The sequence below is a fragment of the Tachysurus vachellii genome, chromosome 18 (assembly GCF_030014155.1).
Source record: "Tachysurus vachellii isolate PV-2020 chromosome 18, HZAU_Pvac_v1, whole genome shotgun sequence".
Classification (NCBI taxonomy): domain Eukaryota; kingdom Metazoa; phylum Chordata; class Actinopteri; order Siluriformes; family Bagridae; genus Tachysurus; species Tachysurus vachellii.
In genome coordinates, this window is record NC_083477.1 from 7784318 (window position 1) to 7856406 (window position 72089).

Here is a 72089-nt window from a genome sequence, read left to right on the forward strand (position 1 = left end):
ATTTTGATCTATTGGAAAATGTGTTGGTTCAAACAAAAGATGCTATATTCTAAGTTGTTTAAGACATTGTGATATAATATAATAATCACAATTATATATAACATAATAAAATATCTGGAAATGAAAGCTGAAGCTTGTGAACTCAAATTCAAATGTCTCCAGATTATAGCAAAAACATTATCTGTCCATTTTTTTTTAAACATGAGTTTAGCTTTCTTAACTAAACAGATAGACAGCTGTATATGATATTAATGTCATAGATAAACTGGAAGCTATTCTCTTTAGCATGGTTTGGTGGGTAAATTCTAAAAAAATACAGAAATACTGGTTATTTTTATCTGTGCAATTAAAAGCTTGTTTTTCAGATTGTCTTTCAGATATCAGAGATTCAGATATCTTTACCCATGTTCCTAAAATTGCTTTCTGCCTTTTAAAGAATATTGCACATTGACTAAGGAATGTTAAATCTGAAACGAATTCAGAAATCTGAATGAGAGTGTGTGTGTGCCCTGCGATGGGTTGGCACTCCGTCCAGGGTGTATCCTGCCTTGATGCCCGATGACGCCTGAGATAAGCACAGGCTCCCTGTGACCCGAGGTAGTTTGGATAGAGGTAGTGGTAGAAAATGAGTGAGAGAGTGAGTGAGTGAGAATTCAGAAATCATGCTGATGCTCATACAGTACACGTATATTGCGCAAAAGCTCCTGGTTACACAATTCCATTTGGCTATATACAGGTGTTGAAAGGACATTATTTATAATCACACTCTATGGTGTCATACATATGAAGACGGGTTCCCTTTTAAATGCGGTTGATTTCAAGGTTTTTTTCCTAATATCGTATCAGATATTAAATAATTTTATATTTCTGTAACGGTGCTTTGAGAAAACGTCCATTTGTTAAGAGAACTATAAAGAAAATTGAATTAAATTGAATATTTTCTCACCTAAACTACTACTCACACCTAGTAAGTGAAACATCGCTTCAATGCTAACTTTATTCATTTTTAGGTCTCAACAAAGGAAGCTGTTACCGTATCAATCATTTTCCAGACGACAACGACTATGACACCGATAGCTCAGAATATCTCCTACGTGAGTGACTTTTTTTTAAGCAATATTTGGCCATTGTAAATGCTGTCGGCTCTAAACGATAATATGCATATCACTCTTGTAACACAGAATTAATACAGAATCTGGCAACTAACCATTAACCATATGTATATGTGTGTGTTTAGGTATAGTACGTGCCTCCAGTGTGTTCCCCATTCTCAGTACAGTTCTACTACTTCTAGGGGGGCTGTGTGTGGGATTAGGACGGATCTACAACAAGAGGAATAACATTTTGCTGAGTGCAGGGATCCTGTTTGTGGCAGCAGGTAAAAAGTTTACAAGTTTTTGTTGCATGAAATAGGGTCCTATAAATCATCCGCATGGAAAGTTTTTACCAACAGTACCGATATTGGTATTAGGTATCGGGTCGTGAATATGCTACGATACAAAGATCTAATGCCACATGATGCTGTGTGATGCGGAAGATGTGAAGGTTATTTCACAATTATTGATCAAAGGAAAGCAGACTGCGAACTGTGTTCTGTAAAAATATCAAGAGGAGGCATTATAGCATCTTGATTTTCTATGCTAGCAGCACACATAGCAACCATCATAAACAAAACTTTAAAAAAGTTCTAGGAAGTCTCTGATTGCTTAACACTCAGTAGGTTACTCATTTTGGTATCAGTGTTGATATCGATGAGAACCAAAAACGTACTGGAGTAAAAAAATTGGTATTAATCCATCTCTATTCTTCTCATTTAATGTCATTGAGTTTGATTTATGACCAACATGAACTTCAAAGGGGGTCATAGTGGTTTAGTGGTTAGCATGCTTGCTTCACACCTCCAGGGTTGGGGGCTCAATCTCTGCCTCCACTGTGTGTGTAGGCGGATTGGCATCTCTAAATTGTCTATAGTGTGAATGAGTGTATGAGCAATTGTGCTCTGCAATAAACTGGCATCCTTTTCAGGCTGTACCATGCCTTGTAATCTGAGTCTCCTGGGATAGGCACCAGGTTCCCTGCAACCCAGTAGGATGAGTGGATGGTTGGTTTGATGGATGGAATTCAAATATTTAATCAAGTTTGAGCAAGAAGACCAATCAATATAATTTCTTAGCACTAATATAACTCTATAATGTTTTAGGTTTGAGCAACATCATTGGGATCATCGTTTACATCTCCAGCAACACTGGTGATCCCAGTGACAAACGTGATGAGGACAAGAAGAGCCAGTACAATTACGGCTGGTCCTTCTACTTTGGGGCTCTCTCGTTCATCGTTGCAGAGGCGGTTGCTGTCCTAGCTGTGAACATCTACATAGAAAAGAACAAAGAGGTGCACTTTCAAGCACGGCGAGAGTTTGTCAAGTCTACCTCGTCCTCCTCACCCTACTCACGCATGTCCAGTTTCCGCTACAGGCGGCGACATTCACGTTCCAGCTCGCGCTCCACAGAGGCGTCCCGTGAAGCCTCTCCCGTCGGAATAAAGATGGTGAGCTCTGTGCCGCTGGGTGAGATCAACATGTATACACTAAGCAGAGACCCGCTGAAATCGGGGACTGACAGCTCCTATAGCCCTGAACATGACTCTGGATTCCTGCAGGTGCACAACTGTTTTCCCAAAGACCTGAACGACACCATCAACAGGAGGACAACACCAGTATGAGAGAACTTAACAACAGGAAGGTTATAGATATACGATGTACAGTATTGGCCATAGAACATGGGAGCACCACTGAGGCCTAATGGCTTAGTAGAAGCACTAGTTCAATTATTGCGATGAATCAACTACCTAAAAACTACTACCTTTGATGAGGGAATTTGAATGTGCTTCAGCAACAGCATTTAATCCTTAAATTTTGCTTTCACCTGTGTTTTGGCCCAAGAGTTTAATCCTTGCAGTTTTAGTAAGAAAGGATTCAAAAGAACTAGCTGTGGTAAATCTGTATAGCTAACTTCATCCGTTTTACAACCAGTATTTGAATAGTGCATTGTGGAATTATATAAAGTGTGAAATTTCAACAAACAAATCCTCTGTCATGGCATGGAAGTCTGTTTACTGTATGAGTCACCGATGCAGTGGAGATTCCAAATTCACCATTTTAAATATGACTCTCCAAATATAAAATGGTGCTACAAGAAGTAGTCTCACAGGTTAAGCCTTTCTTTCTTGTGTATTTTGTATATACTTGAACCCTGTATTGCCTTGTCTGTGTCACATGTCTGTAAACACAATTGTCATAACCTAATCTGTGTGCCTCTCTGCTTGTCAGGATCAGCGATTTTAGCTGATCAAAGCTGTAGGTATTTTCACTGCAGAGCATAATGTGTTTTAATTCTTTCTGTGAAACTAGAAATAACCTAGCATTACACACACTGAAACTACAGAAAGATTTGGATACGAAGGAGAAAATACAAGGCAAGCACAAATTATTTCAGTACTGTGAAGCTTTATATTATATTTTTAATTACAATGTTGATAATGTGACATCAGCTGTCAGTTGAAAACCAGCTGTGTTCTCTGTATGAAACAAATTGACGACGAAAGCTATTTCACTGCCGTCGTCCTCGGTGACAAGGACCTCAAGAACCGGGGTCTCAAATGTGGGTTAAACTGAAGTGAATGCTGGTGGTGTTATGAATCAGATCTGGGTGTAATCTGAAATGTGGCTGTGACTCTCCTCCATGCAGGTTTAACACAGCCTTGAGTAAATCTGAATCGTGTGCTACTGGGACTGTGGCATTGTGAAGGTCTGAAGATAAACGCTGGGTTGAGAAATGTCAGACATCCAGAAGTGAAAGAGCCCGTCAGCATTGAAAAGCATTTCAATGATGCAGTCTGTTTTCCGATAACAATCTAATACAACGAAGAATGAAAGACTGCCAGCTGCATCAACGAGGCCAAACCAGCTCTTCATCTGTGTCTTAGTTCTTTGAGACTTATGATTGTAATTCCTTTAAGATCTGCGTACCAGCCAGAAACGTAATTTGTCACGCTTTATTTTCTCAATATAACAGCATGTCTGTGCAACCTTTACTTTGTCATTTATGTTTACAAGGACATTTAATGTGGTGAGAGAATACTGTATAGCTTTCAGTCAAGTGCATATTGCTGAATCACTCATCATGGAACAAATCATCTCAGTTACTTGTATATATAACTACCTTCATTTACTGACATTTTTTACATGAGCTTAGAACCATGCCTCTGCATAGCATGGTGAAAGACTGGTCTTGAATATTGCCATTTCCCATCATCCTTTGACTGTGCGTGCGCTACCTATTATAATCAGAGTGGTTCCAAAAGCCTTTTTGGAGTTTTTGTGACATAATCACGATTACATGACTATTACGCTCCGTCTTTCTCACAGACGACATTTTCTCTATTCAACTTCTTTCTTTTCTGGTGTTTTCAGTATAACGCTCCCACTAACAACATCACTATAACTTTGCTCACTTAAATAAATGAAGTCAGGGCACATGTTTTGCCTGTATGTGTATATTTTTATTTCATCCAGAGTGAAATATTTGGGGTGAAACAGATTTTCAATTGTAAATAATCTACTGAATTGCCACTATGACGTACATTTGTATCTACCTGTCTAAAAGACCTTCCAACCTGATGATGCTGACCTGCTTTTATGACACACATTGTGAAAAAACAAATAGTGTATTTTAAGATATGATCAACAGAAACGTTTGCATCGTCTTTCCTGAATATAAATATTCTATAAGCTTGTATATGTAAGCTTCCAACAAAAAAGAATTAACTAACATGTCTAAAGCAAAGAGTTTTTTTAAGCTAACTGATTAAAAAGATAATGTTATTAAACATTGATAACTACTTGAATCACACATTTGGTTTGAAAGAATTGACTTTCTACTAAAAATTTCACAATTTTTATCAATTCACCTCGATAAATTATTAAAAACTGATACAGCCTCAAAAAATAACTGATACAACACATTGACACTAACTTCTGAACAGAAAGCTGTTTCTGTACCATGCTAATCCTGAACAGCTTCTATTCTTTGATAAAAGAATTCCACAAGGTGCTGGACAATTCTCTTGAGATTCGTGACCATGATGACATGAGTGCATCACATAATTGCTCAATTTGAAGGTGCTTTTTGACATAGAATGTTCTTGTGCTGGAAATATCCTTAAAAAGATGGATAAATAGTCATGGTCAGCAACAATAATCAGGTCTAAGCCTAATGTGTCCCAAAGAAAACATTCCTCACACCATTACTGTATATCACCAACACCAGCCTTATTTCTACAAGCCAAGAGACACTTTCTCTACCATTTGCACGTCACCGCACCATACACTGAACAATTGTGCATGGAAATCTCAAATCAACAGTTTCTGAAATACCTAAAAACAACTACCCTCTCAATCTCCACCAGACATGCCACCATGTTTCCCAGTGTGGATGTTTGATATGAATATTACCTTTGACTTTATGCATTTTGCTGCTGCCACATGATTGGCTGATTGGATGAACATTTAAAATGTACTGTTAAAGTGACTGGGGTAAGAAACCTTTTCAATGACATAGTGTACAAATTATACTTAAGCATTAACTTTAATTATCAGCCTTCACTGTTAGATCTACTGCATGTGACTAGAGAATGTTAGCAATTGTGTACATTTTTTTGGTGTTTGTACAATTTCTACTGGGTCAATTTGTAAAAGGAAAATCAAATTGTAATGGGGTAAATTCTCTTAATACTGTGTATAGATTGTGGCTCTATTGTCAACTGGAAAATTACCTTTTTTCTACATTTAAATTACTACTTTTATGCGATTAACTATTATACTACATTTACATAATTTCTTTTATATTACTGAGCCTTGCCCTAAGGTATAAATGTCTACTTCTACATTAACACTGCTTTCTTTATACTTTTATATATATTTTACATCACTAGTGTTTAAATGACTACTTTTACACTTCTAATACTTATATAACTAATGTTAGATTATTAATACTTACTTAACGAACACTTACTTTACTACATTTTCATTAGTAAAGTTTAAATTAGTACTTTTACACCGCAAATGCTTATATTATGTGGTAGCTTAGTGGGTAAGGTTTTGGTCTACTGATTGGAAGGGTGCGAGATTGAATCCCAGATCCACCAAGCTGCCACAACTCACCCATGTTAAGCATTATTTTACTAAAACCACTGATCCACAACATAACAAACATTAAAGCTGCTGAAAAAAATCTTCACAATGGCCATGTTTTTATCCTTCATGACCTTTACAGTGTTTGCCCAGGGGCTTATGCAATCTAATTTTGTATGAATAGTATTGCACAATACTAGGACGTACATAGAGTATGCACATCTCAGGCATATCAAATGCCACTTTTCCCCCTGCTGCATATAACAGTACACCAATTACAATCGTCATTCCATTCAACAAATTTTGCACACAACGGAAAACAACGCTGGACTCTTAAAGCCGGATTGCTGATTGCGGATAAGCGGCGTCTTGGCTTGTTGAAGAGAAGATGAGGTGCCATAATGTTGACGATGATTGTAGGAGACTGAGTGAGATGTCAGTCAAGCTGGTGCTGGTGACCTATGGGGCCAGATGCACACAAAGTGTCTCAGAGAAGGGGCGTTAATCTATGATTAGATTTATGTCCGTCCAAGCAAATGTCAGCCTCTATTTCATGTAACAAGCTGATCCAGAGACAAATGTAGGTCCTTCATTACATGGTTTATAGTTATTGCTGTATAACCATGGTAAGTATAAACATGGGTCACTTTGTGGCTAAATGAAGATACATAGATTTGTTGTTTAGTGTTACAACTACAATTGTCACTTCGCTATATTTCAAACAATTCATACAATTGATAAAAACAATTTTACATAAAAACATAAAAACAATTCTGGCGGAGAAATAAATGCTAGTGTGATTGTGTATGCACATACACTTCTTAAATACTACTAATACTTAATACTAATAGATTGCACCCAAGGGTAGTAAAGTGCAAATTGTTCTATGTAAAGCATTTGGACTGTTCTGACTGTTTTCCGTTGAAACTGAAGGCTGTGAAACGCTCGTCAGTGACAAAAATAGGCCAGAGTCCTTTAAAGTGGGCCATAGCACATTAAAAAAGCAACAACATAAATGGTAGCCATTGCATAAGGAGTTATAAAGGTGGGTTCACAGACACTCTCAGAAATAAAGATACCAAACTGTACTTTTTATTGTCACTAGGGAGGTACCATAAACAGGACATCTTTTGTACCTTTAGAGTGTATATTTTACCTGTAAATGTGCATGTGTTATACCTTTCATTAACATTTCGAGTAAGGCTTTAAAATGGATGTCAGTGGACCTTAAGGTAGAAATGTATGTTAAATTATTTTATCATAATTTTCAATGGATGTACTCTTGATGGTACCATCCCAGAAAAGTACAGTAGACCAAGTACAGTACACTAAGCCTTTATTTCTTAGAGTGTGGAAGTGACATTTTTCCACTTAATAAAGATGATTTTGGCATAAACTGTTGTTTTCTTAGTGCTTATCTCCATTCTCCAATTTCTGAACATGATGATCATGATGAAGCCAAAAAATGTAAATATGAATTTAACAGTGTCTTAGATACATAAATTACTCAAATTACCTCTCTGTGCTATAATAATTATGTACCACTTACTGGCTTTCTTTATTTCATTCTTGATTAGCAGCATTAGCATTTTGGGTCGTGCACTCGGTTAAGGTTACAGTGCTTATGGAAGCCTCACACCTGACTAATATGTAGATAATAGAGAGCCAAGAGAGATGAATGTAGGCTGGTTTCCTCCTGGTACTTGAGGACTATTTGGACACCCAGATGGAGTCAGTGCCTCTCCCCCTCACTAACTGATGGAAAGTGGATCAGCTTGTATAAACGCCTACTCTACTAATAAAGGCAGATTTCCCATGAGTCCCAGAGATAAAATGAGAGAGCCAGCCATACAGGAAGTGATTAAAGCATAATTGCCTAAGAAGCAAACAGACAAATGTAACGAAACAAGAAAAATCCAGAAAAACAGCTTGATGCACATATCTGTTCTGTAAAGACAGAATAAATTTTATCATGTTATTATTTAGAGTTCTGCACACTTATAATGTTACAGACACTACCAAACTTTTGCAGTTGGCTTTAGCCTTCAAAAAATAAGGGGTCCAATGAGAAGTTCTCTGTATCAACCAGCAGGTTAAGGTATATATCTGATTCAACCTCTTTAGGACATCTCACAAAGACAGCATATCTTAGCCACAGCCTATCGCACTAAACGCTTTAAAGGGAGGGAGCGAGATGAAACTAGGGCACTGTTATCTGGCCCCTTTTTCCATCCAGAAGCAGAGATCTGTGGATAACAAGCTGCAGTGAGGAATCTGTGGGTTGCCGTTTTGAGTTTTGGAGTAAGACCATAAATCCACAGCAGAAAAATAAAGGGGAAAAGTACACTGCCTGCCTGCTACTTGCTGAGAGTACCTGCTGCCAAAACATGCTGAAGGACAAGAAGACCAAGGTGAAGATCACCTTCTTGGTTATTATTGTGGGCATCTCTTCCATGCTTGCAGCTGTGGTGACAGATCACTGGGCAGTGCTGAGCCCCAGAGTAGAAAAACTTAACACCACCTGTGAGGCAGCCCACTTTGGGCTTTGGAGGCTCTGCAAGAAGAGCATCTTCATTGTGATGGAAGACCCTCAGGGCAAAGGCTGTGGTCCCATCAGCCTGCCTGGAGGTAAGGGAAAGCATGTAGCATTCACAGAACCCCGGACCTCATTTTAAGCACTGACTAACGCTACTTGTGCTGCATTTGATTAGGGCAAGTCACTGAATGTGTTAGTGGAGGTACTGTAACTGCTAGACAGCCTTTTTGATCTGATCTGAAAGGGTAATCAGGGAGAAGAGAAAGCCAGGAGGAATGCAATACTCACACTCTTATTCAAGTAAAGCACATACTGAGGCAAGTAATACATACTGATATAGTTCTATTCACCTCTCACACATGCTTATCACTAAGGTCACTTTCTAGTTCTTGGGTAACTGAAAATTGCATCGATCTGCAGTATATGAAGGCATGTCAGCACATCTAAAATAGATAAGTTAAATTACAGAGTAGATAGATTTTATGGAGTAAATAAATGGAGATCACATCTCCTTATGGGAGTTAGATGTTGTGTAGAAGTATTATGAAGGCTCAGTTCACGATGATGGATTAATAGCAGAAGAAATCAAAAACACTACTTGTACTGTATACGCTTGGTTACAACAACATCTACGTAGAAACCTCTCCCTTTATCGTACACTTTTACAAAACAGAATTTTTACAAACAGACCAAACAGAATTGTTCAATGGTTTATTAGATGGTCAGCAATTGTGAAACCTGTTCAGTTAAGTTGTTTGTAGAATTTTACATAGAATCTTGAAGGTTTCCCTAGAGGAACAACTCAAAGACTTAGAGTACATACAGTATGTTAAATAACATTTGGAAAAGAAGCCCAAGCAGCTTGACATTAATGTATGTCTACAATGCAGAAACTGTTGCTTTTACATGAATTTTTATTGAAGCAAAATGGAAGTGGTAACCTCAGTGTTAAAGAAATGGCAGAATAGATGACAGAGTAAACTGATCATTACATCCCTAGGTCTAGGGTGTGAGGCAGTTGACAATTTAAGCAGTAATGCATATCCTCTCTTCCTCATCAGAAGATGATAAATAGAGATTGCACACTTCATATACGTCCCACTGGCTGCAGGGTGTAATGGAGCGAGCCCCAGTGCTCAAGTGGGTGTGCTAGGAGGAGCTCCCCATGGCACACCCCAGACATTAAACCATAATGATGGCAGCTGTCTCACAGAGCAGGGAGGGTCACATCTGCTGTCACACTCTGTTCAACCATGAACAAGTCCCTGTGGTTTATTGCCACTGGTCTCTGTATTCTTGACTTTTGCTAAAAATAGATATTTTGTATACTTTTCCTATAGATTTATTGAAAAGGGATTGTCACATAGATATGCAATGCTAGATAATTGCGTAGTGATGAGAGTTCTGTTAGAGTTCTGTACAAATGATATTAATATTCAGTGTTCAAATGCCAGGATTGAGAGAAAACCATTTCTAGGCCACTGAGCTCCTTAGCCTTTAGTGTCTGGTCAATTAATAAATGCCAACAGATTGAAAAAAGAGGATTATTTTTAACTATATTCACATTACAAGCTTCTTTGCACAGTTGTGTTATTTGTGCACTATTTTGTCAATTCTTATTTCTAACACCCATATCGGGGGGGTGGGGTGGGGGGGGTATTCACGGTGGCTTGGTGGTTAGCACGTTCGCCTCACACCTCCAGGGTTTGGGGGTTTGATTCCCCCTTCCGCCTTGTGTGAGTGGAGTTTGTATGTTCTCCCCGTGCCTCAGGGGTTTCCTCCGGGTACTCCGGTTTCCTCACCCGGTCAAAAGACATGCACGGTAGGTTGATTGGCATCTCTGGAAAATTGTCCGTAGTGTGTGAGTGCGTGAGTGAATGAGAGTGTGTGTGCCCTGCGATGGAATGGCTCTCCGTCCAGGGTGTATCCTGCCTTGATGCCCGATGACGCCTGAGATAGGCACAGGCTCCCCGTGACCCGAGGTAGTTCGGATAAGCGGTAGAAAATGAGTGAGTGAATGAGTAACACCCATATCCATCTTTAATATGTACAAACATGTCCCTCAAAATGCCCCAAATGAACACATAGATTCCTAGAGCAATTATTCAGTAGGTTCCTTCCATATTTGGTTGAATTGATCCCCCAAATATTAAATTATATGAAGTCAATCAACAATTTCCTTACAGTTTTACTGAATATGCTGTTGCACATATCTGCTGCTGTTGCAGTCCTCCGCTCTAGTTCTGACACACTGCATGATAGACTGCGTGGGTGATGCCCTGCATTGCTCAACTGGTCAAGGGAGTTTTCATCAAGACTATTCTCTGTTCTGGCACCTGGGTGGTGGAATGAACTTCCCCCAGATGTCCGAACAGGCTACATTCACTGGCTATATTCAATCTAAAGACCTACCTCTTCATAAAATACTTAAGCTAGCACATTTTTAAAAATAAATAAATAAATTGTATGTGTGCACTTCTTCTACATTACCTCCCAGCTAAGTTTTAGACTACATTACCTCCCAGCTAAGTTTAGTGAACCAGTATTGATGTATTCACTTATAAAGCGCTTCTGTAAGTTGCTCTGGATAGGAACGTGTGCCAAATACTGTAGATGTAAATGTAAGTGGAAATATATTGTCCGCAAATAATTTCTTGTATAACTCTATATGATATAGAAAACTGAGCAAGCTATGGTACACGTCATGTTTGAGGCAGTTTACTTATCTTACGTGGTGATTAACTCAATCATGTGTTTGGCACAGAATCCAAATAACACTACTGAATGAATGTGAATTCTCCTGCAGTTATAGGTCAATAGCAATAGTGGAGTCTCACAGCTGACAACAGTGGAGACACATCCAGCAGCCCAAGTGTGATCAATTTCACACCAGCTTAGCATCTACATGGCATCAAGAAGGGCTTGATTCCGATAGCTTATTTTCTTTCGTTCGAATAAAGCCATGAGTAAACACATTAGCACTTAGTCCTTCACTTCCCCCATACTTCACACTTACTCATGCAGATCCATGGCTGCACTCCCAGAGCTAACTCCAGTAGTTAGATGTTTGTTTGTGTATGTATTTAACTGTATCTGAGAGCGAGACAGTGAGTGAGAGGCAATGAGAGCCAGTGAGGAAGCAAGCACTGATCAAAGAAAGCAAGAGACACTCTTGATACTCTCCATAAAAAACCCAGCAAAGAAGCAAGAAAACGACTTGACTAGACTAAAAGACTATTAAGGGAATGATGGATTGCCTAGTACATGTAGAGCACAACTGTAACACAAATTTCTCTGGAGATTTTCCCCAAAAAAATGTGCTGCACGGACTTCTGTGAAAGGTGCTGTGCTGATACGACCCAGATACAAAGGCTGTCTTTTTTTTGTCTACCGTTAACAATGACCCAGAACCTGATGGTCATTTTATACGAGAACAAAATAGGACGGTGCTTTATTTTTTAACCTATTTAAAGGTTTTTTTAACCTATTTTTAACCTAACAGAGCTGTCTCATACACAGCCAAAGAGCAAAGCACAGATCGCTTACACTCAAAGCGACTGCCGTGCCTAGTGATGTGTGTGTTTACAGTTGTCTCAAGGGGGAGGGAGTTTTAATCAAGAAGTAAAAACCTAATGTGACAGCCACTGCAACCTAGTAATTGACTTCCTCCCTGGGATAAGTGCCTTTATTAACAAACGTGCAAGGTCAATGATATGGTCCGAAACACTTTATTTGGATGCTTGTTTTTCTCATCTGAGCTGAGAGGATCTCACAACTACGGATGCTTGCTCTAGGCTTCACATATAGCATCATCTGATACTGCTAGTAAACAAATTTGACTAGACAGGGAATGAGGAATGAGGCATCAGAACCGGTGTAAAATACCAGTTGTTAGCAGAAGCTCTTTAGACTGAGACTCAGACTGATGGATTGTGTCTGAAAGATAGTGGAAAGATATTAAGCAAGGTCAGTTGCATGAGGACTCAAAAGAGACAGTTGCTTCTGTTTTTAAGGTTAGCAATAAAATGCACCCACAAATTTTGCATCTATTATCTAAATGGTCCTGTGGTTAGGCTGCCCGGACAAGCGGCATGCAATTAAAATCTGTCAAAGCAACTAACATGCCAGAAATGCAAGTTACCTTTTAATGCTTAACTATGATAATTTTATGGCTATAAATAAGAGAATTTGAAAGGGATATGTTTTTTTTTTAAGATGACACTTAAAACAAACCTTTCTTTTAAATTTTTACACAGGGGAAATTAATACTTTGCTATTCATTAATCTTTTTTCACATTTTTAGATTTTAACCGTGGCTGTGAGGATTTGCTCATTCAGCCACAAGAGCGTTAGGGAGGTCAGGCACTGATGTTGGTTGAGGAGGTCTGGAGTACAGTTGGCATATGAATTCATCTCAAATGTGTTCAGCGTGTTGAGGTCAGTGCTCTGTGCAGGCTACTTGTGGTCTTCTTCTCCAGCCACGGTAACTCATGTTGTCGTGGACCTTGCTTCGTGCAACTGGGTAGTGTCGTTCTAGAACATGTTTAAGCTCGAACCCTTTGTTTCACTGAAGGGAAATTGAAACCACAGAATGGTGTGATTTGTCAGGTGTTATCAAACATTTGGCCCTACAGTGTACTTTCTCACATTTTCTCATGATAAAGAATCCTAATTTTCTGAAATTCTAATAATGGATGTGCTCTTGTGTTATATCAGTCCATATTTAAAGCTTAACCAGTTTTTTAGTTAACACCCTCTCTTCCCTGACAAAGCTTTAAGATCCACTGAGGGGTGAAAACCCTGTAAATCCCCAGGAGTAAAAACCTGCAGTAGGAGCAGGTCAAAGAAGGTTAATAAATGACACCCTAAAAGCAGCATGGAAGCCCCTTCCTTTTCTCTCCTCATTGAGCCTTAACTAATGCCATAGATAGGAACAGCCTGTTGCTAGGTAACCTCTTCACAGCATGTTTTTTTATCCCTCTCTCCTCACCCCTGACGGAGATTCTGGGTCTAGAGTAACAAACAGCTCCTCTGTTCAGATTGCCCGTCTCTCTCATGCTCATTCTCTGGACAGAGCAGAGTGAGATGTTGCTTTATGAGTTTAATCTAAAAGAAACATGTCAGACTCCCTCCACACCTCCATAACAACACTTCTGTGCTTCCCCCATGGGAGTCACAAAATGGAGGCATCATCTCTAGAATGGTGAAGGGGGGAGAATTTATTTATTTAGTTTATTTTTTTGCAATCTGTGTGGTACGTGTTGCAGGGCTTTGGCCTGATTTAATAGAAAACTGGGCCGACTGCTGTGTGAAGGTGATATGAGGTCAGAGTCTGATCTTCTGGCTCTGAAACAAGCAGCGGATGTTTCAGAATGGTGGGTGGTGTAGGAGAAGAACCACTCAGTGCCGTTTAGATTCTCCTGAAACGTGAAATCGAAGGTGATAAAAAAAAACAGGTTTCTCACTTTCCTGAGGTAAAACAGTTTGCCTCTCCGTCTAACACGTGCATGCATAGATAAACCTTTATCTTGGCATGCTGCCTAGAAAATACACACGCCTTGTGAAAAACAAGCACACTGATATACCCTTTGTCCACTATATTCACACTCGCAGAATACCTCGTTTGTGACTGAGCGTCCAGTACTGGTCTCAGGAGGAAATGGCAGCTAGGCTCATTGGCAGTGCACGTGCATCGTAATGACAGGCTCCAGCAGCACCTCCAGCCCTCAGCTACAATCACTGTTTTCATCTCTCTTTGCAGTCGAGAACTGCTCCTACTTCAAACACTTTACATCAGGGGAGGAGGCTGAAGTTTTCGAAGTCAAGACTCAAAAAGGTAAGTGGTCTTCTTCAGGGTTGCCTCAGCACAAGGACACTGCCGCATACCAAAGTGGAGGAAACGAAACACACAAGGTTGTACTAATCTAACCATTTTCTTCTTAAGGAAAGGATTTGAGAAGAAAAGGCTGAATGGCACGAAATGGAAATATATACCCAGAGATTTAAAAAAAAAAAGTGGAGGAGCATAGAGGAAGGTTGAAGCACAAACAAAAATACATCAAATGGCTTCACCACAGGCTGCTTTATAAAGATTTTTGTGTTTCAGAGTGTGTGGGTGCTCAAAAAGCAGGGAGCAACATCTCAAACTGTAGTCATGGTTAAGTTTTCAGGAATGCACCTATGCCTTAATGTTCCACTGGCATATCATTTCATCTTTTATTTTCATATAACACATCATCACAAAGCAGAAATCCACATATATACAGTAGATGAGGAAAAATCTTCTAAAATGACATGAGGATGAAACCTGGAGAGGAACCACATTCAAACAAGAACCCAGAGTTGTCAGAACTCAACTCTAACTTTAAAACCTACCTTTAGTACCAATGTAAAACTCATTAATGTGGATCATATTAAAATGCAGAAAGGGAAGATCAGTTGAATCTTGAAATCAGTTAATGGTAAGCTGGAGGAACAAAAGGTAGAGGCAGTGAGTCATGGTGCCACGTTCTACGTCCTGTTCCTGTTTGTGTATATTTCTTCAAATCACTGTTGACTTTTTTCCTCTGTAGTAACTATACAGGGGTCCTTTATAGCCTATTTCATTAAACTTATGTCTGCCGCATTATATTTTTTAGTTTATGTAATATAATCAGGAGACGTCAAAATAATACAGGCCTACATCACACAGCATGATCATACAGGCTATGTATTTATGTAAAGAACAAGACATTTGTCACATCAGACTACTTACATGCTCACCTCTAATTCAGCTGACTAGTTGGGACCTGTAAGGACACCGCATGTTAGTTTTGTGTTTTTATTAATCACATGCTTCATGCCTCTCTCCATTTCCCTGTTAGCCCACACAGCTCAGTTCCCTTTAATACCACATGAATATATCATGTTTTTACACATACTGTGATGTGTCATAATGAATTAACACTGGACAATGTAAAAAGATGAACTGGCAATGTGTATCTTGTGGGTTTCCCCACTGGTTGACTATGTATTGATGCCCTGTTTTCCATTTCTTATTAACCCCCCCCCCCCCCCCCCCCGGGATTAGTGGTGTTTGGTTATTAAAACTCAGTAAACTTCAAAATACTTTCCCTTGTTGATGTGTTGATATGTGTCTTTCTTTCATGGCTGAGAACATTTTCAACATTTTATGAAAAATGATCTTTTTTTTTAATTGTTAACCCTAACCTTAACCCTAACTCTTTTTATTTCTGGAAGCAACTCGTTCGGATACGTTACTCCTTTTTCAGGCAGGTTTTTCAGGCAGGTTGGGAAGGAATCAGTGCAATCCAACAGCTAAAGGTGAAGCATAGAATGAGATGTGGGTCAGAACAAAACTATGCTGATCTTGATCAGTCAACACATTAGATTCAAGAAGTGGCTCATTTTCCAGCACTTGCGATTCTCTTGTCAACCTCAGAAACATCAATTGCTGGTTTACAATCCATACTCCTGTAGCTTATTACTAATTAATGACACATTAAAGGAAAGCCAGTCCAGAGAACCAGGCTGCTGATGTGATCTGAGGTGATAACTGAAACCATTCCTGTATAATGGAGCTTTGACTGTGCAGAGAAATCGGTAAGGTTAAAGTATGGATGGTGAAACTACATGATTAAGATATACGAAATATCAAAAGTCTTCAGAATGAGGACCATTAGCATTACTGTGATGGCATGTTTTAATGCAAACTTGTCACTTAAACACTTTCTTTTACTAGGTTCTTGGTTAATTTTCCTTTAGGATAATATTGATTGTGTTACTGTTCAACATTTTAGAATACAGCATCTCTGCTGCTGCCATAGCCATCTTCAGCTTGGCCTTCATGACTCTGGGCAGTCTGTGTCTCCTAGGGGCTTTTGGAAAGAGCAGAGACTACCTACTAAGACCAGCTGGCATGTTCTTCGCCTTTGCAGGTGAGATAGTGCTAACACCTGTTACAGTACAAGCTATACTCATTTGGCATAGTTAAGGTTCATGAAGAAGGGCAGAGCATTGGGTGATTAACTCCAACAACTCAAGAAAATCTTTCATTTTGAATTCAGCCTAGAGGTCAAAAAGACTTTATAGGTCAATGAACCAATGACTTAATGCAATACAACACTTACTGATCAATATTCTAGAAAGCAAAGAAACCACAGGCTTTTACACTCTTCCGTAATATCTGCATGACCTCTTTTCAGGTCTCTGCATAGTCATTTCTGTGGAGGTCATGAGACAGTCTGTCAAACGCATGATCGACAGCGATGAAACCATCTGGATCGAGTACTACTACTCGTGGTCCTTTGCATGTGCCTGCGCTGCCTTCATCCTCTTGTTCCTCAGTGGGATCAGCCTGCTGATCATCTCAATGCCTCAAATGCCACGGAACCCATGGGAGACCTGCATGGATGCTGACCCCGAGACTATGGACTAGCAGAGCGCCATTACCGGTCAAATCAGGGTTTGGCACACAGTAAGAATGCATGATAAAGGAATGCAAGGTGTTGCAAGAAAGTTTTATATTGACTATAATTGTTGGAAACAATGCATTCATGCTTAGAGATGGTTAAGTCTGCTGTTTTAGACAACAAAGTAGCATTTCATCCAGTGTCAAAATTTCCATTTGCTTTTCGATTTATTGGAATTAGGGGTTTCGTAATTTTGAAATATTTTTTAAGGTTCACTATGTTATGTGAAGTGGAACTAATGATATACGTATACATTTTGCATTACCCATATAGCCCAGTTCTCTGGGTATTCCTTTAAATAATTTGATGTTTAAGCAAAGGTTTATAATTTAGGATAATTAAGGTTGCTCTTTATTATGAAACATTTTTGATTAATACAGAATGAAGAGCAACAACAATCTACTGCAGAAATGAATCTGAGTAATAAAACAACTCAAGAACATCTGAGATCTTGAGATGTTTAAAACCTTTCAGGAATAATCCAGTTTGTGGCTGTATGGAAACTGGATACATGCTTTTTAACCAGAACAAATGTTATAGCCATTTTTTATAAAAATATTTTTTGGAAACCATATGTACACTATATGTGGGTGCCTGTTCATTACAGTCATATGTGGGCTTTCACCAAACAGCTGCTGCAACGTAAAGCACAGAAATGTTAAAATCTGGGTGTCCAAAGGGGGACAGATTAGACCTCCTCAAAATACAGAGGGGCCAGAAATATATATATACTACTCTTTAGACCTTTGGGATTGAGATCGAAAGATGGATTTGAGATAACAGCAGAATTTCAGCTTTCATTTCCAGATATTTTTAGGTGTTTAAAACAACTAAACCAAACTAATATTTTTTAATGCTTGGTTACATCATAATTATGTACAATTTAAAAAATTAAGAGGTTTTTAGGATTAGTGGTTTACAGCTCCTTTAATCATCCCTTCTCCCAGTTAAATTTTTGCGCTTTTGTATTGTAGCCAAGACTAAATTTCATACTGTAAATTAATTTGCATGTCTAGTCTGTGTCCCTGGACTTTAGTCAACCCTGATTTAGAATGTCTCCATTAAGATTTCCCTTCACTGGAACTAAGGGGGGGTAACAGTAGGTTAGGGTTGGCACGTTTGCCTCACACCTCGAGGGTTGGGGGTTCGATTCCCACCTCCGCCTCGTGTGTGTGGAGTTTGCATGTTCTCCCCGTGCCTCGGGGGTTTCCTCCGGGTACTCCGGTTTCCTACCCCGGTCCAAAGACATGCATAGTAGGTTGATTGGCATCTCTGGAAAAATTGTCTGTAGTGTGTGAGTGAATGAAAGTGTGTGTGTCCTGCAATGGGTTGGCACTCCGTCCAGGGTGTATCCTGCCTTGATGCCCAATGACGCCTGAGATAGGCACAGGCTCCCCGTGACCCGAGATAGTTCGGATAAGCGGTAGAAGATGAATGAATGAATGAATGGAACTAAGAGCCATAAACCTGTTTTTGCATAAAAATGCCCCAGTGCACTAAATGAGCACCACAAATACATGCATTTCCGAGAGTTATGCGGAAGAACCCGAGTCCAGACCACAGCTCCAGTGGATTGAGCCAGACCTTTTTCATCAACATCAGTGCCTTGACCTGACCTGAAAATCTAGTGAAATCTTCCAGTCTTCTGGAAAGGCTTATCATAACAGCAAAAAGATAACATATGGGTATGTTTGGTCAGGTGTCCACATACCTTTGGCCACACAGTGCATATTTTACCAAAAGAAAAACATTTTATTCAGGATTATTTCTAACCTTGACTAGTTTGTCTTTCTAAAATCATGTTAGGATTCAGTTAAAAGAAACACAGTAGTAAAGGCAGTCAATCTGCTTGAATGTCTAAAACCTTGACAGTTAAGTTCAAGTTCCTGTTACATTGAATAAGTTTTTGAATATTTAACATGGCAGAGCAAAATGCGCCTGCACGATCACATGATCTGCACGATTATTCCTGCCAATTTAGTTGGCAGGAATAAATCAGTGATTGTTTCAGCACCAAAGAGCAGTCGAGTGAAGAGTCTTGTCTTTAAACGCCAAGTGACTTTTACCTTAACCTAGACTGATGTAGACAAACTTATTTTTTTCTCTTAAATATTGGCACTAATGGTGATTTTCACCAAGCAGATTAGGTTTCAAATATTTCACACCATGTATATATACACTATGTTATTAGCACCCCTGTATTAAGTGGCTCGTTCACCAGAAAGATATAACAATGGTTGTTTTTCCAGCAGCAAACAATGTCTACACTCAATGGCTGAACAGAGAGCTGAAGTTCTAACCCTGGAAGCAAGTCCGTGACTGCGGGTGCAAAAAAAACAAAAAATCTGCATTTTTCTGTTCTCAGCACCACAAAGCTGATTATATCTCTCATTGACGTCTTAAGTCACAACTGACCTGTGAAGGAAATAGAAATGTCTTCATTTTGTTGTAATGTCTTATACCTTTGTTAGATCTAAGTAAAAATAGGACATTAATGGATTATAAAGAATGCTTAAACTCCTATTCATAATCAGCTGTATAAACGTCATACTGTGAATGTGCTGAAGTGATAGTAAGTTGTTAAGTATGACACAGCATGTGATTGTTAAAGTTTTCTTTCATAAATGATTTCATTAATTTGCCCAAGTTAGTACACTGTGTTTAATATTAGTTGGACAACATTCTGAAATATCTTCTCCATTACAAGCTTTATAAAAAGAACTCAAAATGTCTTATTGTGGTAATGTAAATCAAGCACACAGATTTCATCTCTTTTATTTATTTATTCTTATGTACAGTCTGAGAAAAGTTTGTCTACAGCTATACAACTTTTTATAATAATTTTTTTGTCCAAGTCAGTTCACCACTGAGCTGCTGGCACAAGAAAACACACTGATAATGATTAATGAACTCATCATTAAAAAGCCAGCTGGTAAATAAAATCACTTCAACAACTTTACTTCAGATAATAGATACAAAGAGAGCAGACATAATTAGAAGAAAAGAAAGACAGGCAGCGAAGTGGTCAACCAATTTATGGTCTTTTTAAAAATTTTATTTTTTTTGTCGTTTTTTTTGTTTGTCTGTTTTTCTTCAACATTTTGGTATGTATGTATGTGTGTGTGTGTGTGTGGTGTGTGTGTGGTGTGTGTGTGTGTGTGTGTGTGTGTGTTGATTTCTGTTCGTAAAACCACAGATGTCAAACTGTAAAAGAAATGACTAACTAAATTAAGTAAAAAATAATAAAACACAAAAAGCTAATCAAAAGCTGTTTTTTTTTGTTTTGTTTTTTTTTGTTTTTTTTTTTTGTAGATTGTTATTCAATTTTTTTTTAACCATTTTCACTCAATAGGGTGTATATAATTCATATATATTTATATATTCACTTACTTAAAATACGAGTAATAGCCATTGCTACTATTGGAACTCCCTATGCTAAGGTCTTGTAACAGAGAGATGGGGTCGCTGTTCTTTTTGGTCTGCTCAGGCAGCGGGCAGCGGGGCTTGGGGGGAGCTCGAAGAGCGCTGGCGTAGGACATGGCAGGGGGTTTGTTGTGGCCTGAGGCTGGCATGGAGCCCACTCCTCCTGGGTCTGGGGGGGTCTGCTTGCTAGGCAGAAGGGCTGGAAACTGTCCATGCTGCTGAAGCGCTGCAAGGCCAGCGGAGTGAGGAGGCTGCTGCACACACTCAGCCTGGGCGAGATCCTCTGCAGCATTCAGCGCCTTAGAAACTGAAAAGCAATCAGCAAAAAAAGTAATGATGTATAATGCAGTTTAGAAAATATATTATATATTACACACACAGTGCTGCCCAAAAGTCATCTAACACTTTGAACTTTGTGGTGCAAGGGCTACAACAGCACAATCTGTTGCTAAAGTGGGCTCAGGCTCACCAAAAAAAAAAAAAGACCAGTCTTTGGAAGCTGTAAAATGTCATCTTTATGTAAAAATAAATGGCCTTTGCTTGAATTTCTATTTAATTAGAAAATTGTTTTAAAGAAAAAGTAATGTTATGAATTGCATGCATGTATTCCCAATACACAACACTGTATGAATGTAATTTTTTGCCTCTGAATACATAAATATTTTGAAAGTAAGACTGGTTTTGAAAGCTGTGCTACTGACGTGCTGTTGTGATCAAATTTGTACACACTGCTCTGACAGGTGCACCTTTACCGAGTTAAGCTGTAAATAAATCTGCTAATTTGAAGCGTTCTCCCCAAAGAAACAGAACTAGCTATCACCAGACTTCAGTGTTGCTGTAACTCACCTAAAATATCCCTCTGAGGGACGAGGTGACTCGCTCCATTGCATGGAATGTTGTGGAGTGGAGCGGGGCCTTGGCTGGGCCACAGGTCTGCAGTGGGATATGTGAAACAGCCTGTGGGATCCTGAGACTCCTTACACTGCACCACACTTTCCCCGTATGGCTGAGGAGAGCTGGAGGATATCCGCCTCTGGTACAGGGGCCGTCCGGGCCCTCGAGGTTCATACTGAAAAACAGACGAGGAGAAATTTGGTAATGAATTATTTTTAACCTGAGATGAAAGGAATGCTCCAGAGATTAGAGCTAATCAAAATGTACTACATAAGATAAAAATAATAGTGAGAAAATAAGATTACACAAACCTGACCAAAACCTGACTACATAAAATTCACTTAGAATGCAAGTTTACAGACAATTGTGGGAGTCAATTTAGAAGTCACACCTCTTCTAGACTGTGCAGGGCATTGTGTGGGGCCTGGAGCTGCTGTTGTTGCTGTTTGTGCTGTTGAAGCTGAAGCTGTGTGAAGGGACCCTGCTGCAGGCCAAATGCCAGCGTCGGGGACTGCTGTGCCCCGGCATGGTGCCAGTGAGCCTCAGGCAGAAGGTACTTGACGGGCACATGCTCAGGGGGTAGAGGAAGGGCGGCCTGGCTGAAGGCCTGTTGCTGGTGAAAAGGGAGATCACGGCTGGTGTCTGGGAAAGGGAAAGGCCCCGATACCGGAGTATGATTGTGGTTGTTGGAAGTGTTAGAGGTGGATAAAGGGAGGGCAGAGGAGACAGTGGAAGGTGAGGAGAGCTCCCCGGAAAGGTGGGGTTGCTGCACCTGCCGGTACTGTAGCAGGCGTGACTGCGGTGGGGGCATTTCAGCAGCTTCACGTGGCTGATATGACTCTTGAGGGAGCGACTCACGTGGGAGACCAGAATACCTACAGGAAGGGGTGGAAGAAACAGGCTATGTTAAAATTTCATAACCCGACAACCAAATTCCTAAAAGCAATATTAAATAGAGAGCAGGGCTTTCCGACGCTACATGTCCCAAGTGTGGAAAAATAAAAAAAAAACAATGTGGGATTATTTATGATCCCTTCCCACATGTGAGCATATACGTATCTAAAATGTAAAGCTTGCAATACAGATCTAAATCTATATCTAAAATGTAAAGCTTGCAATACAGATCTAAATCTATATCTAAAATGTAAAGCTTGCAATACAGAGCTAAATCTGTATCTAAAATGTAAAACTTCATTAACTGGTAATTTAAACCAAATAGGACATAGTGCATAAACACACTTTTAGTCCTACTGTGATAACCAGTTTTGCACAGAGCTTGGACTGACCTGGGCATGGGTGCTCGGGGCTCGTCCTCAACAGTGGTGCCCAGGCCCCAGTTGGGACGGAGCAGCTGCTGGGGGATCCGCATACCTGGCTGACCCAGGTGTGCCAATTGGTGGGGCAGGGCGAAAGGAGGCACAGCACCTTGCAGAAAGGGCCCTGGCTCGTTCCACTGACCTAGACGAACCGACTGCTGCTGCGGTTGAGCAGCCATTGTCTCCATGCCTGAACAGCCTTGACCATCTGAAAAGAAAAAGCATGTTTCAGGCATGAACATTAAAGCCTAATAATTTCCATTAAAAAGCATGATTTTGTTGAAACACAAGCTAGCTGAAGAAGATGCCTGGCAAGGTTCTGAAAACCTGCTGCTCATTAGACTAACAAGCAGATGGACAATCAGATTTTTCAGCAAAATGGTCAGGCATTAAACAGCCATACATTTGGCATGCCATTGATTAGGGAAAACAAAATAAATAAATAAATAAATAAATAAATCAACGTTGCCATACAAACATTGACAGCACAAAGACAATGTAGCTAAAAAATCTCATTAATAATGCTAAATTCCTAACACTCAGGGTGAAAATCCAATTCTGGGTTGAAGTGGTGGAGTGCCAATGGTGAATTTAAACACTGCACAGAGTGCATACGTACCCAGAGAGTCACCAAGCAGCGAGTCGAGACTCTCCTCCCCAAAGCTGTTGAGGCGCATCGGCTGCTGATGGGGCTGGTGTTGGGGAGGCATTCCCCTCACAACGTTCTTCAGCTCATCAGGGACAGTGCCCATTAGGCTCTCCCCTCCGTCAAGGCCGTCCAGCACTGGAGAGTGCAGCGTGCGCTGGGCCAGAGGATGGCCACCGAAAAATGAAGGAGGGAAGGCAGAGGCCTGTGGCTGTTGGGTCTGCACTCGAATGGCAGGTCTGGGAAGACCATAATGTGCCAGGGGGCCAGGAGGGGCATGGGGGGCAAATGCTGGGTGAGGAGGGGGTAATGGGAAGCTGAGCGGTGGACGCTGGGTAGGCGGGTCTTTACGCAGCAAACGGCTGGGAGGAAACACCAGGCTGGCATGGGTTTCAGGGCTTTTGTTCTGGACAGACTCAGGCTCTCCCTGGGAAAGAGGACAGCCAATGTAACAAAATTGAAACTGGGAGTTAGAAATGACCATGATACCATGGCAACTGCTAGGTTGATTACAGTATGCATGATTGCTGTTTTGCACCCAACAAATTATTCTGTAATGATAGATGGATGGATACCTGTTTCTCCTTCAGCTCAGGAGCTTTCCTTTCAGGTGTCAGCAGCCTGCTATGTTCCACTTTTCCATTAATGTCGATCTTTCCTATAAAGAACATGGTTTATCAGCACATTTACACCACAAACTAGCTCCCTATGAGAAGATAGTTGCATGAGAACTAAATCAACATTTGCTGAAGAATTGAAGAAATATTTTCAAATTAAAAGCAGTGGAAGCTGTAAGAGTCACGGCAGCCTAAGCGCTCACCTTTTTGGATATTTGAAATGGCTAGAGGAGTCATGTACTAAACAGCACACTCTGAGACAAACATTTTCGAAGATGCATCATCACACATTCACATCCCGTCACACATTCACATCCCTTTAAAATAAGAAAACAGATTCTCACAGATTACAGTACCATTGGCAGTAGTTTCCTGCAACAGGTCCTTGTCAGTGGGGGGAAGTTGGCCAATGCCTAGCGGTGATGGCTGGTTCAGACCATAAAGCACTGGTGATGTCCGACTGACGGCAGGCCTCAGATTCAGGTTGTAGGCTGCCATGGCTGCCTGGTGACTCATGATACGAGGGTCCATGGCAAAGCGGTTCTGATAGCCTGGCCATGGCAACTGGAAAATAACACAACAGAAGAGGAAGCAGAGATTGTATAATTGGGATACATACAAACAGAAAAGTGGGTTGTGCAAGTTTTAGGGGTTAGTTGTTTTTGTTGTCAAACCATAAATCTTTATACATCTTTTATTTTTAGTCAAAACTCCTTTTTGTATTGCTGACCATAAATAGTGGAGGAGAATACTCCTTGCTCCACTATTTCTACACAGCTGGCAGACCTAAAGTAGTATACACTCTCCATCCATTATATTAGGAACACATGTACACGCAGGCAGTTACCTAAAATGCCATGTAACAGCAGCAAAATGCAAAAAAAATCATGCAGATAAAGGTCAAGAGCATTAGTTCAACATCAAGCATCAGAATGTGGAAATAATGTGATCATTGTGACTTTAACCATGGCATGGAAGGTGGCAGTGGGCTGGTTTAAGTATATCAGAAGCTAAGAGTACAGTCTCTAAAGTCCATGTAGAACGGTGTGAAAAACAAAAACGACGGTGTGTTCGACAGTTCTGCCTTGCTACTAAGAGTTCAGAGTAAAATAGCCAGATTGGTTCAAGGTGCCAGGAAGGATATGGTGGATCTGGTAATCCCTCTTTACAAACGTAGTATGTATAAAAGCATCTCAGCAAATGGACCTGATAGGAGTTTAATCTGAATGTTACCATAAGATTCTAACCTGTATCTGCATGACATTTATTGTGTGCAGCTGCCACATGTTTGGCTGTTAGATAAGTGCATGAATGTGCAGATTTCCTTAATAAAATAGACAATAATTTTATGATATAAAACCACATATACTAAACTATGTCAGTGGCAACACTCACCGGCAGAGGCATGACCATGTTTCCCCCATAGACGGCGGGCACATATAGGATGCTGGCTCCGGTGTGAGGGTCAATGCGCTGTACAGGACTGGGGGATTTGCCAGATGGTGGTGCTCCTCCTCCCGTTGGAGTGAAAGCCTGGATGGGATTCCCCATTAACACAGCAGCGCTGGGCTGAACTAAACACACACAGAACAGTGAGGCAAGACAACAATCACAAGGAGCTTGAGAGGAGCATCACAGCAGTATGGTAATGAGTGCCACATGCAAAGGTTATCAGCCTGAAAAATGGCCACGACTAGAACATAATACAAACAGCTACCCAATATTTGTTTCTCAAAGTCTCTTGCTACTGGTTATTCTGGGTGAACACATACAGTAGAGTAAACACATCATAAATCAAACACTAAATTTTAGTTGTAACAAGAATTTTTCCATTTAGCCAGAAGAGCATTAGTGAGGCCAGTTACTGATGTCGAGTGAGGAGGGCTGCCATGCAGTACAGTTGGCACAGAGCCAGAGATCAAGGTGTTTGGTGGCAATGAGGTCAGGGCTATGTTCAGGCCAATCGAGTTTTCCACTCCTTTTCCTCGTAAAACCATGTCTTCATGGACCTTGCTCTGTGCACAGGGGCACGATCGTGCTGGAACAAGTTTTTGCCTTTTTGTTCCAATAAAGAGAAATTCTAAATGCTACAGAATACAAAGACATCCTATACAATTATCACGCTTCCAAACGTAACAGGATGGGGAAGGCATGTGTCCACATACTTCTAGCCATATGCTGTGTTTTAAAATGATTTTCTTATTTTAAACTTTGAACTCTGCCTAATCAAGTTAAATAATTTGCACAGTTTTTTAGCAGAGCACAGAATAAAATAAATAGGCTCAATTTTACTAAGTTTCAACAGTAAAAGAATAAAATAACCAAATCTCTCACAATCAATAAACCCCTAACACTTTGGCTTTAATTTATCATATTTAATGATTAGTAAATCCAGTATACATCCTCTTATCTTGAATATGCTTCACAATTTATTAAAAACATGTCCCTAGTTTTATGTTTATCTCATACACACAATCACAAAATTCACTCACCCACTCCAAGCAATCCGGAGGAGTAATTCTGAGTAAACTGGAGCAGCTATCACTTGCTAACAGAAGGCTGATGTTCTGAATGTGCAGAAGTGGAGCTGTGATAAAGCTCTATGGACTTGACTGATCAACACAATTTCTTTCCCTAAATGACTGAAAAATCTACGGCTTCACACATTCTCACCTTTTTCTGCCTCACTGATCCTTCAGTGATCTACAAACTAATGACCTCGATTTGCAGGGGAAGTGCAATAATGTTCTCATGACCTCCCCTTCAAAGGAGATCCTGCAAAAATATCTTTCCCTCAGCAATAAAGTGACACTATTCCGTCTCAGGGACGCATCAATGCATGTATATAAAAGCGAAAATATTTGCACCGTTGTACAAAAACCAAACAAGAAGCAATCAATTTTAGAGACATTTAGAAACTGTACACTACTGCAGCCGCCTCGCAGACTTTTAGCAGACTCTTATTCTATAGCAATAAACAAATAAGTGTCCTTTTTTTAATAAATAAATAAATAAATAAAAATAATAAAACTGATTTATACAGCCAGTGCTGCTTTTCAACTTTTGGCCTGTTATGTATTTGCTTTAACATTTCACAGGACTACTACCTAGTGAAGCACTATATTGGTGGCAAAAAGCCTGGATGGAAAAGTGAGAAACTTACCAAATCCTTCAGGAGGAAAGTGCTCTGCATGATTGGCAATCTGTCCCTTAACCTGAAAGAAGAAAAAGAGTCTGAATTAAGAGAAGAGAACAAGTGTCCATAAATACACTTATTGCTGGGTGGACCTGGTGATAATTGTGGGGAATATTTGGGGTTATAAATGAAGCAGAGGTATTAGGGCTATCTTTTGCCCTGCAGCATGACATCAGAAAATAAATGACTACAAGGCGGGGCAATCTGATTTCAAGAGCAACTTTCCACCCCTAGAACACTATTCACCCACATGAGAGACTACTGACTGCTCAATCCAGCATTGTGGCAGTCACAAAAGCACATCATCAGAACAGACTGGGACAACAGTGACACGAGTAGTTGAATGGGCTTTGAACAACGGAGAGCTGGGAATGGGAACAATGAGGAAAGCACGGCTGAGAGACTGGAGCCTCGTTTAGAAGCTTGCATGCCGAACAATTCCTTTCTTCACAGTGTAATTGCACAGAGGCAGCACAGAGGCTCCTGCAGCTCGCAATTGTAGCGCTGGCAACAACTTCCTAAATCAAAGCCCATTGATGTAATCCATGAGGGAGGCATTCCTTTTCACAACAAATCGATGCCATTTGTATGCATGCAGAATGACACGCCAAAGTGTCCATGACCAATTGTGTGATTGCACCCATCAGAATGCTGGGGTCAGTACAATCACCGTTAAAGGGAGTCGGCAAATGGCTGGTTACAGATTGCAGTGCTTATTGTTTCAGTAACAGTAATATGTGCCATTGCTGCCCGATTCTTTTTTTTTTTTTTACTACAGTGAGACATTGCAACGTCTAAAAGAAATCACAAGGTTGAACCGTTTACCCCAAACACCAAATATAGAACAAAAACAGTCCTGAGAAAGAAAGGAGACAGAAAACGATCAATCTTGAGTCTTAATAGTTATGTTTAAAAAGCTTGCATACTTGTTCTCTTAATTTCCCTCCATATCTATTCCCTCCTCATATTTTTTAGCTACCTTCCAAAAAACCCATAACATGAGACAAGGGACAAAAATCGTATCTGGATTTTCAGACCCAAATTTGTAAGAATGTGTCATACGCTAGTTCAGATACATCAATCATCATCAACAAGGCTGGAAAGTGTGACTGGCACAGTGACAGATGTGAGCCAGCTGTCACTCACGAGAGATGGAAAGTAAACAGAGCAAACAGGAGTGAGGGTGTGACAGAGTCCATATGATGCTAGAAGAGAAAATGGTCTCTTATTTAGTGGAAAGCCAGTGATTAACATATTAATCATCTAATTTATAGCATCTGTAATGTCACCAAGTTGTAAAGTTGGGAAAAAAAAAAAAAACCTAGCTAGAAAACTGATGCTAGCCGGTTAGTGAGTAACCGAAGGCGATTGTGTGTGTTCCTGTATTTCAGACTCAGGTACGTGTGAATGTGTACTGACGTGTCACTCATAGCCATGACACAGCACAACCCACGTACATGTTCTTGAGGAGTTTGCAGGAAAAAAAAAATACAAACTTGTTTCTTAAAAGTGACAAACTTGTTTGTCCGGTAGCTTTAAAACAAATATTCTTGACAGACATATTCATCACATTTAATCAAATAACATTGTTATTTTATGGTATTACTCAAGTATTTTTATAACATGAAAAGCTTCATTCACTAAACAACTAAAGGACAGATTTAATTATGGCTATTGTTCTGCATGGGAACAAGAGGTGTGATTCAGAGGATAACTGTAGGCAGCACTGGACTATTGAAAGGCCACTTGGAAAACTGTTGCCCATGAAAGTCTGTTTCAGATGGGTTATTAATACAGTAGACGTCCATTACAGACTCCCTACCCCTTTGCCCATTCATGCCTTTTTATTTAGTTAAGTTACTCTGGCTTTCAAGAACAGTTTCCATAGCAACAGTGCACATTAATCACAGAATCAAATAACCTCAAATAGATAGGTGGCCTTTTCTGGTCAGGTTTTCGAGGGACATTTTCAATGCACTTCAAGAAGCTCCAGCAAATGCAAACAATGGGAGGTATTCAGGTCTCATCACAAACAAACAGTCTTAATCTCAGATATTAGTAGTCGTTGAAGCAAAGCATTTGGCACATTAGTAGGCTTGCATGGAAAAATAAGTCTTCCCTCTATAGGAGTATGATTCACTGGCATGTTATTCATGTAAAGGTTTGCTTCTGCTTGGCACCCGCTTCAACATAGTTTCTTCACCTGCCAGCCAAGAAGTGTTTAATGTCATACAGGCTCTTTACAAATTTATAGATATCTAAAAACACACCATGCCGCATGCACTCACTCCGGCACACACGCACGCACGCACTCACTCACTCCTGCACGCACGCACTCCTTCCCTCCCTCCCACCACACTCACTTCCTCCCTCACTCACACACTCACTTTACTCTCAGGACCAATACTGGCCACACCCAATGTGTAATAAATCGTACCTGTAGCTCGTGAGAGCAAATCTGAGAGAATTTTTTTCCATTTGTGACTAAACAGGTGGTTCTGTATACATTTTGCAGGTAGCATGTGTTGTTAATCTCCATCACTAACAGTTGTAGTAGAGTGATTTGATAACCAGCAAAATCTTAGGTGCTTTAGAGGTTTGCTCTGGTGTAATGTAGCTTTAACAGGATGGCATTTGGTTCTTACCTTAGGTGGGGAATGCTGGTGTTTGCTGGGTCCCTGGGGCTGCTGGGCTCTCAGGGCTCGGGGGATGAACTCAGGAGCCAGTGGATTCAGCACATAGGTCTTCTTCAACTCCAGAGCCTCCAGCTGGGCCTTAATCTGCTCGAATGTGATTCCATGCAGACTGTTGTTATCATGGCAGATGGAGATGAACGTTTCCCAGAACTTTCTGCACAAGGCCAGAGAGATGTGTACAGTGAGCAGGATAGTCCACAGTCCCAGCTGTGCTTGCTGCATATACAACATTATATTTAAATCACATTCATCTAATTAGATAAATTAGCTAGTCAGAGTATCTCAATAAACGAGTGCGTCATTTATTTATGGATCAAAATAAAGAGTAAAAATAAATCAATGATGAAAGAAATGTTCCGAAAATAACATTGTCATTCCAGACACAATGGGTGAAGGGAAACTGAAATCTACGTCATATCTCGAAGCCATGCTGCTATGACAAATTTTGCTCTCAGGAGAAGATCCAATCTGTTTAACTGGGACACAACGTTTCAGCTGTGCAACTAACTAATACACAAAAGCAGCACACAAGCTGACGTGTTGCGTAGGGTGGCTTTCACTAGAATTTTGAGATGAAAACCTGAACATGTCGATGAGCTAATACTAGGAAAGCACTAAGAAAAGGTGTGTTCATAATTAAGAAAGCGCTTAAAACAAACCAGAAAACACAAACCCACAGGAGTACAACATGAACAACAAAACCCTTGCGTCATTTTCAAGCTTTGCATTTTTTGAAACCCAGCTTGCAGAGCGTTCAGTCAAGAAATGTCACCGACAGACTGTAACAAGGCATGGATACTGTTCTGTATTCTCATTCTGCAATGTTTAGATCAGATAAAGCAAAAACCACATCAGCTGCAAACATGGAAGTCAGTAACCTAATATAAAGTGCAAAAAAAAAAAAAGTTTACTAGCTTGCCTGAAGAAAGTCTTAGGACTCAAATGTGTAATAAGCACTCAAACTAAGTGCTCACAGACATCAAACGTCTCCAAAATAGCAGCCAGGGCATATCACGCAGGATTGTGGGGTTCTAATGTGCTGCAATTTGGGAAAATAATAGTTGTAATTGATTACGCTAATGCAGGGAATGAGCGATGTTTGCGTCACGGTCTAGACGCAATCGTCCCGCAATCTCCTCTGAACGCATTAGTGCTGTTCAGGAGAGCAGACTCATTAATGCCAGGTCAAGTCAACACAACAGCCTCTCACACCAGAAACATTTTCTGTCGGTGTGTCTGCTTGTCTACTCAATTATAAATAAATAAATAAATAAATAAATAAATAGATAAATAGATAGATAGATAGATAAATAAATAAATAGGTAATGTATGCTTAAAAAACCGCATGAGAAGCTGCTAAACGGTGTCAATGGACTAATTTGCATATTTATAACTATAATCTGCATATCAAAACAGAGTGATACTGTCTCGAAAGACAACTGGAATATATTAGTTTTAGCAGAAGAAAATGATAACATAAGTGCATAAAGATATTACCATTTGATGCATTCATAAAGTTATTCTACTGTCAAGTCTAAAGTAAAGGACAATGGGAGTTTGCAGGAGTAAACGAGAGTGATCAGTGTTTGGTTTGGTGGCTTCGTCGGTTTGGAGAGTTGTTCCGATGCACTTCTGGTGACTCCGTGAACAACAAGAGTCATTTCCATAAATTGTTATGCATGATGCAATTCCATTCACATTCATTAAACATTCTTCCAGACTATTCTTATTTTTTGTGTCTTCTGCTGTTTATGTTGTCTTGTGAAATGTTATTGTATGATGTCAGTGTGTAACATAACATTGCTTTTCCTTTTATTCCTGGATCTTCTACAGTCGGAACGCATTAAGTTCCAGTACGTGTTATTTACAGGCCAACTTTTTATTATTATTATTGTTATTATTATCATGAGTTAATGAGATTTGGATTACACTGATTTAATTCAAGTGCTCATTCAAGTAAGTTATTTCCATCATCAATACAAAAGGATTTACAAAATGTACTAGATTTACTTTTGATTTCTGACATGAACACATTAAAAAAAAAGAGTTTGACAGTTTTCCCACTTTGAGAACCAGTGGTGTAGATAATCCATTTTTCAAAGTAGGTTGCGTTCCTATTTGTTTTACACACAGCTTTGAAGCATCTGTAGTCTAAATACAATGTATTGAGTATTAAATTGACAAAGAGCACTGTGTCTCCTCCTACCACAACATGCAAGCACACAGACAGAGATTGATTTAATTGCTGGGCCCTTCGGCTTGACATTTCCTGTAGCTGGGCTCCGATGAATGGCTGATGTGAGGCAGTCACCATAGCGACAATGGAGCTGCAGCTAGGGAGGATAGGGATTGTGGAGCTGGGCAGTTCTCTTAAGAAACGTGTATTGACATGCTATCTCAACAACAGAGAACCAAACTGAGCTGTGTGGGAAATCTTATCTTTTTTTTTAGTCAGAAATCAGAGCATCTGTTTGAGGATACAGAGGACTGTCTTTTCCCCATTGAACAATGAAGATATGAAGCTGCTTTTCATGTTAAGCTTCACACCATTTTCTGCCATCCAAAACTCTGTCAAGACACACACAAATACAAATCAGTAGCGAGCGCAGTAGCTTCACACTATCTCCTGCCCACGCACACCCAGGAAAATGTGCCAAGTGCATTTGCATTTTCCTCACTATCCCCTGGCGCTAAAGGGCACAGCATGAAACTAGAGTGTGCCAGGCGGACTGAAAGCTGGGACTTTCTCTGGGGAAGCTGCGAGTGCCTGGCCACCTTCAGACTAGCGCACAGACCGGGCTGATGCCAGGAACAATTAATGTTTGGAAAGCATTAATGCTCCTCTCAGAGCTATGCAATTCCACCGGCAGCTTGCCCAATTAGCATAAGAAACCATTATTAACTCATTACAATAAATAGAACACTTTGTAATAGGAGCGTAAATTTTTAAAAATCATGTCTTTGAGAAAAAGCAGCATTTTATAGGCATGCCTGCTACATCGCAATTAAGCCACATCATCAGATGAGCTCCAAGGAGGAGTTCATTAATTACTTTTCATCACCGATGACACCAGGGACACGTCTGTACTTATACTGGAATCATACGGAATACCATGCAAACATTCATAAAAATGTTCAGATACCAACATCCAATCCCACATAACGCTGTGAGACATACGGCTCCACACTAATCAACAGGTGACACAAAACAGTAATCTACATGCAAGTGTAAGATTTCTAGCACCTTCCTACATGCTGAAACATCGTATAGCATTTAGCAGTGAAGAAAGCATGCAGAGAAACCATCAGAACACGGAAGCTCAGCTTTGCAAGCACTGAGACACACACGTTTCCTCTCACCTGGGCCTACACTGTGTCAAGGTATTCATGACACCGTGCAGTAATTTCACACACACTTTTAAAGAGACTGTTTAAACACCATAATGCCCATAAATATTGAACTCAGCATTTGGCAGCAACCAATATAATCATTCATTCATTTTCTACCGCTTATCCGAACTACCTCGGGTCACGGGGACCCTGTGCCTCTCAGGCGTCATCGGGCATCAAGGCAGGATACACCCTGGACGGAGTGCCAACCCATCGCAGGGCACACACACACTCTCATTCACTCACGCAATCACACACTACGGGCAATTTTCCAGAGATGCCAATCAACCTACCATGCATGTCTTTGGACCGGGGGAGGAAACCGGAGTCCAATATAATCATAATAATCTAAATTAAATGTTACTAATTTCAGTATTAATATGGGTATCGGTGGACACCAAAAAAAAAACTTACTTTCTCACTGAAAAAATGGTATTTGTGCAGCCCTACACAAAACAGAAAGTGATCTCCCCACACAACACAACGACCCAGAGCAGCCCCAAGCCATCCTTATTCATTGCTCAGTTGACCAAACAAGACAGGCTTTTAAATATTAACTATAATTAAAACCCGGTCCACTGACCTATAGGCAGTTACACTGATTGCGCTCTGAGGGCGTGTGATTACCTGCAGCGGCCCACGGAGCACAGCGCTATTGGGTCTCCCACTACGGCCACTAGGGACTGAGCCCGTGTGATGGCAGTGTTCAGGAGTTTGTAGTTGGATAGGAAGCCATAGTCCAGGTCCTCGGTAGAGTCTTCCACCAGCTGTTCCTTCCTCTTGATGGCCGTCTGCTTGTGCTTACAGGTGTGGCGAGTGCGAACGGTGCTCAGGAAAAGCACACGAAACTGCTTACCTACAAGAACAAGACCGGAGTTATTGTACAGCGAAACTGATATACTGATACAAAGAAATGTGCTATCAAAAGCCCAAGATTGGCTAGCGTTGCTATGACAGAGTGAGAGTCTGCTATCCCTCCCATCCAGACAGCACAGCCAATTTTTTCTACCCCTGGATGGCAGTTGTATTATCAAACCTCCCAACAATACGGCAAATAAGTAATTCAGGAGCCTAAAGCTGTGTATGTACTGATACAGATAATGAATATGCAGGAGCTCACTAAAAATAACAAGTTCAATAAATATACATAAAATTCATCAGGTAATCAAAGACCCCATTTCAGTACGTTTTAAAGAATATTGCTTGAAGAAATTAAACTTCAGTTAGTATTTAGAGGTAAAGTGTCAGGTTTAATGATGAAAACTTATAGATTTGTTTTCCGATGCGTCAACCACCATAGCTTACGGCGCACGCCAAGTCTTAATGACAAGTGCACTGCAAGCAAGCAATCTCTTCTAAAATGGAACTCTCTGTTTATAAGAGGCTGTTGAGATGCTCTTTATCATACAAACGGAACAGTTGCATCAGTGACTGTTTGTCTAGTGACTTTGAGATGTGCGACTGATTGAGTTTGATGTGGGACTTCGTTACCACAGGACAAAAGGAAGGATTATTTCACATTAATCACTGAGGGGAATGAGCACCTGAGGACCTGCACTCCTTCAAGAGGCAATTTCAGCGCAATTGCCCAGGTAGTCAAACATCTCATCAATTATGCACAAACTAATCTAGTGCTTCAACCATCACTGCCCCTGCTAGTGTGATGAAACTCGCAGTGCTCAGGGGATTTCAGTTGCTCAGTTCTCCCCTTCAGGCGTCTCTTTGATGACTCTTTACACGCTGGTCTAGAATTAGGTGATTGTTGGAACCGAATGCGAGTCCACATTCATTTATTTCCATATAAATGGCGAATGAAGTGCAGTAAGTGGAGCAGAACACGTCAACAAACATGAGGTTCATTATAAACGAATTCAACAATATAATTTGGCTGCATTTGCACCATATTTTAATCACATTTTTAATCACATGGGCTTTGAACTACGAACTATTCTGAATTGTTTTGCAGGGTATGATGGCAATATGTTGGTCGGTAAACTTTTTTTTTTTTTTTTTAAGGTTTAGAGATAATTTACACACAGTCGGTGTCCAGGAACAGCTATTGATTTTATGTATTTATTCTATAGTTAAAAAGCCTACCACATCAAAAACAACCGTGGACACGAGAAAACAGTCATTCTGGAAGCCAGTAAAATAGATCAGAGCAAAACTGCAGGAAACATACTGACCAGGAGTTAAAGCCTCATTGCCTCGTAATACACACTAGCTGCTCTAATATGACCAGTAATATGAGGAAACATGCAATGGAGGTTCTTGATCCTGGGGACACACTGCTCATCCTGGGGACACACTGCCCTGTCAACATCTTCATCTTTCCAATCGACTAACATTCGGTTAGCTATTTATTTTCAAAGAGATATAAAAACTTGAAGCTGTGGACTACAGGCTGGAATTTAGATCAGCTTTAAAACAAATACCGCAAAGGAAGGATATTATATAAATAACTTTAAAAAGTGATTGAACCTATATTTAAGTCAGAAAACTTTATGTAATATTTGTGTTATTAGCTCTTCTTGCATTCTATCAGCTTCAGTAAAATATTTCTGAGAGCTCTAGGCTCAGTAAATAAATAAATAAATAAATTAATTAATTAAAAAAAGAAAGAAAAAAAAAAACAAAAAAAAAAAAAACACATGACGTGAACCGTAAACAATCAGAACACTGAAGCCTATTGAAGCCCTGGAAAGATGCTTGTATATTTTGGTTCTTGTTTTTGTCTTAATACCTAAATGTAGAATTTGAGAAAACGTTTTTGACGCTCTTTTTTGTGGTTTGATCTTGACCTTCACAAGATTACTAAAGTTAAACAAATCACACTCTCCTCTCTAGATCAATCACACTTCAGCACAGGACTCACCCTGAACATTGAGCACTCGCTCCACGCTGACCTCCTGCATGCGTTTTTTGCGAAGTTCGGCTCGGATACGAAACACTTGGTCTGCGTATGGGGACACCACGCCGATACTGCCTTCGTCCAGCTTTCCCCACGCTACCGGCCACTTCCTCCTTATTTCCTCCACCCGCTCAACGATCTCAAACACCTGCACACACAAGAACAATGACTATAGATAGCTGCTGTGTACAGCTGTAAGGAACTCATCGCTGTATATTAGCTTAATATGGTTTTAGTCACTGTATTACAAAACCGTTACAGGGTCTTCTCTAAGAGAAAAATAAATGTGGTGCAATGTGTCAATTCACTGGATTGCTACCTCAGCATTGTTGTAGTAAGCCGTGCTGTTCTTTTCCTGCACGTCCTCCCCTCGAGCCGTGAAGAAGGTCAGAGGGTAGAATTCCTTATGTGGGGGTTGCTTGCCGCTGGCCATCAGCTTGCCCTCGTAGAACAGATCCGATGTGTAGCTGCAGCCGCCGGGAGCAAACTACAGAGTCAGCACTGGTTGCTTCATAAAGGTCACTCAACAGGCAAAGATCTGGATCTGATCTCCACTACACTACACAAACTTTACCTAACTAGAACCTCCATATATTTACTAGCAGCCTGTTATGTTGTTTGCAAAACAGTACATAAATGTATAAGAATACAGGCAATCAAACACAAAATACATCTGACAAATGAGATTATTTTAAACAAGCATTTTAAATAGAAGGCTTTCTCTGAAATGTATGCAAAAGGACCTATTAAGTACTAGCTCTTGAATCACAAGGCAAAGGATTTACAAAACATTTCCACAAAATAAATTCTGTTAATTTCACACCTTATGCGTTGTTTAACTTGCCTATCAAACTGGAGAAAATATGCCGCAGCACAATGTATGTAGATTTTATGATAAACGATTCATTAGAGCCAGATGCTATGCAAATCTTTCTACAGAAGACACTCACGTTATCTGCTTTAATTAACATTTCAGATCAAGGACAGTTTGCTCACTCTTCCGTTCTAAGAAGTTCAAAAAAAAAAAAAAAGCTGAAAGTTTCATAATAGCAGCAGTAATCAGGTCTGAGTACTGTGAATTCATTTCCTTGCCATGTTTTGTCAGCCGTCACTCCTAAGCACACCTTAATTATAAGACGGTCAAGCAATATAACGCATTGTGTTTAAGATGTGTGTGACAATGCATGTGACAGACGATAATAGATCCCATAGAAAACAAAAAGGAGACAGAATTTTCATATTCAGCTTGTTTTCCCTCAGACACCAGCACACACCACTGTGCGATTTGTTTTTCCACATCTCTCTCCACAGGAAAAGCGATGTGAAAAAGTTCACACCTACTTGATGATTGCCTCATGGGAGCGGTAGTTTTCACACAGCAGGATCCTGCAGGGGTACTCGGAGGGATAGTGCTCATACAGCCGGTCCAGCAGGGACACATGTAGATTCCTCTCGCGGGCAAACTCACTGTACACAAACGGACTGAGCTGTAGGGACGAGAGCACAAGACACGATCAAAAAGTGGATCAAGTAACACAACCTGTTGAACTTTACCACCTTTGCACACCCCTGATACCGTCACATGCACTGGAAAAAAGATATTGTGCTAAAAGCCATCCTGTTATTCTGAAATACAACATAGCGATAAATGTAACAAATTAATGCTAGGACACAGTACTTGCATTTTATCACCGCTGTTAAAACAGTGATAGACACTCAGTCCCTCACCAGTCTCTTTCCTTCCACCTCTCTCTTGCAATAAACAAGAAAACTGCAAGGTCCTCTATCCTGACTGTCACATGACAGAAAACTTTGCCTGCTACAAAGTGCTCCTTCCAGAAGTGTTAAACATCACCTTGCAGAAACCTCACACCGATCAACAGCACATTTTTTTTAGAAAATGCATTTAGTGTTAGTTATTTGTAGCATGATTAGAACGAATTAGAATAAGTGTGTTATAATTTTGACCACCATTCAACAAAATGTAATTATTTTCTATCAAATTTTTTTTGTTAAATAGAGTACAATGTCTAATCAGCTACTAATAACCACAAGTGCCATCAGAGCCCGGCAGTGTCATAAATGAACAATAATAACTGCAACACTCTCAGAAATGTTGAACTGCATCATCTCATAGTTCAACACATACAATCTCCAACTGACTTGCGGTCCATTTTATGTAGAAATATAATTATGAAACACGTACAGTGTATTTGCCGGAACAAGACGCAGCAGTAGTTGCACTGTTCCTGTGGACAATATAATTTACAAAGAAATCAGACAGACATGTAAGAGGTGAGAGCTGAATAATTAAAGCAGGGAAGATGTGAAGGAGGATGCAAGGGTTTTGGTTTTAAAGGGCAGTTCATTAGCAGCCTGATTGCTGTCTAGAGTTTGTCTGCAGGGACAGAAACTTCCTGTCTCCTCTGTGCCTCTCTGGGGACTAAAAGTTAATGACAGGTCAGGAGAGTAAATGGCTCAGTCACTCTTGGCTTCTATTACAAATAAAATACTGGGAAAATTACCAACACCTCCTATTAGTCACTAGCCTGCAATAACAGGTTATCCAGCTAATCAACTTCACAGTTATAAAAACTGATCTCTCATTCACCAGCTTCACTCTATGTTATAGAACAAATCAACGTCTGCTCCAAAAAAACAAACAACTAAAACAATCAATCAATCCAGAATTATTTTTCCCCCAACACACAGTAATATCTTCAATAATAGAATATCATCATATCATCTTTCTCTCTCCTGATTGGCTGCTGCTCCTATCTGTCACCATGTCAGAGGTTCTGCACATATAAAAGTAGCTCAGGAGCATCATAATCTAAAAGGTCAGAGGAGAAGCCAGACTGCTTTGAGCTGGAAGATTACAAAAAAATCAAAGAACAGCTCTTTACAACCGTGGTGAACAGAAAAGCATCTCAGATGATTTCAAACATTGGTACAAATGGGTTACCACAGCAGAAGACCACTCCTATCAGTGAAAACGTCTCCGGTTAATCCGACCAATCCCGTCTGTTCCCAAGGACTCGGACTTTCTCCTGCTTTAAATGTATGTGCAAACACAAATTTCCCAGCAATTCCGACTCGAGACCCCGACACGACACAGGTTACAACTTTCAGTTACAGGGTTGTCAGCGAGAATCACAGCAGCTCAGGAACATCATATTATAAGGCATTTCTTTTCAGCCCTGACCTAATAAAAAAATCCTGTACACTGTGGTTTTTAAGTTTTTGAATATATTGACTCAGGAAGATGTGACAAATTAACAAAACACAGTTCCTTAGCAACATCTGAGCTGAAGGGTAAGTCCTTCCTCGCTGTGGCATTGGATTCGATTTCACATGGCCAGCCATGTGATCTGCCCTCAGTTATCCACCTCAAGTTTCAATGAAAATATAAAAGGCTTCATTTAACTCCTTTAACAAATCTCTGTTAAACGTCAGGCCTGCTTATCATCGTTTACTGCATAAAACCTGATACAACGTGCCCTTGCTTGAATGAATAGGGAACTAAAATAAACGGTTTGACAACTTATGGAACAAGTTCAATCACTTTATATAGGGGATGTAAAAGTGACGCTAAAAAAGATGCTAACCGGCATTTCGTTGCTATGTACCTGTACTATGCAAGAACACTAAGAACATCTATCTATCTATCTATTCTATACATTTGACTCAAATGATTTATGTGAATGATCAGCAATTTAATTGTTTGACAGCCTGAGGTCACGGCGTTCAGATACACAGAGGGAACGATGATCACATGAAAGCCTTCTTACGAGATTAGAGTCTCGTCACCTAGACGGAATTCATCTGCATTTATGAAGTGATCTATAGAATGATGGCCCCGGATCACAATGACATAACATTATATGCTACGAGATCAAGGAGCTCATTATGTTTTACTCAATCATTATTCATATCTTTAAATCAGACACACTATTTAGTCAATCACATTTTTTTTTAGAGAGCTGAGAAAATGAATTTATTTATGTTTAAGCTATTTATTAATAATATTAATCCTATGTTTGCAGGAAATGATTTAGCTAATTTAGTTTTACTCACAAAAAACGTTTTGCATTGTTTCTTTACAGAGAAATAAGTCTATTCAGTCTGTTTTTCTTCATTAAAGCTTTGCTCAACTTTCCTGAGACAGTATTTGAACTGAATTGTGAACACAGAATCCCAGAAGCAAATTTTATACTTGGCCAGATTGAATCTCTACGATCTAGTGCAAAACTAAACATTCATCCAGGTAAATAAGAGTGAAAATGTTACTAACACGTGTTCAGGAGTGACAAGTTGATCTCGTACCTGCATGTGGTCTCCAGCAAGGACGATGCGTGTGCTCTTATTAGCCAGTGCCAACGGCATAATGGTCTCGCTCTCCATTGCCTGGGCCGCCTCGTCCAGCAATATGTGTGTGAAGAGCCCTTTTGAGACACAAAAACCCATGCACACATAATTAACACACAGTTACCTGGGTTCAGGCCTACCTGTGTTTACACGCAAGTACATATTCACTTATACCTTCACCGTCATTAAAGCAACCAGTGAAAGAGTTCTGTATAAAATCTAGTGTTATTTGTGTATACGTCTCATAAAAGACTATAACAAGTGGAAAACAAGGCTAACAGAGACTGAGGCTACCGTAAGCAAATAAACTTAGTAACATTAAAAAAACCACCATGATGCAAAAAAAATTATGCAGTCAAAAGTTTCAATTAATGTTCACATAAAACATTTGAATAGGAAAAAAGATATACTGTGGTATGGTTGTCGGTTCTAGATTGGCTTGTTTGAGAATGTTAGAAACTGCTCATCTATTTTTTTTTTTACACACACACACACACACACCAACCCAGACACACACACACACCCACCCAGACACACACACTCTCTCTCTCTAGCATTTACACAGAACAGTAAGCAAGCAAGCAAACAAACAACCATCCAATAAGCAGTAGCTCTGTAGGCAGAAAGGCACTGTTGATGAAAGAGGTTAGAGAAGAAACCCTCGACCGGTTAGAGCACACTGGAAGGCTATGGTAAATCAAGTGACATATTTTCTAATGAGATAAACAGTAAAGCATCGCAGACTGCACAGTATATCAAACATGGTGAAGGTACAGTAGAGAAGACTATGTCAGGTTTAGCCATTATCACTAAAAATAGACAGAAAAAGACTGCAAAGACCAGGTGATGACCTAATAAAGTGGACAGTAGGTGTGTGGATCTAACTTCTTAGATTACATGAACATGAATCAGGTCATATTAGTTTCATGTATGAGTGCATAAAGTTTTTATTTTTTTGGAAAAGTAGACTACTTTAATCAGTCCAATGGCTCACTTGGGTATGGCAAGCTGTAACGGCTGCCCCACTTAAGCAACTGGATCAGTGTGAAACATCAACTTATGAGGCTACACATTTCTCACTATATACGCAATCGAAGGACATCAACACATCATAGTATATTTAATCAATTGCATGTTGTAGCGGAATGATTGGCATCCTGGATATCGTACACCCAACACTGCCAAGCAATCAGACAGCCAATGTAAACGAACACTGGGCGTGTGGAGTGTGCAGCACGACAAAAAGGACAACATTACATGCTGTTACAGAAACAAATAGAGATGAGGATCAATCATCACATGGATTGTCTAAGCTGGTTCAGATTAAACAGTGGCTGCAGTTCTGGTAAATGCTTTAATATCACAATTCAAGTTCCCACTTTTCAATATGGCTAATTTTAGTACTTAAATCATGATGCCAAGTAATTCAGCTGCCTGTTATGATCAAATGTTCTAGTATTTGATGACTGCCACATGGTCACAAATGAGAAATTGGAGGTCATGTGATGTCAGAATAAAAAGTTCAGTTCTGGTGAAATGACGCATCTGTTAAATAGGAAACTGCCTGTACAGCACGTGTGGTAATTAATATCATAGTGCCTATCTGCTTCATTAACAGCTTGTGTTTTTGGCTTAGAATTGTAAATATGTTATATACACATTGTTTTGCCTTCTTTCTTGCCCTATAGTCACTAGGCCACACCACATGCATCATGTCTGGGAAAGAAAACAGTGAGTAGGTGTCACACCACTATGATTTTTACCACCTTTAAACACCTTTAACAAAAACTCCACGGCTTCTTTGTCATGTTACTCTAGCAGTGCTGGCTGTTACTGAATGGTAAAACAGAAGAGGGAAGGAAAAAAAAGAACATGGGGGAAGGGGGGGAGGGGGGGGAAGAAGAGATGACAGTGGAAGCTAATGATGCTGAGCGTGTTAGACAGGCAAGCTGGGTCTCTTAGCAACAGATGACCCTGCAAGCAGACACATACATGGCAGAAATTAGCTTCTCATGATAAACTGTTACAGACCCCAACACTCCCTTCTGAGAGGGTTTTTTTTTTATAGCTGGAGGGGTAGATAAACGGTATGCATTGTTGGTCAATGCTTAAAAAATGTCTATTACAGGTTAAGACTTGATAATGTAAGCTAGCTTCGGCAAGCTCTCAGGAGAGAGAACATGAGAAAGCATGAGAGATCCAAGAGAGTGAAGGGAATGAACAAAAAAAAACAAGAGAACACAAGAAATTTTTGCAGTTACATCATGATTGCAAGTTAGGGGTAGAAAATTCAACAAACACACATCAGAAATATTTGGTACTCGAGTATTGGACAGAAGCCTTCAGCAATTGTTACTATGCATGTGAAGATTAATATATGAACTAAAAGATGAGGCAGGGGTGTGCATGAGTGTGTGTGCATGCGCGAGTGTGTGTCACACTCACCAGGTTCCAGATCAAGCTGACAGAGGTACTGGGACGTACTAAGCGTCACTACTACAACACGGTGGCGCTCTATGTCCTGCCGAGTCGGCATCTGAAAGGTGAGGTAAGCTCCAGAGATCAGGCAATACTGCTGCACCACTGCATGCACCGTTTTCACCCAGCGGTTCCTAAAGTAAACCCTACACACACACACACACACACACACACACACACACACACACACACAGAGTACAATTTCAATACAACCTGTTGCACAAATTAAGATTTACTATAGTCTAGACTACATTAATTTGTATCAAACAAGACAAACGTCCCTATGGTACTACACCTGAATAAACAAATCTTCCAATAAGGTTTTGTAGTGATGTATGCAGTATTCTTAACAAATACATCAGTTATTCCCTAGAATTGGTGTTTGTCGGTCAAGACTAGGAGTAAAAATCTCTAGGCTCAGAAGTGAACAGTGCATGTCGAGGGAGTGTCCACTTTACAGTGCTAGTAACCCATTATGATAGTTGACAGAATGAGAAATATGCCATACGGGATCTTGATGGAAAAAAAAAAAAAAAAAAAAGAGCACTGTGCTTTTCATATCATCGCTTTTGGGCGGAAACCTCGTATGTCCAAATTTTGTCAATTTCATATTTTTTCACATATCGATGCTATTGGTCAGTCCCCACGTGGGTCTGTTATTTTTACGTTATTAACCAATCTAAAGTCTTGAAAATAGCTTGAGCGCAAATCTCATAACTCCATTGGACACTTCAACTGTCCACCTCTTCCTCACTCCGCGGGAGAGTTTCGCGGCATATTTCTCCTCAAGAAGAGTCGCAACGAATCAACACGTTTTCTGAGGTAAATGTCTTCAAAACACTGGGCTCAAAGAAAAAAAATCTTGACCCTCGCTAGTTCTGGTGCTCGTCTGAGGACAGGAATTTAGCGCAATACAATCCACTGCAACGCGGACTAAACCCTGTGCACTGCAGATAAGGTACGGCGTTTTTTTTAATTTCCTGAAAAATAACGGTTTTGGAGATACGAGGATTCCGCCTGACAGTGACGATATGCTGGTGCAGAAACACTCCCGATGGCAGACCCTTTCAAAGGGTTAAAATATCAAAAGAAAATCAGTGAACTGGAAATAAAGAGAGGATATCCATAGCTTTGGAGAATAAAATACCTGTTGCAGTGACAGTAGTCACAAGCTACTAAGTTCCATAACGTGTTATTACATGTTTCCAGGCAAGAAAACGAAAAGGAGTGATCGCAGTACAACAGGGGTACTTAAGGAAGATGCGTTCACCACATAAACACAAAATTCACACATGCACAAGGTGAAACACACTTTTCATGTGTTGCACACTGCCCCTCGAGGTTAAAAAGAAGAGAAACAGACAGATATTCATTCAAGTGAATGTATTTTTAAACCTATTTATGTGATCACTCAGTAGGCATATATGAGCATGTTAATAATCTCTACACAATATTTTACATGTTACTGTTCTTGGCAAATTGGAAAAATATATGATGGTATGTTCTAATTAGGTTATAATATTCTCAATTTAAAATCTTATGTTGCTTGAAGAAAACGATGGAATATCAACACCAGATCTGTTGTATCCATGTGAAAAATGTCGTCAGTCATGAGGGAGATCCACTAGTTTGAACAATAATCACAGAAACCTTTGCCATGGCATGAATGCCTGTGTGTGCAAGCATGACAGAGAATGCCATGTTTAAATTATGCAAATCTATTTAAGGCTGTGAATTGTGAATAATAAAAAAAAGTTTATCAAGACGGTTGTTTTATAAATTACTGTAGGATCCGACAGAAACCAAAAGTCAAGACGTCTCAGTTATATTTACGCATGTGTAGGTAAACTGACATCAATACTGAACAAGACTTTACATTATTGTGCCCTTTTCGGCTGCGAGCGATACCTGAGAGGTCTTGCGTGTGGATTGCCTGCCTCCACATATGGATGAAGGTAGTCCTTTATGTAGAGATCTGCTGCACTGTTTGAATGGGTGCAGATGAGGACCCTGTGAGACAAATGTACATACAAATAAATAAATACACAGAAAAGTTGGTCAATGGCTATGAATGATTCAACTAACAAAAGATCACAAAATCAAACTAGCTCAGATTTAGAAATATTATCTCTGGGAAATTTTAGTAGGTCAGATAGTGTTCTACATGGAAAAAAAAAGCCAGTGAGCAGGGACGAGACACTTCAATGTAGGTTCTTACTCAAACGTGAGGGAGTGCATGTATGAGACAGGTACTCACCGTGTGTCAGGCTGTTTTAGGATGTGTTTCACTGCCTGAGCCAATGTAAAAGTTTTGCCTGTGCCGTAGGGTCCAATGATAAGCACGGGAGGGAGATTGATTGACAGTGGAGTGGTGATAGCCAAAATGGCCTCCTTCTGCTTGGCATTTAAACGAGGGTCCAGCTGCTCGTCCCACTGCCTGCAGAATGTAGTACAAATGTTTGGACAAGTTACATATTTGCTCTGCCTGTAAAATGGCCAAAGGTTTGTTGTGACCCAACAATAACGCTTGAAGTCTCAGGGCTCGCAATATCACTAGACAGGCCATTGTTGGGACGCCACATCAAAAATCATTCCCCCAGTGGGGTAATTTATAGCGGAGGAGAGAAGGGGTTGAACACCATACGAGAACGGAGTACGGACATCAGCAACGCCAATTGGCGACTGTCGCCGTTCAAAATCCTGCCACGCCTCTCACATAACCTTCCGTTAAAATGCACTATTTTTGTTTTAAATTGTTGTTAACATATATAAAACTTATATAATAACATACATGCACACACAGTGTTGTGCTCAAAAGGTCTGCATACCTTGGGAGAATTTGCAAGATTTTTTTTAAAGAAAACATGAGTAAGAAGGCAAAAATGTATTTTACCTCTTATAAGTTAATATGTGAGGCATAACAGAATGACACAATCATCAAACAAAAACAAGTAAATAATCCCTGTTCAAAAGTTTGCATATCTTAATTAGTTCTTAATATGGCGTATTGCCCCTTTAGCATCAATGATGGCATGCAGTCTTTTGTAATAATTCTGCAGAAGGTCCTTAATTCTCTCAGGTGGTAGAGCTGCCCATTCTTCTTGGCAAAATGCCATTTTTTTGGTTGTCTTGCTGCACATTTGAGATCTCCCCAAAGTCGCTCAATGATATTGAGGTCAGGAGACCATGATAGCCGCTCCAGAACCTTCACCTTTTTCTGCTGTAGTAAAGGGCCAACCTTGCCTTGTGCTTTGGATCATTGTCATTTTGGAACATCCGAGAGCATTCCATGTGCAGCTTTCATGCTGTAGAATGCAAATTGTATGCCAGTATTTTCTGATAACATGCTGCATTCATCTAGCCAACAATTTTCACTAACATCCCTGTGCCACTGGAGCTCCCACAGCCCCAAAACATAAGAGATCCACAACCACGCTTTACAGTGGGGATGGTGTACATTTCACCCTAGGCCTTGTTGACTCCTCTCCAAACATAGTGGTTATGGATGTGACTATAAAGTTACATTTTGGTCTCATCACTCCACATGACTCCAGAAGCTGTGAGGCTTGTGTAGGTGCTGTCTGGTATACTGAAGGTCGACCTTTTTGTGGCATCGGTGCACTAACAACTTTCTACTGGCAACTTGACCAATGAACACAGATCATTTGTGTTCAAGTACCTCCTTATTGTGCTCCTTGAAACACCACCACCACTTTTTTCCAAAGCAGCCTGCATTTCTCTCAGAGTTGTTTCTGGGTTTTTCTTTGCGTCCCGAACAATTCTTCTGGCAGTAGTCGGTGAAATCTTCAGGGAATGCAAACTTTTGAGCACAAGTGTACATCTATGGCTTTGCAACATGGCCATTAAACAGATAGCACATATGAGCATGATGGTAAGGAGACAGCAAACTTTTGGCCATATAGTGTATTTAAACACACGTTATGGAACGTTAACATGTGTGTGAAAAGGTCTGTCATTTACCTGTTGGGGCTCCAGGGGATTATTGGAGTTAGGCTGATGTCAGGAAAGAGGATGCTGTTGTCACGGAGGCGGTCTAGAGCATAGTGCATCTCACACAGCGGAAGCCTGTTCAGCTGAAACTGCAGCTCCACCTAGCAGATCAGAGAGGAACCTAATTAAAACGCATCCACCAACCCAGCATCCTACATGCGTTGACTCAGCCTTGGGTCTTTGTGATCTTTTATCCTTCTTTCAAATAGGCAATTCAGAAAAGCAATAACGTTGTTAATCATTGTTATTTCCACGTAAGTATTCACAGACTGGTCAATGTTCTAACTAGCAGAACTGGCAAACACACCAACCAGAAGCTCACATGCAAAACGCCAAAGAAATCTGATGATCCACAAATAAGCCTTTTAAAATGACAGCAGACACGCTGTGAAGACTTTCACTGGGATTCCACAAGACAAAGAGGCTTGTCTCTCTAGCTTTAATGGTGCTGAAGTACTGTAGTGGATGTGTAAGATGGGGAAAGTGTCTGTAACCAATGAAATCTCCATGCTGACTTTAAAGGAGAAAGCATGTGTAATTTAAAGCAAAGCCTGGTCTTTAAAGGTAGACCTATGACAAAAGAGCTCTGGGATTCTGCCATCACAATTCAATTACAGCTTTAAATGATGCTGGCTGTTTAAAAGCTGGCTTATAGTAACAAAAGGAGATCAATGTCAAGATTTACAATGCCAGAAACGTGTCCTGAGATTGTTTTGGGAAGCACTAACTGGGCATAGTAGAATAGAAAAATGCAGTGCAAAGCTGTATATGAATCATGCCTAGTGTTGTTTGTATGGAACAATCACACAAATCTCTCCAACATGCTTTTCAGAATCCTACCTGCAGCTCCCTGTCAGGCACCAGATGGAGCTCCTCACAGCAGTCCTTGCAGATGCGCAGAAAGATGTAGTCCTTAGTCTTCTCCTCGATGAAGGCCTCGTAGACACGCTCCTTGGCGCTGGCAGGCTGGCCTTGAGACACCCGATCACGGCTCACAGGCAATAGCAGCACCGAGTTTACCTTCGTCATCACCAGCCGTCCTGCCAGTGTGTCCTCAGACAGTGTCTCTGTTAGCTTGAAGCGTGCGAATAGCTGGCCGTTTTGGGCATAGTTGGCACCCCCAGATATTCCAGTCAGGAGGAAGCTGGAGACCAGCTGCAGGTTTACCTTGATGTTGAACCTGGGAAGACAAAATGGTTTTAGTATTGTCATGTTATCCAATGACATACACAATTCCTCCAAAATAAGCAAAAACAACAAACGTCTCGATCCCTGCAGACGTGTTGTCTGACGTTACACAAGATCAAAATAGCTTTGCTGCAAATACACCAAATAATATTATTATCAAGTTTTTGAGCAAACCTGTAAATCACCTATATTAAACACCTAATTTATGACTTTTAAGTTCTGCAGTCTACACACAGCCACCTGCACAATATCATGCAAGGTGCAAAACATATAGATTCCTCCAAAGTTCTTAGAACTTTTAAGAGAAGTGAATTTTCTTAATTAGTAGAACTGAAAATCTGGGACATTCACAAATGCAGCTGTATTCATTATATAAAATATGATTCAAGTGTGACCTCTAGTGGTTAAAGACAACAAATTAGTACAAAAGAAAGTAAACGTATATCTCTGGTAAAACGTTGCATTTGTTCTTATTCTCATTATGCATCTGAGTGACAATAGTGACAAATGTTACAAATGCTGCTAGATGTGCTGCAAGACTGAAGGTACTCACTTGCTAACTTCTTTGTACTGTGCAATCTCCTCTATGTAAAGCAGGTCATGCAGGCGGGGCTGGTAGTTCTCACGTGTGAGAGTCTTGTCCAACACAGACTGGGTGAAGAGCTGGTCAGCAGACAGCGGGATCTGATAGCGGCTGAGCAGACTGCGCTCCAGCTCCATGTTCTCATTGGGAGTGAACTCTACAATGGTCTTGCAGGATGAGTCCCAGCGCTTCGCCGTCATCAGAAGCTGCTGCCGTGCCTGCATCAAATGCTCCAGGTCTGCAAGGGAGGTAATGCACACAATTCACATTTTCGTTATTTATTTGATAAAAAAAAAAAAAAAAATACATACTCATCAAAAAACTGTAAAGTACTGGGACAAAGTTTTGTGCTATAACGACCTACTCTACGCTGAAGTGTGACTGTAAAGTTTGAAGCTTGCTGACATCGTGCAATTAAAAAACAAATATCTTACCTTCAATAGACGCTGCGTCCACCATCACTCTCTGCATCAGCACTGGCTCAGAACCGAAATCAAAGACTACGGTCTGACGGAAAGTGCCGAAGATCTCGGTTCTAAACGCCACCTCTACAGTGTAGAGGCAGTGATCCATTCCGTTCTGTAGCACTTCTACTCCCGTCCACTCCTGACAGCCACCCTCACACACCTGCTGGGGTACCTGGGTGGAAACGTCACCTGCCGACACGGCTGTGACGGAGAAGTGCGGTCGGTTGGCATCATAGAGCAGTGCGATTCGGTGCAACACGCGGGCAGGCTGGACATGAAAAGTGAAACAAAGGACAGGGTTTATAATGCAGGCAGATTGGTACATATTAAATAAGGCAGTTCCATACCAATAATAAGACAATAATCATTATACACAGGAGGGAAAACAAATTCTAAATAGATATACACACACCCACCATTTCTTCTGTATTGTCTTATTAAAAACTATGATACAAAACGGAGCACTGTTACATGTCTTGGTGTTAGTATTTGCTCATAGTATGCCATTACTTCACTAAGAGTGACAGCAAGACTACATTTAAAATTAAAACATAAAACACCATTCCTTTAGAGATAACTTGTAACATTCTGAACATCCCGTTTCCTTGTTTAATTGTAAGCCTGTAGTAATTTAAAAAAAAAAAGAAACCGTGTCTGATTACTCAGAGCAGCTTCTGATACATTAAATAGAATTAAACACGAGCCACATGAGCCAGACACTCTAAAAACAGCTCTCCGGTAAGCTTACAGTGTCCCTACCTTGCAGTAAAGTGAGAATGTCCAGGAATGAGATGACTTCTTGGTGTTGACAGTGACCGAAAGATCTGAGTTATGTTCGACTGTAACTCCATCTATACAGTCATTAAGCTGCAAATACATCAAATAACAGAGGAAAAAAAACACTATGAAAAGAACAATAAAACTCTGCACAGGTCATTTTAAATACTGACACTGATTTTTGCATACAGGCTTTTTTTAACAACAGAATCACTTAATTCTTCAACCCACAACTATATTAGCAACATTTTAAAACACCATAAATTGGCAAAGCCATGAAAGGCTGCTGCAATCTGTTCAGAAACTTAGGACCTAGCGACTTGTTTCTCACAGATGAACCAAGGCTGATGGAAGTAGCTTTGAGAGACTTTTAAGAACTATTAGGATAGAGCTTGTTGAATCGTACGTCATAGGAGACCCGACTAAAAAGATTGCTAACCCTCATACAGATCATTGACTAAAATACATCAAAATTTGTTGAATGAGGGAACAAGACTGGATGAATCAAGTCGTGCAAGTCTTACTCAGAAACTACTTTCAAATAGGTACTCAAAAGAGAGTTTTGAGTCAAAATGGGTTTGCCTTGAAAACTAAAGTGTCAAAATGAGGCAAGGACACTCCAAAAAAAAATTCAAATTAAAACAAACATTAGGAACACAAACATACAGAACATTTTTTAAATTATACATTTACACTTTTACTAATCTGTGATCTTCGCTAAACACCGTACCACTTTCTCTGGTGTTAGGGAGTTGATCCACTTTTCAATGAGGGCCTCCGTGTAGTTCTCAGTGTAATGCTTCCCATCTTGCTGCTGCTTGAGACGAATGAGTCTGGAGGCATAGCGCTGCTGCCACTCAGTCAGCTCCTCCTGAGAGTGGGCTGAGGTGCACTGTGCACCATACCGACACAGACCCTGCTCTAAAAACCTGCACAGAACCACACGGTTATACAAAGACTCGCATCCAGAAACATGAGCACAAAATCACTGTTACACAAACATGCAAAAAAACAAAAACATATTTGCAGCAGAATCCTGAATTTGCTCCCTCAAAAAAAGAAGACGGTTATAAATTTCTACTATTCTGTTAACTATTCTAATGATCAGGTCTCTAGAAAGTTGCTCACAGAATATACATTTTAAGGGGGGGTCTAGAAGATCATTGAGACTTTCATTTCCCTTGCTATTATGTACATCACAAAGTAACACAAAGAAAGCAGGTCTGAAAGGAGCAAAGCATGAATGTGCTACGAAAGTCCTGGGACAAAGAAATGCTGTCCATTCGTTTTACATCTCCAAATATTAAATGATCAAATTAATACTACCAGCAACACTTCATTAATACTAAATAAATACTAGCAGTGGAAACTCTCTCTTAATTTCTGTAACATACATTAATGCCAACAAATTTTAGTGCAGTCCAGATAAAACGACGGTCACCTCTTTAATTCATGATGAACAACAGTCTACTTTACCTTTTACACAACGTGTACTCCTCGCTGCTAGTGACCCCACGAGGAGGAGGCCGAAACTGCCAACCTTCTTGAACGTCTGTTCCCAGAACCAGGCAAACAGTGATAGGGACAGAAAAAAGAGAAGAGAAAGTTGTTGAAATGTATCAGCACATGTACCAACACCGCCACCCAAGACATGAGACTGGCATTAAATATGACTTGGTTGTGAAACTGATGTGGTCAGTTAGAGGAAACTCACCCTCCTCTGTCTCTGATGGCTGCTCCGTCACCATTTTACTGCTTACAGACTGTATAAAAAAAAATGTAAAAAAAAAAAACCAAAAAAACAAAAACATCTTACTATCACAAGGTTTCTGATAAGGACCACTGACTACAACTAGGATCAAAAATCTCTACGCAATTGAAATCTTACAAAATACAAAAGTCTGAACCATGTTTGGACATGCCCTAATGTGGCTAAACAAAACAGCTTCAAACACAACCTTACCTCCATTTCAGAAAGGAGTATCTTCAACCTCGTCATATCCTTAGTCATGATACCATTCTTCAACAAAGCAACAAAGGTATGCGTGTTAAATTTCAGAAACACTCAGATATTTCAGAATATCTGAGGTAAAAAAAAACTGATGGACTGATTTACCAGCGGTTCTCCATACAGAGCTTTAGAAAGAATGGTAAAGACTTCCTGTAGGCTCCCATCCAGCATCATTTTCTGCAGCCCAGCCCTGAAACTTCCCTCACCCTTCCCCAGCTCCTCAGCCAGCACTACACACACACACACACACACACACACACACACAGGTAAGGAAACCTTTGCCACCTGCAGCCAATCTCACTTTTCTCAGCTCAGTCTTCAATTACAGAGTCAAGTCATGTAGGACATGCTTTCAAAATAAAAACTGAATTTTTACTCACCATGCTTAGAGTCTTCATCAGCTTGATCATACTCCTTCTGTAGAGAAAGGTGAGAAGCAGACATTACAAATCGGTTGACATTTAAACGATTATTCAGAAGTTCGGTCAGGGGAGATGATGCCTAATCATCCTCAGTGAAACCCCTCTACAGTCCAGTATTAACAGGCAGGCCATGAGGGCCAAGAAATCAGCAGAGCAGTGAGAAGCAGAGTGTTTGTGCTTATACATATATACGAGTTAGTCATTTCAGATCTGTAGGTTAATAAATAAACGTAATTAAGAAAAGAAAAATACATGAACTTTTATATAGACTTTGTATGTACTGTTTTGGGACACTCTTTAATGGGCTTCTGAAGTGGCAAGAAATAATATTTTGTGTGTTTATACATGTACGAGATCTGTGGTAAACTTCCAGTTAAAAGTAATTCGTGCTTTTGAATGGAAAATAATATCATTTACAAGTTGATTTATCCATAACCGTCATAATAGAATGAATAAAGTTGTTCATATTTCTATTGGAGACTACTAAATCATATCAAATTCAGTGCTACCGTTAAACATCAAACTGGTGCTTTATGAATACACATCGTATCGTACTGTATGGAAGCAGACATTTACACCCACTACTATTTACCACAGATAAGCACAATCATATAAACAAACACCGAAACCTTTTATAAAAATGTCGGTACTGCAATAGTACGTTAAGTGATAGATTTTACAAATCTGAAATACTGAACTTACAGCATGGTCTTAGGACTCACCTTGGAAGGTTAAGAGCAGTTGTGATAGTGTGTTAAAATGTAATGAATATTTAGAAGCAGTCTCTGTTGCTATCGGCAACGTAAGCGTGGTAATGTCACAAGGGTGCAGCATGTGTGATCTGACTGAAGCTGACAAAACCAAATTCATTATACATGTTAAAAAATTAAAAAAAAAAAAAATACATTCCATAAAAAGGTTTTAAAAAAAAAAAAGGAAGAACAATTTAATGTACATCGTTACTATTATAGGCTGCAACAAGGATTTAGCCACTGATTCACATGGAATATGAAACTAACCTATAAACTGAAATACTGAAAAATTATAATCAATATTATTATTCAAGACAAACAAAAAAAACAAACAAAAAAAACTTACTAATGGACTTCAGGAGCAGGCTGTAAAACAAGGCCCGGTTTACACTGTTTGCTTTTAGCAGTATTTTAATTTTTTTTTGCTCATCAGACTGTATGGGAGGCTCATAAAATCTTGGCCAAAATATTTTTGACCTACTGATACTGTGTGGTCACCATGCCAAATTGTGTAACAAAGATCCTGGAATGACTAGATGTACAAAAAAATGACTTCATTTTGCTTACATCATCCATCAGCATGATGCGGGCTTGCAGGGACGAAAAACACCAAAATGTGCAGGGTTGGTCTACACCAGGACTGTGATTGACAAATGCTGAAATAACTAACCTATGAGAAATGTCTCTGGTTATACGTTAAAATTTTAAAAGGTGTGTAGACAGTGGAAGTGGATCTGGCCAATGTTGGTCACTACTCAAAACCAGTTAGAACTAAAACAAGCATCGCATACGTAAAAGCAAGTAATAAGAGACTAGAGGGCATGCTCGATTTTTCTGCCAAAATATAAATGAGATGTTGTGTAGAGATGTGAGCTCACCAGCTGTAGCCAGGCTGCTATGCGGTAGAGCAGTGCACACTTGCGGAGGAGGGTTGTGCTGGGGGTGGGTGGGGTCGAATCCAGGGCCAGCAGGGCGTCCGTACTGTGGGCCACCGCTGCCTCATACTCCTGCCTCACTAACGATCCAATTGCCTCTTCACATGACTTCTGGGGCCTCCTGTCCTCCATGACTCTGGGACAGAGTATCTGAGGAGGAGAAACAGAGCGAGATGTTGGAGCAGTGGCCAAAGCCAGGATGGGCAGTTTGCTAGATTTCCTGACCTGCGCTGACACACACGAGTGTAACTAGCCGAAATGAGAGCATCATTAACCATATACAATTTTAATTTACAGTTACAATTCACATTTATTTACACACAGGCTTTGGCTGTCTGGGTGGAGCGTTGCATGCTCTTCCTATATACAGTATGGATGTTTTTTCTCCAGGTTTTCTGGTTTCCTTTCAACTCATAGCAACATAGGGGAATTATTGACTCTAAACTGAGAATGTGATTATGTGTGTGCCCTGGACTGAATGGAGCAGAGTCTCAATGTACAATTTCCTAGGAAGTGCTCTGGATCAGAATCAAATCCTGACCAGGAGAACGTAGTTACTGATGATGAATGAGTAAACATCATACACGGTTGGTTACATTTTTTTTCAATTCACGATCCACTAAAATCGGCCATTTTTTGTAACAATGCTACTGTGCACTAGATTACCCAGAGCACACTATTAGAGATTCAGTCACTTAAAATGTGCCCTTAATGTTGTTGTATTTGCACTAAGATTAAAGTTTCGGCACTCCCGTCTTTGTGTAGGCTGTTCACCACAATTACAACAAAAGACGCTGCACTTGGTGCTCATCCTGAAAATGAACCAACATCACCTCCATGTAATCAAATATCAGCTTTATAAAAATTATAAAATTTCAAATGAACTATTTTACAGACAGTTTACACTTCAGGGACCACCCTGAATTTGATCACATGCTTGTCACAAAGAGCTCCTAAACCAACAGAAAGCAATGAGAGGAAGCTGACAGACCTGCTAAACCTAGAAAAACCAAATATTGAATTATATAAAAATAAGATCTTCACACACACCTCCCTCACAAAGTTACAAAGTGAGTTACTGAAGAATACCCCACCCGCCCAGTCTGCCCTCCATCTCTCCATAATACATATTTCCTACACACCATTTTATTTTCTGGGGAAATACTAAGTGCCCCTTTTCCCCCCCGCACAGTGTGACGAATAAGAATAAAAAAACCAACAGCACCAACACCCACATTTTTAACAAATTGTAACACCTTCGTCAAAATAATTGCCAGAAAAAAATGAAAGTAAAATAAACATTTAGCAGTGGAACTAAAAGTTATGTTATGTTTGGCTCCCCCGTTGGTGCATGTTTGCAGTATGTTCGAAGAAGAGTTACCACCTAATATAAACGATACAAAACATCCCATGTGTCTAATTTAACAATACAACGCTCTCTTCATTTTTGTAACCACTAATGACCAGTTAGAAACCAAAGAATATAAAAAAAAGGTCAATAAACATCATTATCCTACACCAATACTCATTATTCAAACTAATCACCCATTACTATGACCATAATGATAAAGCTGGACAGCAGCAGTGACTGGTTGATTATTAGTATTTTAGTGGTTAGCACATTCGCCTCACACCTCCAGGGTTGGGGGTTCGATTCCCGCCTCCGCCTTGTGTGTGTGGAGTTTGCATGTTCTCCCTGTGCCTCGGGGGTTTCCTCCCCCGGTCCAAAGACATGCATGGTAGGTTGATTGGCTTCTCTAGAAAATTGTCCGTAGTGTGTGAGTGAATGAGAGTGTGTGTGTGCCCTGCAATGGGTTGGCACTCCGTCCAGAGTGTATCCTGCCTTGATGACGCCTGAGATAGGCACAGGCTCCCCGTGACCCGAGGTAGTTCGGATAAGCGGTAGAAAATGAATGAATGAATGAATGAATGAAAATGTCAATCAGATTCATTTTTTTTTAGTGATCAGTAGCTGGTTGTGAGTTTCTGCCCCTTTGAACAATGTATTGAGCATCAAAAGGGGAAACCACAGAAACACAGATTTTTTTTAATGCTAAAATACACCAACACTCATATTGACCCCCAGTCAAGTCTGTGCACTGGGTGTGGCTCAAAATCTATTAAAAGCCTGTTGTGCCGCAATCTCTCATCCCACTCAATCACAGTGTAACTGACTCTCCCATAGACACCCAGAGGACACCCTGCTTCTCCTAAGAGCTGCGCTGTTCACCCAAAACATTTTGGGATAAATTAACAAATAGTTTGAAACCACAGTGAGACAGCTGATCATTTCAATTTCACTAAGAATGAATAGTACAGTTATCTTTGGTAAACGTTCAAATATTTTTAATGAAATTTTAGGGGAAACCAGGCTTTCAGCATGGTCTTAATGCAATCTTGGACATCAACTTTATACGGCCTGGATACGGATAATAAAGTTTGGATATTTAACCATGCAGGCTGATGGGAAAACACTCTACTTCTAATCATTACTGTGCTGTGCTCTTTGATAGTGATTTATTTTTTTTTTACATTTTTTTTACAAGAGACATCAGGGTTAGTTTCATCCGTGCCCCTTTTGTTTCCATTGGTTTCTTCCATCCGATGCTGCACCTGGATTAATGGAGTGTATATTGTGTATTTATTGTATGTTTTTTCTCCTCTCACATTGTAATGCTCTTACAATAGACTGCATCTTTCCAGTTCTACACAGTAACATATGGGAGCAGTCCAATTTCTGTTCTAAAACAACTTTAAGTGATCGTCTGTACAGCACCTATAAAAAGACATGCTCCTTGTGCTTTGTAAGTTTTGCCTGGGGTTTCTAACCCAAAACCTAGACCTGGTAACATACATGACAGTATATGATGTGTAAAATGTATTTTAAACCAAATAAAGTGCAGATAAAGATCACTGTTTGAAGGGACGATCAGTCGTGGTAAAAAAAAAACCCCCATGGTGTGTCTCTGATATCAAAGGCAACGCAAGTCTGAACATCACCCAGCTCCTGAGTGCTATTTAAACATCATATCTGCGTAAATTAACGGGGAACATACCAAAAAAGGCGACGGGGAGACTAAGAAAAACACAAAGGGCCTATATTTGGATTCCGGGTCAGTTAATAATAGATGTCCCATCATCTGGCGAGAAAAAACAACAACTAGCCTCATTGTATCAGAACACAAAAGCAAATCAAACGACACGAAATTAAGCTCCTGATGTCGCTCTAAAGCACTCAATCGCGTGGACTTCCTGCACTGCACAATAAGCTTTCCGAGCAGACGTTTGGCTACAGTTCTGCTTTACCCAACTGTGATGTCGCCTGTTTGAGCTAGCTCGCTGCGTTATTTTTCTACACCTATATTTAGACAAAGTCCCGCCTCTTGTGGTGTAATTGGCTAGCGCTTCGTCAACACGCGCGCTGAATACGATACCGTGCAATGACATCGTAGCAAGCGGGAGAGTATTAGCCAATCATGATGCTGAAGGCGGGATTATCCGGAAAACGGGTGGTAAAATTACCGCTAGCTGGCCTTGAGTGACTAACGCCCCCGTAGCCGTGTTTACGCAATGTCTGGTACAATGTCCCGGAACGTCCGCGATGCCCGAGAAGTCGGTGCACCATAAACAACTGCAGACCTGAGACTAAAAACTATTATGTCCAAATACAAAGTGACGGGACGTGTGAACTAGCAAGCTACGCTTAGCCAACTAGCTGACGCTACCTATCTTAGCTAACGTTAGCTAGCTAGTTTGTAGGGCTGCGGTTCTGGCCTTATTGTGTACGAGTCATACTGCAGTTCACAATAGTGCTTATTTAGCTGTTGTTGCACTCTAAGATACCCGACATCTGTTATTTCACCAGCAACCACAAACAAGTCGTTGTTCTTAATCTGAGAGCAGCGAAGTGAAAAGGTCTCGTAGGAAGTCTGCACTTACCTAGCTTCACTTTCTACGCCATCTTGAATCCACTTGTCAGCCTGTCGCACGGCATTATGGTCAAATATTTACTGCGCGCGGCTTCCTGGAAATGCTACCGTCATATAGCTTAATAACACACTGATACTGCGTTACTGTCCTCTCCTGGCTGTAATTAGTTCAGTACAAGATTCATTAAATATATTTTGTGAAGATATACACCCTATATAGTTATAAACAACATAACAGGCTTTGACGTTTAAATGTAGCCTTTTGTGATGGTATAATACATGAAGGAAATGTAAACATTGGGCCCAAACATCTGAGTGAAAAATGTCCAAAGCCAAGAATCATAATTTTCTTACAGTTACAGTATTATATATATATATGTGTGTGTGTGTGTGTGTGTGTGTGAGTGTTATACAACCCAGAACAACTTCACGCCAGATTTCAAGGTTTTCCCCAAAAAAATAAACAATATTCATAAACTAGGTGGTAAATAAATTAGTACACATTGCATCATTGATGCCATAATAAATTTGACAGGACAGGACAGTGATTTATAATTATTTCTAGTGTTTATATTCTATAATGCCCTACCGGGTTCATGCTTTGTTTCTTCTGAATGTAAGTGTAAAAAAAAAATAAAAATCAGAAAACTGTAATCCGGCTCATCAACTAAAAACACTAAGCGATATAGAGAAAATAATCTCTAATAATGTATGTTCCTTATACATACACCTGTATTTCATATGACTTTGAACACAACGATCATTGATAGGCTGTATAAATGTACAGTCTGGGCTAGAGGGAAATCAGCCCCAGACCAGTCTTCATTTATGTATACTTATGTTGGTGTAGTTGTTACACATGGTTCTACAAAAATCCAAATAATCTATTTAAAAACATTTATTAACAGCAGAAAATCTGATGTGAATAGCAAATAATTATGTCTAACTTAGATGGATTTTTTGCCTTTAAAATACAGGAATTTAAAACAAATGTAGCTAATTTATACCAGTTACCCCAAATTCTTTTGTCCAAATGATTGACGATTCACATTTACATTTACTGCATTTGGCAGACGCACTTATACAAACTTACATATCATTTTATACAACTGAGCAATTGGGGGTTCAGGGCCTTGCTCTGACGTTGACTTGTTCTGTATGATTTGTGTTTAAATGATAGTATGACTTGACAAAAACAAAAAACAACAACAAAAAAATGCAGTCTAGTAGCTACTCTGTAAAAAAAAAAAAAAAGGTGCCAACAAATCCAAAGCCACTGAATGACAGAACACACCATGATGTGTTTCTACACCATGAGAGCTGTGTTTTCACTATTCATTTACATTGCAATTGAATGAACATATTTTGCTTTTGCAACACTTTTTTACTTGCATCTAATGAATGGTTTAGTATTGGACATGCAAAAGCAGACACTTCTGTTGAGTCAGTGCATGTTCTTGGCGTTGTCATTGGTTGCTTTTTCTTATCTTGTGACAGAGAGGAAGATTGAGAGAGACAAAAAGAGAGCAAAGGATACATATTACTAATACTGAATTTAGATGATTCTGAAACATTTTACTTTATTAAACAAGTGTTTATTATTTCCCTTACATTTATTTTTTAAATGACTGATATATTACTTAATAATTATTATTATAGTTACAACAACAACAATAATAACAATAATAATAATAATATAGTTACAACAACAACAATATTATTATTATTAGTAGTAGTAGTAGTAGTAGTAGCAGTAGCAGTAGTAGTAGTAGTAGTAGCAGTAGTAGTAGCAGTAGTAGTAGTAGTAGTAGTAGAAATGTTTTGTTACTATACTATACTATATTAGAATTATACTTATATTAGAACTTTCCGTGGAGTGCATGATCTCCCTGTGTCTGTGTGGGTTCCTGTGTATGATAAAGTAGTACAGAATGTGGATGGATGAGTAATTCTTACATTTCAGAACAGCGCCTGTAACAGTGTAAAGGAGAGATTATGGCGCCGCCTGCTGGTCCCTGTAGTATCTTCACTCTGCATTGATCAGTGCGCTGCAGTTGTGTACTCTCACACACGCACAGCAGACACGGAGCATCCTGAAATAGCGCTGACAACCACTCACAGCACAGATTTTACACTTACACCACTCGACTCGATAAAAAAGAAAGTCAGAGCGTTTGATTATTGACCAGAAAGCGGTGCAGATTTCTTCCTTCTTTTCTGAGATTTTGCTCAAAAACCTTCTCTGCATCCAGAACGGGACGGGTGAGCTGTGCATGCACAGAGATCTGAGTTGAAAACAGCCTTAAAGCTGTAATAATCTGTACTTTATCTCTCTGCAGTCTGTAAACGATATTCTGCTCTTTAGGCACATCAATAACACGTGAACGTGTTTAAGCGCGAGGACAATCTGATGAAGAAATCAGCCCATAATCATCTCCAGCCTGGGGAACACAGATACCTCTGATTTTCTTACACTTACAGGAGGAGGATGTTAATGAAGGAATACAGAATATGCATGCCACTCACCGTGGAAGAGGTAATGTCCAATAAACAACTCATAAATGTTAATAATCACAATATTAATATGAGCTTTAAACATAAAACTAACCTTTGTTTGGTTTGTCGCCTTATTGCATTAAGACAAAGCAACAAAATAGTGTTAATTACAGTTATTACCATGGTCATTAACTTATTGATTTATATATTTCCATTCATCGCTTATCTACAGACTTTCCTTTCTTTACACTACTTACATAAATACGTTTTATGTGCTAAACTTTCATTTGTTTTAAATAAAGCAAATTACCGGTGACGTCCACGGGGTGGCGCTGGTGTAACTTTCCTACCCAAACAAAGCTGTGAAAGAAATTAGAAGTTCTTCTTTTAATCTTATCTATCTATCTATCTATCTATCTATCTATCTATCTATCTATCTATCTATCTATCTATATGCGACATGCGATTTATATATATATAAAAATATGGGATAGTGTGTAGTTGGACTTGTGAAGAATGTGAAGAATGAGAACAAGATTTCAGGCTTTAGTTATATAATTATTATACAAATTGTGTGTGCTCCAGGCAAAAATAAAAGTTGAGCCAGAGGGCCCAACCGAATCGTAGGTCTGGTGTCAGGTGCCTGTCTGACTCTTTGAACATTCATTCCATAACCATTACATAAGCTCAACCTCACTTTACCACGTGAGCATCGCACATTTGACACTTCATTGAGCTGGATGAGACCCCTGTGCTCAGACCCCTGGGTAATTGCTTTGTGTTGCTTGTCCTGGAGCTATACATCTGGAGTCATTGTTTATAATCATCCTGTCACTTTGGGGCTGTAAGAGATTGTGTGCCTGCTGAAAAATCTGCCACAGTCTGAAAAGCTAGACAGCCAAATCACAGTTTAAAGGACAGAGTAACTGAATCAACACTACTGATTACCACTTTCATTGTAGAGATGAAAAAAGTATTGATCAATTAATCATGTAATTAGTAAGCTGGAACAGACTACCAGCTGGCAAAGATGGTCTAACAGTTTGACCAGCTCTGCCTTTGGCTTCACAGCTTAAAGATGGACAGACCAAGCTGGCTGGTTTTTTTAACAGGGTTGATTCTGGGAACAGTAAGTGCTTCAGGGAAAAAAATGAAGTATTATGTTTGGCCAGGTTGCAAAATAAAGACTAGTCAAATCTCTCTCAGACACCTAAACTCATTACACAACTATCACACACACACACACACAAAAATTATTTTCATGCTAGAATAAAGCAGTGTACATTGGAAGGACTTTTTTTTTCTTTTTGTTTTTCATTTTCAGAGTTTGTGTGTGTGTGTATGTGTGTGTGCTTTGTGGGCTTCTACTGGGATCTTGAAGAAACAATACAGACATTTTGTTAACACCATCTATTATATATAAAAGACAAACAACTGTAATAATGAACACTTCATTCTTAGAAGAAAAGGTGCACTATAGAAGGATTCTTAGCTTACTCATCAGGAGCAACTATTAATGGTAAAAACTCTACATCAGAGTACAAACAGTGTAAAATCTATACATTAGAGTGTTTCCCTTTCAGAACAGGGTTTCAGATAGATCCCTTGCTGAAGTCAGATACCATGAGGGACAACCTTTAAAATGTCTCCATGTGTGAATGATGCACTCAGTTCCAAATGGCACTCAGTATCTTTAGCTAATCCTTTGAACTGTAATTGTCTCAAAGGGAGGATCAATACAAGCGATTAATACATAATGACTCAGCATGGTGAGCGATAAATCGACGTCATCATTCCTTTTTCTTCGCAAATTAATATCAAATGACTACATTTTGATTTGAGAAAGTTATTGTAACATCATAGGTGTGATGATAGGTGTGACCCTGCTTTTTTACAATAGCTTTATTTGCATGTAAGCCATTTTGTAAGCTAACCACAGATGCAGAGTATGCTAAAATTCTTTACCAGGAAGTAATAGTGGTATTAGGTGATGAAGTCCTTCAAAACTCTACTGGAGCTTCTCTTATTCAAAGCAATACATTGGGTTTTAAACATCTAGCATTACTCCATAAGTGTAATGCATGAAGCCCCTGACCTTAAGCTTTGTGTGTGTGTGTGTGTGTGAGAGAGAGAGAGAGAGAGAGAGAGAGAGAGAGAAAGAGAGAGAGTGCACGTATGAATCTGAGTTGATCTATTGACAGGCTGTTTACATGTGAGGTATAAATATGAATAACTGACCTGCCTGGTAACAGCAATGTACTGATGGAAATAGACTCTATGCTTAAAGTAGTAACTGAGTTTATGGTAGTATGCATGTGTGTGACAAAACAGAGATATAACCAATGCATGGAGAGGCTATTTACAACCCGAAAATGCTTGACCTGCCCGGCAGTGACTGAACTTTAAACACTATTTGTAATGCTAGTATGCTTTTCAGATGTGAGCTCGCAGCAGTGGAACATTGCGTTCCAACTAATGTGCAATGATTTGGAAACACAGTTAAGACCAACAGCCTTGAATGTAATTCACAGGATTATATAGCAGAACGCAGCCAGTAACTCTAGATGTCATTTTGTCGCGTGTAGCTGTTTGTTCCGTCTACTAGCTAATTTTTGAGCTAGTTTGAGTTTTCTCCTTAAATTTTTATCCCAGCATGGTAAAAAGTACAGGCAGCTGAGTGTAATGACAATTACTTCTGCTGTATTTAAAACAGTACTGTGTAGTTCATGATAGCCCAGAAAATGAAATTTCAACTCTAAATTATTTGTTATTATTATTACATTGATCATATCCCACTACTGTGATTGTTCAGCTAGCATTAGGCTTCAGTAAGCCACATTGTGCGAATATATTAAGAGTTATCCATACTTGCAAAAACATTGTAACTGCCCTTAATTATTATTATTATTTTTTTTTTTTTACCATAAATAAAAATAAATGGAATTTGAGCTTGTTTTGGTGGTGCCAATGTTCAGCTTTGACTTTCTTTGTCATGTCACACTCCCTCCACAGTGGTGTTTAATACCTCATATGAAAGTAGCTTTAAGAATTCAGGGTTTTTCCAGAGTATTTCTGTTTTTTACCTAGCATACTAGGGGCACTATTTTCATAAAAAAAGGTTAGTTGTTTTACTTTTTGTCAATGGTGATATCAAACCCATATGTGCTCTCTGAGATGCCTCAAGTGCTTGATCATAAGCATTTAAAATTTAAAGGTGTTGTCTTTAATAAGGTTCTCCCAACAGAGGTAAAAAAAAAAAAAAAAAACATCTCACACTGAAAGCAAACAGTGCCCTGACTCATTTTATATCACTTTGTTTGAGCCCATTGTGTCTCAGTGTTCAAAACGTCTCCTGTAGGAAAGCAGAAAGCAGTCGATTTGCAGCTGTCAGAATACAAGAAGGTTTTCAGTTCTTACTAATGCTTATGATCTCTTCTTATTAAACATGTTTGTTCAGAAATCTTTTCTATTTTATACCCTTGTTTTCCCATTGTTCCTTGGGAAATCTTGCATGCTTGCAACACAAAATTGAAGCCATGGTTTCCATTGTTTGCTCACTGGCCCTGTTTTCTTCCCAGATTCAGCCTTAGTCAATAATTCTGTATAAGACCCAGGACTTGCTTTTTTACTCCAGCATCAGATTCAATCTCTATTCCTTACCCTCTGTCCAATCACTTATGCTGCTCCTTATTTTGGGCAAGTCACAGTAGTGTTTATTGTTTACTGTTTTTGTCTTTAACTTGATTTGTGATTATGGACTTATCTTTGTTGAGCATGTCTGCCTGGTTCTTATAGAGGATTCGGTCAAAATAACAAATCTTTGTAAACGGACGTACAGTGCTTTTTAGAAGAACTCGAATGTAATCGGAAAGAATCCCAACATTTTATCGATAGCAGTCCTATTCAGGAAGAAAGAAATTTGTTGATTAAGATAACACTACATTGTGGCACTGTGCAAAGCAATCACATGTTGTTGCAGTGCTGACTCTCAGGACAGTTTTTAGGAGAATCACTCCGCAACACAGAGCCAAGGGCTGAGAGCTGGACATTTCACACCTCATTTTCAGAAAGAACATTTGGACGTACAGAGTCGACTGTCTGAAATACAGAACAGAGCACAAATTAAAGCTAAAAGTATCTGACTACTATTGGTTTTGAATCAGGGTTGAAAGACCAAGATCATGAAAATCTGTGCACTCAGGCCAGCTGGAGCACCGATGAATAAACTCTGTGTAAACATGTGCCTTGTGATGGGCTTCACACCCACATTTGTTTGAATTTAATACTGAATTGATATGAATTCACGCACTGAATATGCTCACTTCATATGGTTTAACATAGGGGCATCCTAGTAGTGCACTATATGAGCATTGCTATTATATTTGTGACTTGTTATAAAATGTAATGGAAAATGCGTTCAAATTGATTTTATTCCTTACTATGTTACTAAAATTACTCGTACAAGTGTCAATTATAGAAAATGAGAGATAACCAAAGGATATCAGGTTGTATTTATGTACTGAATAATATAAGCCTTCTCCCATGTCAGCCTACAGCTTTATACTCTCTATTTCATTTAAAAACCTATCAATTACATATGCCTCTTGGCAAAAAAATTTCATTATGAGGATTCCTTTCATACAGTTGTAGAAAAACCCAAAGCATGATTTTAACCTGTGTTGGGAAGGCTGACATTTCCATTATTATCATTGGCATTGCTTTGCTAGAAAATCTGATTACGTCCATAGAAGTATTAGGCATGACTCAAACCTCAGTTTGTCGGTATCTCCACTGTTCTGTTTTCAATTGACTTTCAAATGACTACGCATCATTTTATTATATAAGACAGGCAGAATACAAAACCCAGTGTGCTTGATAATGTACTTGACCTATGCAGGTCCTTCGGGCTTATCCGAAGCCAGCGCTCCAGGATGTCGCACAGTGGATAGATTATGAACAGGTTTTCTCCTGAGCTAGTATCGCCAAGAGAGGCCCATTTGGGAATTAAGAGTTAAATAGCTTGCCTGCTGGACTGAAACACAGTGGACATGTGGTGCTAATTTCTGTCTGTCACAGCACCGTTGTCTCAGGAAAGTTTCCATCAGCTGCAGTCGATTGTCTGCTTGGCATTCTTGTCCCCGTGGGTCTCCCTGCAAGAAGCATTTAACCTTAAACCAAGTTTTCAGCATACCTCCTAGCAAGATGACAGAAAAACAAGAGATGTAAATGTATGTGGGAAACATTTATGGGTGTGTGAAGCCAAATATATCACAGCAAAGCATGATGGGCATCAGGAGCAGCTGGTCAGCTTCTCAAATTAATGACACTTTAGCAACACATAAACACAGGCGATTTTATGGAGAGGTGCAAGGTGTGCATTTGTACCCACTACTGTTCAGATAAAATTTGTGTATTTTTTTAAATGTGCCGTAATGAACTAAAAACATAAATCTTCAGACTACAAATTCAAATTGACTATGTGAAACAAGTCTATGTGAATGGGGTGTGTGTGTGTGTGTGCCCTGCCATGGAGAGGCATGCCATCCAGGGTGTTTTCAGCCTCACCCACGATAGGTTCAGATCCACTGAAATCATGCCAAGTGTAAAGCGATTACTGGAGAATGAATGAATGAATGAATGAATGAATAATTATAAAAATACAAACCAGTTACCTTACTAGCTATTCCAACGCTTCTAAACATACAATCAATTAACAAAAAAACCTCTGCATGCTCTGTTTACCATTCAACCATTATTGTATTTTCTCATGTTGTTCCTACACATTTAACACCTTATTTATAGATTGGGGAAAACCCTGCAATGCAAGTGATGTGTCTCTTGTACATTGCTTCATTAAAATAGTGACAGAATGAGTAATATTTTCTCAAGGTTTCAAGGTCAGAACTATGCATCTATATTTCTTCAAGCCTGTATACACTCTTCATGCACTGCATATGTTCTACTGGGTCAAACTCCTATCTCATGAATAAGCAATGTTTTTTTTGCTTTGTTTTTTTAAATGGAGTATTGTATTGAGTGTCTCCTGGTGGGTTACAGTTTAAAATAACTACCAGGCTTTTTCATTTTATACATTTGAATTGTGTGCATACTTTTTCTCAGTTTGTTATAGTAGACTATATAGCAGTGCATGAGGAGCTACAGCACACTCTACATCAATGGGACCCCTGTTGAATCCTGCACTTCAAATATCTGGGAGCTCCGATATACAAGGTCTAATGTTAGTCAGCACACACTGAGGTGGTGGTGAAGAAGGTGCAACAGCAAATTTACTGTCTCTGAGCACTGATAGAGATCAAATTGCCCTTTCGCATCCATACCTATTTCAACGGGAGCACCACTGAAAGCATCCTGACAGGCCACATGTGTAGTATGGAACCAAGAATAATCTGGACCACAAAGCCCTGAAAAGCCAAGTGTACCACTAGGGAACATTTGCCAGACCTGCAGAAAATCTACATCCTACAGTGGAGAGAAATCCAGGAGGACAATCAAGTACTCTGCTATTTAAAGGTGCTTTGGGTAGAATTCAAAACTACAGTGTTCGGCAGAGTTCATTCACATTAGTTTGGTAGCTGGCTGACAAATGATTCATTATATTCTGCTTTACAATTTACAACCCAAATTAGCTATATAATACAAATAGTGCAAAATACTGGTTCAGCACAAAGGGTGAGTTTATAGATTTTTAGTTCCTGTCTCATTCTACTCCTTGCATCTTAGACATGCAATTCACTGTTGAACTTTATTTACTTTCTTTTACCATATTTTTGATTTTGTTTTCCCACTAGAATCTTTTGCCATAACAGATTGTGTTTTCACACTAGAATCACAGTAGAATCTAGTGATGTTTGCTGTTCTAAAATCTTTGCTTTGCTGAGCAGACAACACAGGGGTTTATCAAAGGGCCCTTTATTGGATGTGGCCCACAGGAGTGCTATAAATTAAATATTTGTAATAGAAACCTAAAAACAATACTGATCATTCCACCTTTAAGCATGGTGCAGCTTTCAATATCTATGTACAGTATTCAGCTTACAGCATACTCATTTTATTTAAGTGTATTACCAGTGGTGCCTGAATAGTCCCAATGTTTCTTCCTATTTAAGTTCTGATATGTTTCTGTGTTCCTATGATGATCACATAAAGTCCCTTGGGCAGATTCTGAAGAGAGACCAGAAGCTCTACATCCTGAGATCTCATATTGGACCCTGGTGTTGTAAGAATAAAATCTAAGGTTCATTAATGTTCATTGTTGTTCTGGGCTGTCCCTCTCAGATCCGCTAATGAAGAGGCTCAATTCTAATCAAATCAGTGATTCATAGTCCAGGGAAAATCTCTGCCCTGTAATTGCCCTTTCTTTCTCATTTTTGTCCCTCTCTAAGGTTTAATTTGAAGCAGTGAAGTGGGGAAACCTGCCAGTGGCATCAGCATGTATAATAGCAGAGTCCCAAGGCATCAGATCTGGGCTCAATTAATGCTGGACTGATTGAAAAAGAATGTTTTTGCATAGAAATGCCTCATAGATGGTACAAGCTCACATCAGAGTAAAATATAATTTATTAAAGATTAAATGCAATCAAAAAATTATGAAATAATATTATTTTGTATTAAAGTATTAAATTAGATTTGGCACATTTAAACGGTAATATCTTTTTATGAAGAAATAGTTATCTTTGATAGAATTAAGCGAGGCTATGAAGAAGGTGAAGAAAGTTTCACATGAATGAACTCCTTTCAAAGAGATCAGACCTTCTGGATGAAGCAACTTGTAAATTTGACAGTGAGTCAAGTAGTTAGACTCACTGTCAAATTCGATGTCAAAATATATTGGTGCTTTACAAAGTACCCAATAGACATCTTTGTGTATAAAATATTAAATGCTAAAATAACCCACAAGGCAATTGCTCAAGAAATATTCTGATATTATTAAATATTCAGATATTATTTATGGTTAAGTCCCAAATGAACAGCTTGGGTATTAAAAAAAATAGAGAAAAAGGCTTTCTTAAAAAAGAAAGATCAAACAGCTTTCTTATAAATTATGACTCAGTCTGAAGCAGTCTATAAATTCTAGTCTGCCATCTTCCTTGTGAAGTTCCTTACTAGCCTCATTCACTTCACCACAGTCTTCAGTGGTTTCTAAAAAACACAGTTGCTTAAGCTATATATCTTTTAAGTATTTTTTTTATTATTTACATGATTTCAGACAGGTTTTCTAAGCCATGTAATGTATATTTTATATAAAGTACCTTTAAAATGACACCGTGATTAGGTTCTAACCAGAACTGGAAGTAAAGGGAACTGAATATATATCCAGCTATACAAATTTAAAATGGCAGTGTTAGATCAGGGGGCACGGTGGCTTAGTGGTTAGCACGTTCGCTTCACACCTCCAGTGTTGGGGGTTCGATTCCCGCCTCCGCCTTGTCTGTGTGGAGTTTGCATGTTCTCCCCGTGCCTCGGGGGTTTCCTCTGGGTACTCCGGTTTCCTCCCCTGGTCCAAAGACATGCATGGTAGGTTGATTTGCATCTCTGGAAAATTGTCTGTTTGCGTGAGTGAATGAGAGTGTGTGTGCGCCCTGCGATGGGTTGGCACTCCGTCCCGGGTGTATCCTGCCTTGATGCCCGATGACGCCTGAGATAGGCACAGGCTCCCTGTGACCCGAGGTATTTTGGATAAGCGGTAGAAAATGAGTGAGAGAGTGAGAGTGTTAGATCAACCCACAGGCTCCTAAGCCCTCAAACATTTTGGCAGAAATAAAAAGATACGACATCTTCTCTGTATCTTCAGTTTGTTCACAATTCTTTCCACCTTGCACACACAAAACTGAAACCTTTCCTGCTAATCAAAATAGATAACTGTGAGTATGTGGTTCTTCTAAAATCAGTCCAGTTCACATGTTTTTTTTGGCAGGTTCACTTGAAAAATAGCTCTATGTTTAATCTCCAAAACACATACTCTACCTCTCCTGGTGGTGAAGAAGTGCACGTGGGTAGTTATGGTTACTTAGTTATAAATAATACTAAACTTTGTTAGGTAATCTCTATTTTTTTTCACATCTCTGAGGAAACCCAGGGCTCGCTCAATCAGCCAGACCACAGGAACAAGGTCAAGCCAGGTTTCATTATCACTGTTTTGCCATACATGGTAGATAGCACCTCCTTACAGACAAAAGCAGCAGATGTCTGAGTAGGCGAGATAGAGTCCAGGATGAAAACACCATGCTGACAATGCCACCTGTGCCATGCTTCATATCCAGAAGGCAACAGGATTGCTGAGCTAGAACTCATCCTTTAATTGTCCTTAAAGCTACAACAGTGGATTTGTGTTTAATTCTATATATATATAGTACATATACCTGTAAAATAGCATTTTACATGATTGATCTTTTAGTTCAGGTTGATGGCACAAACAACAGCTTTGAGGAACTGAAAAGTCTCAAATTTTTAAGCTAATTTAATAATCCACCTACTAACATTGAGGCCCAGGTCAAGATCTTAAACATATGAAAACACTAGTGAATACACACAAAAGGAAGTATGAAACAATTATTCGATGATTAATTGGGCAGCTAAGAGACAACTTATTAGGCAGGTTTGATTGTGACAGGAGAGATGAATAGCAGATGCATGCTGAATTGATGTTAGTCATATTTTTTAACCTGATTAAATGCACAAACAATTTGTTTGACTGTTCACCCGCGATGGGTATTTCATGCTGATTGGCTTACTTGTTTTTATTTCAGAAAGCTGTGAATTGTGAATGGTAGAAATAAAAGGTGTGAGATTCATAGTGATGCAAATCTCTTTGAAGGTATGTATAAGTGTTCTTGGAGTTTTACTCGGTAGGCATGCAGTGATTGTTGTCATTAGTGTTGATTGGGTTACAGCCACGGGCACTCAATTTTTCCAGACATATGTTAGCACAGCTGGTGTGTGTGTGTGTGTGTGTGTGTGTGTGTGTGTGTGTGTGTTTGTAAGAGTAAGAGAAAGCGCTCAGTATTTTCCATCAATACTTAAATGTGTGCTCAAAAAAATCACTGCTTACTAAATGAATGCCTCAGAGCAGCAAGAGCAAGACACAATAAAACATTCACAAAAACAAGAACATTCATTAAAAAAAATTCAGACATTTATCTTTTTTTTTAACATGATTTACACAACTGTGTTTTTCCAAGATACAATCTACTACATATTATACACTATTTATGATATTGTGCAACACCGACCTTCTGAGTATAGAGTGACTCTGTGCAACTAAGTGGAGGACCTGGTTTTCTGTGACTACACAACTACCCAAAATTAAATGTATGAGTTACTATTGCATTTCATTCAGCTTGATTTAGTCGGGCCATTCTCTTTTGACCTCTCTGATCAACAAGGTTTTTCTGTCTGTAAGGTGTTTCTGCTGGATGGTTTTTCTTAGTTGCACCTTTCTGTGTGAACTTTAGAGAGTTGTGTGTTGTGTGTGAAAATCCCAGGAGATTACTCTGATACCAATTATCATGTAACATTCAAGATCACTTCAAGATCAAGATCACATTTTTCCTCATTCCGATAACTGATGTGAACATTATCTAAGGTTGAATGATTTTATTGTATTGCACTGTATTGCTTTTATATGATCGAGTGATTAGGTAATTGCATGAATGTGTACGGGTGTTCCTAATAAACTGCTCCATGAGTGTAGTTTTCAGACCTATCTATGGGTTTAAGCATCTCTCAGACAGCTGCACATGTAAGATGTAGTATGCCTGAAACAGAGGCGTGCATCAGTTAATTGATATTCCAGCCTTGATCTTAAGCACTTTGGAATTTTGTGACATCCACTCTGTAAAATCCAGCATGCATACACAGTGGCTGGAACAATTAGAATTTTTATTTAGTTCAGATTTGTTATTGAACCCCAGGCCAGATAAAGCAAATTTCATGTCTTTTGAAAAGGCATCTTGTCGATTATTTCTGGAACATAGTTCTCTTCACATCCCCATTCATGAAGAGAAGCTTGATCATGTTTGAAGGAAACTAATTCCCTGTGAGCGTTGCCACGATGGCTGCTGAGTGGAGTGGAGAGGTGCTTAGAGGATTTGAGGGATTTCAGATTCCTGATACTGAAGATGGCAAATTCATGTGATTTCAGTGTGAAATCGATCAGTGTGAATTAAGATTAAGCAGATTTTTACACTGAAAAAAACAAAAACAAAACAGATCCAGTGGTTCAAACTAACATAGGGGCTTGGTGTGAATTCCTAAAACTTAATTTTGAATGTTATGAATGGGTTGATTTTAATATTTCTTGCTGTCAGATATAAGGCCTGAGATTATTTTAATATGAAACTTATTGAAAGATCAAGCATTATTGTAA

The 72089-nt window shown here is 39.6% G+C and overlaps 4 protein-coding genes across 4 annotated transcripts in view; 3 read left to right on the forward strand and 1 right to left on the reverse strand.

Annotated features, from left to right (window-relative positions):
- Window positions 1-4486, forward strand: part of cacng4b (calcium channel, voltage-dependent, gamma subunit 4b) — an 11859-nt gene extending 7373 nt beyond the window's left edge. Inside the window, exons 2-4 of the mRNA XM_060892407.1 lie at window positions 1011-1094; window positions 1238-1378; window positions 2201-4486. Coding sequence (XP_060748390.1) covers window positions 1011-1094; window positions 1238-1378; window positions 2201-2721 — 746 coding nt within the window. The 3' untranslated portion in view covers window positions 2722-4486. The remainder of the gene's footprint in view (window positions 1-1010; window positions 1095-1237; window positions 1379-2200) is intronic.
- Window positions 4487-8577: 4091 nt separating this feature from the next.
- cacng1b (calcium channel, voltage-dependent, gamma subunit 1b) lies at window positions 8578-17163 on the forward strand. The gene is made up of 4 exons (XM_060892824.1): window positions 8578-8818; window positions 14488-14562; window positions 16526-16663; window positions 16931-17163. The coding sequence occupies exons 1-4, from the start codon at window positions 8578-8580 to the stop codon at window positions 17161-17163; spliced, it is 687 nt and encodes a 228-aa protein (XP_060748807.1).
- A 2797-nt stretch (window positions 17164-19960) lies between these two features.
- helz (helicase with zinc finger) lies at window positions 19961-58293 on the reverse strand. The gene is made up of 31 exons (XM_060893202.1): window positions 58218-58293; window positions 54222-54428; window positions 52550-52586; window positions 52275-52399; window positions 52122-52178; window positions 51873-51921; window positions 51635-51710; window positions 50889-51087; window positions 50141-50248; window positions 49349-49649; window positions 48885-49152; window positions 47984-48323; window positions 47114-47244; window positions 45390-45569; window positions 45041-45142; window positions 43100-43278; window positions 40613-40731; window positions 37628-37773; window positions 36606-36753; window positions 36251-36434; window positions 34003-34231; window positions 29935-30139; window positions 27257-27308; window positions 25489-25667; window positions 24450-24657; window positions 24052-24134; window positions 23450-23903; window positions 22801-23038; window positions 21906-22389; window positions 21467-21689; window positions 19961-20927 (listed from the first exon to the last, which is right to left on the reverse strand). The coding sequence occupies exons 2-31, from the start codon at window positions 54408-54410 to the stop codon at window positions 20584-20586; spliced, it is 5637 nt and encodes a 1878-aa protein (XP_060749185.1). The 5' UTR covers window positions 54411-54428; window positions 58218-58293; the 3' UTR covers window positions 19961-20583.
- Window positions 58294-70468: 12175 nt separating this feature from the next.
- pitpnc1a (phosphatidylinositol transfer protein cytoplasmic 1a) overlaps window positions 70469-72089 on the forward strand; it is a 49535-nt gene continuing 47914 nt past the window's right edge. The window contains exon 1 of the mRNA XM_060892542.1: window positions 70469-70538. Coding sequence (XP_060748525.1) covers window positions 70488-70538 — 51 coding nt within the window. The 5' untranslated portion in view covers window positions 70469-70487. The remainder of the gene's footprint in view (window positions 70539-72089) is intronic.

Excerpts from the sequence above, each read along its gene's own strand:
- helz (XM_060893202.1), bottom strand. The coding sequence starts at position 54,410 with ATGGAGGACAGGAGGCCCCAGAAGTCATGTGAAGAGGCAATTGGATCG. Across the intron at positions 52,587-54,221 it reads TAGCAGCCTGGCTACAGCTG|AAGGAGTATGATCAAGCTGA; the intron begins GTGAGCTCACAT and ends CTTTCTCTACAG. Across the intron at positions 43,279-45,040 it reads CCACACGCAAGACCTCTCAG|GGTTTACTTTAGGAACCGCT; the intron begins GTATCGCTCGCA and ends GTGTGTGTGTAG.
- cacng1b (XM_060892824.1), top strand. The coding sequence starts at position 8,578 with ATGCTGAAGGACAAGAAGACCAAGGTGAAGATCACCTTCTTGGTTATT. Across the intron at positions 14,563-16,525 it reads CGAAGTCAAGACTCAAAAAG|AATACAGCATCTCTGCTGCT; the intron begins GTAAGTGGTCTT and ends TCAACATTTTAG. Across the intron at positions 16,664-16,930 it reads CATGTTCTTCGCCTTTGCAG|GTCTCTGCATAGTCATTTCT; the intron begins GTGAGATAGTGC and ends ACCTCTTTTCAG.